General features: G+C 45.9%; 2 protein-coding genes across 2 annotated transcripts; one reads left to right on the top strand and one right to left on the bottom strand.

The window, feature by feature from the left end:
• Nucleotides 1-11,149: 11,149 nt before the first annotated feature.
• Nucleotides 11,150-63,673, bottom strand: ZZEF1 (zinc finger ZZ-type and EF-hand domain containing 1). The gene is made up of 55 exons (XM_027882085.1): nucleotides 63,335-63,673; nucleotides 59,387-59,531; nucleotides 57,652-57,846; nucleotides 56,736-56,907; nucleotides 55,344-55,543; nucleotides 54,075-54,285; nucleotides 52,482-52,598; nucleotides 52,104-52,282; nucleotides 51,458-51,556; nucleotides 50,231-50,322; nucleotides 49,161-49,309; nucleotides 48,510-48,621; nucleotides 47,152-47,367; nucleotides 46,264-46,364; nucleotides 45,741-45,910; nucleotides 44,890-45,023; nucleotides 44,508-44,578; nucleotides 43,930-44,044; nucleotides 43,178-43,337; nucleotides 42,133-42,254; nucleotides 41,932-42,042; nucleotides 41,162-41,328; nucleotides 40,548-40,629; nucleotides 39,729-39,930; nucleotides 38,640-38,788; nucleotides 37,992-38,232; nucleotides 36,395-36,474; nucleotides 35,477-35,570; nucleotides 34,403-34,913; nucleotides 33,626-33,790; nucleotides 33,221-33,340; nucleotides 32,254-32,415; nucleotides 31,505-31,634; nucleotides 31,146-31,284; nucleotides 30,794-30,959; nucleotides 30,051-30,313; nucleotides 28,892-29,064; nucleotides 28,210-28,357; nucleotides 27,513-27,652; nucleotides 26,831-27,108; nucleotides 25,686-25,860; nucleotides 25,027-25,159; nucleotides 23,842-24,038; nucleotides 23,164-23,283; nucleotides 22,146-22,334; nucleotides 21,699-21,799; nucleotides 21,050-21,185; nucleotides 19,596-19,955; nucleotides 17,802-17,945; nucleotides 16,781-16,949; nucleotides 14,920-15,018; nucleotides 13,972-14,137; nucleotides 13,204-13,354; nucleotides 12,634-12,705; nucleotides 11,150-12,212 (listed from the first exon to the last, which is right to left on the bottom strand). Exons 1-55 carry the CDS (start codon nucleotides 63,671-63,673, stop codon nucleotides 12,138-12,140), a joined length of 8,907 nt encoding a protein of 2,968 aa, XP_027737886.1. The 3' UTR covers nucleotides 11,150-12,137.
• Nucleotides 63,674-64,762: 1,089 nt separating this feature from the next.
• Nucleotides 64,763-68,665, top strand: LOC114056711 (neuferricin). Its single transcript, XM_027882133.1, has 4 exons — nucleotides 64,763-65,054; nucleotides 66,182-66,322; nucleotides 66,878-67,064; nucleotides 68,284-68,665. Exons 1-4 carry the CDS (start codon nucleotides 64,763-64,765, stop codon nucleotides 68,495-68,497), a joined length of 834 nt encoding a protein of 277 aa, XP_027737934.1. The 3' UTR covers nucleotides 68,498-68,665.
• The last annotated feature ends 1,758 nt before the right edge of the window (nucleotides 68,666-70,423 follow it).

Genomic DNA, 70,423 nt, shown 5'->3' with positions numbered 1-70,423 from the left:
CACCTGCTGCACTGCGGGCACAGTGTCACCAGAAGGGACATTTTCCAGCAGAAAGCTCGTGGATGGAGAGGTGTCTGTCCCCCAGTCCACCCCCTGCACCCCACACAAACCCCCCAGCTCTGGGAGAGGGGTGAGCCGAGAGCCAGCTCTGCTGTCAGGACCAACCCGTGGTTCGGAGAGGGGAATTCTGAGGCCAAGGAGCCTCCTCGGGAGCTGGGCAGCCTTGGGAAGCACGGGGCACCCCCAGCCGTGACTCCCAGCTGTCCTCCTGGCTCCGAGGGCTCTTCCCGAGCATTCCATGCCGCTGGGAAGGGGCTGGCAGGGCTCCCCCCTCTCCAGACCCCCACAGCAAAGCTCCCAGTGGGAATGGCTCTGCAGGATGAAGGGGATGGAGCCTCTCTGCACCCGTGGGTGCTGGGATGCATCACAACAGGCTCTGCTCACAGCGGGGGAGATGGCAGGGCTGGAGGAGTTCGGGTATGAGGGAGCCAAGGGAGATCTGGGGGAGGAAAGGGATGGCAAGATCTGCTGTGCTGGATTTGAAGTGCTTTTGTCCACCTTGCTGCACGCCCAGAAGGGCTGTGGGGACAGGAGTGTTTCAGTGGGTCCCAAATCCAATTCCACAGGAAAACCCCAAGCTAAGACTGGATTTTGCCGTGATGGGATGTCACATGGCTGATTAAAAGCCACATCTGAGCCTGCAGTGTTCCTGGGACCTCTCCCATCCCTGCCCTATCACCCGTTGCTCCATGAGACACAAGACATGGCACACACACTCCCACTGTGGGCAGGGATGTGACCCCACAGCCCTCACCTGGCCCCATTAGCTGGGATTGTACTCCCAGCACCAATTACCTGAACCTGCAGGGGTTCCCACACCTGGAGGGATGTTCCAGCCTCTGGCCGAGGGAGAAAACACAGCTGTGCTCACCCAGCCAGAGATGCTTTCGCAAAAAAAGGAGAAAATTTTTTTTTTCCAAGTGCTGTTTGCTTGATCTCTGGGTGGTACCTGTAGCGCTTGTTCGTTAATGATTTCTAATTGATTTACTCAATCCCAGCGATGCCGCTGTGGGAGCAGCAGATGCTGTGGGTGGGTTTGGGCACAGCACTAGGAAGTGTCACAGATGGCTCCAGTCCCGAGAACCAGGCAGTGCAGGATGGATTAAAAGAAAAAAAAATCACTAAAAGATTTATTAACCCTTCAAGAATTCTTTTATTCTGTTCTCTGACACAGCTGGACAGAGGGGGATGAGAGCTTGCCCTGAAAGTTCCCAGTTGGAAAAGGCCCCAAAACGTCAACGTTCCCAGGGAAAATTAGGAAAAAAAAAAAAAAAAAGTTGTTCTTCTTCAGCCAAAACATCGTGTTTCTGCAAAGTCACTTTGTTTTCTTTGTGATTTGTCAAAGCTGGTAACAGAGTGCAAAATAAAACAAATTATTTCCAAACAAGAGTAACTTTACAACCAAAAAATGTAAATATTTGCCCCGCCGGAGTGAAAAGGGCTGCTCCAACACTGTCAAGATCTTCCCTCGTCCCCTGCTTCCCCACCCAGCGTGTTTTGCTTTAGTTTTTACGAGGAATCAACAGTTGGAGAAAGCTTTTGGATTTTCCGATGGAAAAGAGCTGGAGGGACGCTCTTCCTACAAGTTCCGCCGATTAGCGCCTGGCTCCCCAGCCCGCGGCCACGGGGAATTTTCCATTGCTGGAAACCTTAAATATCCAAACTGGCTGTTTTCCTCTGAGGCAAACGGGACCGTGGGGCAGGAGCAGCCGCCTGCCCTGGTTTGGAGGCACGTCCAGCTGAGCGTGACCGATTTCCTCCCGAAAACCTCGTTTTCCTCCCCACGGCAGCTTGGGTTTGTCTTCCCCGTGTGGTGACGAGTGCTGGGAGAGCTGGGACATCCCCAAAACACTCCAGCTGTTCTCCTCCTGCCCTTCCTGCTTGCGCTCTCCAAGCCCTGCTCTGTCCCTCTCAGAGCAGCTGCACAGATGTGCCCGGGCTCCAGATGTGCAGAGAGTCCCCACGGGGCTGGGATGGGGGACACGGCTCCTGGCAGAGCAGATCCCAAATATCTGCCATTTTAGACAGAGCAGACACACTGCCAGGGGCAGCTCCTGCTCAGGGGGGTGAGGGTCAGATGAGGTGCAAGACCTCAGTGGTGTTGTGACCCAACCTTCTTTAATTAAGCATTAAAGGTCATTTGTTTGCTTTTTAAAATGACACCACCCCCACCCCCCATACACACCAAACACATCCCGTTAATCAAAAATATGTTTTCCAACACATTAAATGTTTAGAAGCGACGCCAAAGCTGCGGGACAACAAACAGCACAAACGTTTGGGTGAAACAAAAAGGTCTGGGTTGATTGTTTCGCTGCCAGCTTGCCCAAAAGTAGGGCCAAATCCTGGCCACCTGCTCCCTGCCTCGGCCTACCCGTGTCACCAGGACCATCCCATCTCCATGTCCAGCTGGGGCTCTGCATCCCGAGGCATTTCCCTGCTCCTTCTCAGCGTCGCTTCATGTCCCAGCGGGAAGAGCTGGAACTCTGGCAGGGTGGGATTAAACCTGGCAGCCCCGGGGGTGGATTTCTCTTCCTGGCTCCAGAGGTTCTCTGGAGATCTCCAGGTGATCCTGGTGAGTCATCCAGCAGTGGAGAGTTTGACTCAGCCACGCACACGAGGTTGGATGGAGGGAGCAGGGAAGCAAAAACCAGCAGGTTGGCCGTGCCCAAAGAGTGGATCCCACGGCCCCAGTGCCAGGGACAACATCTGGAAGGGGAAGAATGAAACATGGGGAAAGAAGAGCAAGATCCCTGTGGTCAAGCCGCCCTGATAAAGGTCATGATAAGCCTTTTTTGCCCTCGATTTTTTGTTGAAACCCAGGCTGGGGCAGGAGAAATGCATTGCAAAGGAAGGGTAATTCCCCTGGGATTGTTTCCACTGCTGGATGTTTCTGTCTGGGCACACAGCAGCCACACTTCATGGATATGGAATATTTTCCTCTTTTAAGGCTCACTGAAAGGCACTGCAAACTCCTAGGAAGGGAACCCCTGGTGCCAGGGAAAGCACAGCATCCTGGGGGGAAAAGCCTCCACACTGTGCTGACCCCAGAGCTGGGGCAGCTCCAGCTGCCCAAGTGGACACACGAGGTCGATATCCCCAAAGCACTAATTTTGGGGAGTTTTTTGCACGAGGGGGGAGGTATTCAATGAGAAACCCCTGTGGTGTATCTGCCGAATTCCTGCTGATGGGCGGTGGGGACATCACCGCTCCTGACCCTGCCCAAGGAATCTGGCTGTGAACACCACCCCCCCCCCAGCTCTGCCCCACCACGGACAGGGGTTTGGAGGGTAAAAACCAGCAAACAAAGCTTTGCTGAGGGGCTGAGCGGGCTGGTTTGGGGCCACTGCCTGCAGAAAACTCCTCGGTCTCAGGGGAGCCCGGAGTTTCCGTACCCGGGAAGGGCGAGGAGGGCGCGGGACCAGGGCAGGGCTTTTCTCAGTGTTTTTGTTTAGGTGGCAGAGAAATCTGAGGGCAACAGAAAGGAGCTGGAAAAACAAACAGGTGTGTCCGGCTGCAAAGGGGCCGTAGCTATAGCAATGGGACAGGCCCTGTTGACAAAAGGCTGCACAAAGGACCTTCTTGAGAGATTGGAAGTGGTTTATGAGCTGGCAGGGTTTCCCGGGAAGGCGCCGGGGCTGGATCGCGGCCGTGGGAGGTGACTGCTGAAAAATCGGGACAGGGGGACCTGCACTGAGCACAAATCTGTCCCCTCCAGTGTTCCCCGGGGCTGGAGCTGGGCTGGGGGTTCATGGACATGGTTGATTGTGCTCAGGGCTGCTCAGTCACTCCCAGCAGCACGGCAGGCTCTGCAGCAGGAACCCCAAAGGGATGGGTTATTTTGGGGATCACCCAGCCCTGCTTGCCAGATGCTGCTCTTCCAGTGTCACCTGTCGCAGCTGCAGCCTGGGGCTTGTGCTCCCTGGCTTGCAGAGCCCTGCAAATGCTGGTGCCCTGCCCGGTGCTTCAGCTGGACACACCCTCAGGGCTCACTCGCTCCCATCCCAGGCACCTGCAATGGGAGAGGCAAAAAGCTGCTCCAAGAGCCCTGCTGGCAGCACCCAAAGCAAACCCATGAGCAGCAGCAGCAGGTCAGAACAACACCCATCACACGGTGACTGGGGGTGCAGCATCCCCAGACAGCCCCAGACCCCTGTCTTGCCTTGTTTCTTCTACATCCCTGCAGAAAGGGGGGCTCTGGCACAGCCAGATCCTCCTGGGAGACCTGGCACAGCCAGAAGAGGCACATCTGAGCCAGGAGTTTGGCTGTGCCACCAGAGGAGAAGCCCAGAGGGCCAAACTGCAGCACAGGGAGGGCAGGCTCGGGATGCCAGTGTGGGATGGGTGGTGGGACACCAACACCAGCCTTTGTCCAGACAGATTCACGCTGAGCTCAAGTTTTGCTCCAGGTGAGGGCTCCTGAATCCTCCAGTGAACCTCTCAGCAGCTGGGGCTGAGCTGTAATCTCGTCCTGTTTAACTCATCCAAAGGACTATTTGTAACTAAAGCCACAGGTCAGTGTGACCTCGTGTACAGCCACGTCAAGGAGGAAAAGGAAAAAAAGACAGAGGCTGCCTTGGGAAGACAATGGGTCACCAGCACTGACAGCCCATGGTGGCATCGTGGCTGTGTCCATCGGGGCAGTAAAGGGCTGGTGGGTCACTCGTGTGCAGGAGCCACTCCTCGAGGAAAGGGGTAGGGTGCTGCTTTCCGGGAGAGAGCAGGACTTGCCCCGGGGAACTCGAGCTCCTCTGGCTCAGGAGCCCAGGAATCAAAGGCAGAGCTGTCCCCGCCGTGTCACACGCGGGGTTTGCAGCTCCGAGGAGCTGCAGAGCTGCTCTCTGCCGTGGCAGCTGGAACATCTGCAGCTGAGCCGGACCCCCGGCAGCCGGGCAGGACCCCACTCCCCGCTCCCCCCTCCGTGGGCAGCTCGGGCAGAGCCGGCAGCCGCTCCGGGGGCGAGAGCCCCGCCGGGGATGGGTGCCAAGAACAGGCGCTTCCCGCTGCCCGCGGCGGGACACGCTGTTCCCAGCTGGGAATCTCGGCTGCCTGGCGAGGGGAGCGCTGGAGGCAACGAGCTGGGAAGGAAACGCGATTTTATTGCTCCAAGAGCGCCAGCCGCTCGCCCTGCGGCAGGAGAGGCCACCGACGGCTCCCACTCTGCAGATGCCCCGCAGTAGAGTTTGGGGGGAAAAAGCAGGGAAAATCCTCCAGGAACGGGAGGCATCTTTCTGGTGCCCTTCTAACACTGGTTGTGGATGGGAGGAGGCCTCGTGGAGCAGAGCAGCATCTCCAATCCCTACAGCAAGCACAAGGACAGGCAGTGGGACCTCCTGAACATCACTCCATGCTCCTCATCCATGGATACCCTCCCTCGACTCGAGGGGTTTTAATTAACGAGAAGCTATAACCCCTCAGCAGCAGCCCTGCTGGCGCTCAGCATTATCAGTACAACATTCAGGAGGGATTTGCTTTACTCTCAGCGAGCCTTTGAGTTTCTGGTAAATAAAACAACTCTTTTCAGCTGCCCAGGTCCTGCCTGCGCAGGTTTGAGTTCCTGGAGCGGAGGCAAAGGCAGGAGGAGCCAGGGCGGGGAGAGGGAGCTTGGGAAGGTGCCGAGCACAGAGCACACCCTCCCAAGGTGCCGGCAGCTCTGCAGAGGCTGAGGCATCTTCTGCGGGAAAGGAGGTGCCAAAGATCGAACCCATCACGGGGGGTTTGGAAACAGGAGAACGAGTGGAGGGGAAAAAGAAAAAAAAAGAAAAAAAGGAAAAAAAAAAGATGTCGTTTAAAATCCAGCAGCACATCCAAAATTGACCCCATGGGGGATGAAACGCTCTTTTCTCTTTAAATATTAACACAGTGTGAAGAACAAAAACATTAAAAAAAAAAGAAAAATAGCATTGGTGAGGAGGAAAGAGCCCAACCTGCTACTCAGAGGAACATAAACCCTGAAGTGTGTGGGGGGGGGGTGAAACCATTGACATTTTTGATTAATGAGCTTTCTGTGGGTGGTTGATGTAGAGGAGAAGGGTAAGAAACGCAGACATGACTTGTTCTCAAGCAAGATGATGAGAATAAAGGTCTCCTGACTCAACACTTCTCCTGACTCAAGAATTCATCTTTTTGTTTTGTGCCTGTGCAGATCCTGCTGGATGCGAGGGAAAGCTGCACAATTTACGTATTTCCCATCAACAGCACGGTCTGTTTAGGCTCCAAGGCAACAAAACCAATTTAAAGCCTACCTTTCCATGCTGAACAAGCTGTGCTTACGATTACACCTTAATTCCATATTTAATTTGGTCTAAGATGGGCACAGGGATGAACTGGAGCCCCAGGAGATGTTTGGCCACATACTGGAGTGCTGTTGTAGGGCTCACACCATAGCATGGGACCCATTGGAGGGAGAAAAATCTGCAGAGGGTGGTTTTACTGATTAGAAAACATGAACTCATAAGGGGAAGCATTTCCTGGGATTCCTCAGGTGTTTTGTTGGTTGTTAGAAATTTTATGTGCTTGAGGAGGTTAAAACCTGAGGTGAGTGCTGAGGTACCAACCCACCTCCACAGAGGTGTCAGAGATCAGAGAACCCCACCATGATTTGGGGGAGAAAGGACCTTAAAGCTCATCTCATTCCACCCCCTGCCATGGACAGGGACACCCAGGTTGCTCCAAACCCTGTCCAGCCTGGCCTTGGACGCTTCCAGGGCTGGGGCAGCCACAGCTCCTCTGGGTGACCTGTGCCAGGGGAATGACTGGTTATAAAGAACTAAAAAACATTCAGTGTGTCAGATATTGGACATGAAGTAGTACGAAGGTGGGATGTTCAGCACTGACCTCACCAACAGCTCCTGGACGAGCCCAAACACCGTCTGAGAGCAGCCAAGGGTTGTTTTCAGATGTTTGTGAAGGGAGGAGAGGGATTCCCTGCTGGGCACGGCCCACACTGACCTGTGGAGTGGAGCATCCCCCCAGCACTAATTCCTGAGGACATGCAGGTAATGGAAATGGCTTGGAGCCACCACCTGTGATGATCCAGCTGCGAGGAGATGCCAACAAAGTGTTTTGGAAACGAGCCCGTGAGAGAAAATACCGCTGACAAATATTTGCAGGCACTTCCAGTCACATTTCTGCAGTTTTCATAAAGCTGATTTTTTTCTCACCCCACCCTATGCAACCCAAGTTTAAATATTTGTTATTTGCACTGCAAATGTTAAGGAAAAAAAATACCACAAGTGCAGTAAAGATTTGTGCAGAAAGATGATGGAAAGTCAGACAGTAAAGTGGGGGATGGAAGGAAGAAACCAGTTTAAAAAAACCTCATCACAGCTGTCAGAAAAGCTTTAGTGGGAGAAACTTCCCATCCAACTGCCCAACACTTGGGTGGGCTCTGTCTCCAAGACAGTCCAGTTATCCCTTCTCCACTTCTTTTCCCCATGCTCCTAAATCCAAACATTCCCAGCCCTTGCAAATAAAAGGAATGAATCTCTAAATGCTACAAAACTGCCTGAGATTTCCACCTATTTATCAGGAGAGGCTGTTGATGTTTCCAGTTAGAGGAAATAAGGTTTTGGGGTTTTTTTTTAAGTGTTTATTTCTGCATACCCACGTATGAGCTCCTCAACATTGTAACCTGGAGCTTTTTATTATTTGTTCTTTCTTAGGTAAAAACCAGGAAAGGTTTTGCTGCAGAACAGACCTGATTAAATTAGACCTGACCATCATGGAAAGAATGAGCTTTAATCTTACTTCCTTCATCTCTTACTTAATTCCTTCCTTATTCACAGTGGATTTCTTGTGTTCACTTGAATAGGAATTGACTTCTTTGCTTTAAATTCAGGGGTGAGATGGGCCAGATTTTGGTTTCCCCCTCCAGATCCCAGCACAGTTCCTGTTTTTCCAGGCCATTTTACCAACACTCATTCCTTGTTCCAGTCATTACCCAGCCTGACCTCCTACAAAACTGTCCCACTGTTGAAAACCATCCTCTTTATATATATTAATGTGTTTTTCAATGTTCTGGAGCTCTTCCTAAAGGCCAGGTCATGGTTTTAGAGGCTGCCATGGTTGGGGTTGTTTTGGCCCCAGGTCTCCTGCCTAGAGACTCCCAACACCACTCATCCCTGGGTGATGGGTCACTGGAAAGGGCAAGGATTGAATCAGATTGTTGGGTTTTTATCTGCCCCACTGTGCCCAGGTTTAATTGACCCTGCCAGGGCAACCCACAGATTTGGGGATGGTTATTCCAGATTTGAAAGGGGATAAAAGGGCAGGTCTTGTCCTTGTGTTTGCAGAGGTGCAAGGCCTGTGGAAACTCAGGGATTGGGCCAGTTCTGCTTTAAACACAGCTCAGCCTTGCCCTAAAAGCAGATTTTAAGGAGTCACCCACCTCTAAAATAGCCTGCAGCCTAATCTTTTGAAAGAAAAACAGTCTTAACAGAGCCATAATGCTGCAGTTGTGCCCTCTGCCACACTGCAGTGCCTGCCCCCACACTGAATTTCACAGCAATTCCACTGCACTTGTCTGGGTTCATCAGCTCAAACCTCCAAGCTCGCTGTCTCAGGGAAGGCTCCTCGCTCTGCCCCAGCTTCCCAATCACGGCATTTGTTTGTGTTTAATAAAATTACCTGATTAGAGCATTCTCCAAGGAAACAACCTGCAGCTTTAGGAAAAACAGAGAGATGTCTGAGTTCCTCACCGAGGCTTCTCTAAGCAGCCCTTTCCTCCAGCCAAACCTGTGAACAACCTGTTCACTGAACCCCTGGAGCAGGCACAGCCCTGCACTGATAAACATCACTAATAACAACCAGGACCCGCTAAGAGAACTCTCAGCTTTCCAGGAGACACCCAGGCCCCCAGGTGTGCATTCAGGTCTGAAGGTAAATACACACAAGCACTGAAACCAAGGGAGTTCCCCGGGAAAAACTGAATTTTTAGGGTGAGGCCACTGGAATGTACAAACAGCAGGGCTGGAATTTAGGAGATGACTCCACAGGTCTGGCTCCTGCACAGCTCAGTATCAGGTATTCACCCACCACATTCACCCACCACAGGCACGGAAAATGAGGATTCTGAGGGAAAAACCCTGAATCTCCCTGTAAATTCCAGCATTAAACATTCAGCAAGCAGAAGAGAAAAGCAAACAAAAAAAAACCCAGACACAGGGTTGAACTCTTTTGTTTTTATAGAATTTTTACAATATATTTCTCTTCATTTGCATATTTTACCCACATCTGTAGCTTTCTTTTTACATGTTGAACTGAATAGGAATAAATCTAAAGGTCTGATATATTTTAAACAACTGATAAAAATTGCAAAGTAGTAAACCTGTAAGAAAAGAAATTATAAAACTCTCGGTTGTAAGTGTTTAATGAAAGCAAGTCAAATGCATCATTAGGAACAATATGGTTTGTTTTAAACACATCATAGGTGATTCAGGCAGGACAACCTTTTTTAGTTTGTTTTTTTTTTTTATATTAGGCACATTTTTTTTTTTCAGCATACCTGTTTCCCAGACAGTTTTATACAATTCAATAGCATTATCCACATCCACTTGGAACTCCTGCATAATTTTCAAAATGTGATTGATCATGAATATTCATTATTGGTATTCTACTCCTCTTTCTTTAGAACTACCAGAAGAGGAAAAAAAAAAAAAAAAAAGAAAAAAATCATCAGTGTTTCTCATCTGTTAAAAAATCCGTAATTAATGATTTGAGTTGTAAGGCAGCAACAGATTCAGTGTCAACTCAGGTCACAGTCCTTCAGTTCCATCTAGTGGGTAGAAATGATATTTTAGTGGACACTGTTCCCAGACAGTCCCTCCGGGGCAAGACAACTGACTCACAGGCCAGTTACTGCTGGTAAAGTTGAGTGGTTTGCCTGGTAAGGAACTCTGGCCACTCCTGTGTCATCCTTGCAGCCTCATGTCTTCAACCAGAAAGCCAAAAAGAGTCCACCAGAAATCCAGGTGACTGTGAGAGAGCCGTGAGGGGTCCTGGGCGGGGTTTATTTACAGTCACCATCCCTGATGTGAAGAACCAAAAAAGCCTCCTCTGGCCGAGCAGGCAGAGCTGAGCAGCCCCAGCACTCCAGCCCACACTGCAGCTCCAGGATTGCTCAGCCAGGGGTTCCCAGGGAGCAGTGAGTACAAATCCTGCTGCCCCACAGAATTCCCAAGGCTCACCTGCCCCACAGCTCCCTGCCACGGGTTAGGAAGGTCTCCTTTTGGTGGAGCAGCTGCCCTTTCCCAGAAGGTCTCTGTGCCTGCCAAGGTGTGGAGCAGCTGCTTCCCCAGAGATCCTGATCTGTGCGTTAAAGATTCACCACAACTCGGGGAATTCCCTTCCCACCGTCAGCTCTTCAAGGAGATCAACTCCAGGACGCTCCAGGAGGGGGTTCAGGGAGGGACCTCTCTGCTTCCCTTCAGTGCCTGAGAAATAGATTTTTCCTGCATCCTGCCATTCTCATTTGCTAAGAGGGCCACTCCATTCCTGAAGGCTCCAGCGTGGTGGTTTCCAGTTTGAAGACTTTCAAGCAGAAAAATCAGGTTCTGATTCCAGCTCGTGCCCTGAAGAAGCACTCACTGGGCACTCACCTCAAAACAAAACTCTACAGTACTAGAGGCCACCCAAAACCAAAAAAAACAACAACAAAAACCAAACCAGGGGATGTATTACTGCACATTTCCCTCTCAGAGGGAGACTGGAGCACCCTTAAAATTCCAGCCCCAGCTGATAAGCCCCTCAGTTGAGAGGACACCCTCAGAGCTGGGCTCCTGTGCGTGTTGCACACTGGTACCTGGGCACCACTCACCTCCTGGCCAGGCAGGGTCAATAAACACATCCCCCACTGCCTCTGCACAACTTGCACTCAGTTACTACTGGAGCTTTTGGCTGCCTTTTTTCCCCCTAGTCTAACGTTGGGGTGAAAAAGGGGAAGAAGAAATTAATTAGTGTTAATAGTTCTCTGAATTCATATTTGACAAGACCATTTCCACATAGTGTGCAATGGTACACGAAATACATCCCCGAATCCTCCTGTGCTCTTTTTAACTCTTTGGAAAGGGAATAACCAATGTATTTGTGCAGGAAGAAAGCCAATTTATTTCAGCAGAGAAGGTCTGCAATTCATTCCACATTCACTCTGAGGAATGTGGTTATTGCTCTGGAAGATAAGCCTGGATGGCTCATTGACCCCACCCTGAGTGCTGGCAGTCTGGTTCCCAACATTGCCAAGGACCTCCTAAACCACTGGTACTGAAATAATGCAAATTAAAAAAGCCTGGTGAGTAATTTCTTATCAAGAAGCAATGGTGGAAGTTCCTCAGCTCTTCACGTCACCTTTGTGACCGAGGGCCAGCCTGTGCTCTCTGCACTACAATAACAGGCTATTTGGGAGAAGACACTGGGGACAAATCAAGGTAAGAAAAGGTGATCCAGGTGAATGAATCCAAGACCAGCACAACCATTAAGCCCTTGCACGAGGATGCTCTGAAACTTAAATCCTTTATAACCCCTTCGCAAATCACCCACAATTTGTTTTACCACCTGTAGTTTAGTAAGAATTAAAAGTTCTTTTCCTTGGGTAGGAGCCTCCAAAGCAAAAGCAGACATGACAGGATTGGAGCATGGCCCATTTCTGCCCAGCCCAGCAGGCTCTGGGGTGCCTGTTTCCCTTCCCGGCCCCGCAGGAGATGCTGAGGGATCACTGCCATCCATCAAGTTTCCCTGGGGAGCAGAAGACACCAAGGCAGGGGGCCCTTCCATTCTCATCCTTGATCTCCCCTCGCTCCTTCAGCTCCTGGGAATAAGCCCCACTATTGTTGTGTGGATCTAACATGCTACAATACGTGCATACATAACTGTCGGCGACGCGTGAGTGACTTCAGGGTGTGCTTTGTCATCATCCAAGTGCATGTTACAGGTTCTACATCGAGGTGGAAGGAAGGAAGGAAGGCTGCAGAGTGCTCATACACTGAAGCTGAAGGAACTTGTCCTGAACGGAGTTAAAGATGTTTGTTCCAATGTCCTATGGACAAACTACTCTATCCCATGCACTCCGGCCTGAGCCAGTATTAAACATTCCAGAAACTGGTTGATTTGTTTGGATAGTTAATGGCAAGGCTGATAGCAGCAATGTTTTTCAGGGCCTAGAAGAGAGAAGGAAAAACAAAGTCATTCGGAAGATTCTCCTCGATCCGAAACAGCAAAGAAATCCCTGTATGAAATTAAACAGACAAGGAAGCCCAGAATGGTTTGGGTTGGAAGGGACCTTAAAGATCATCTCACTCTACCCCCTGCCAAGGACAGGGACACCTTACACTAGACCTGGTTGCTCCAAGCCCCGTCCAACCTGGCCTTGGACACTTCCAGGGATGGGGCAGCCACAGCTTCTCTGGGCAACCTGTGCCAGGGCCTGCCCACCCTCACAGGAAGGAATTCCTTCCCAATATCCAACAACAGCATTTGTGAGTAGTTAATTCCCAAACAACCCCATTGGGCAATCAGAAATCATTCACTCTGTCACACAGATACCACAAACCCCCCCACTGTGGGGCTGTACAGCCCTACCTGTGCTGTGCAGCGATGAAGATGATCTTCAGTATTTAAGGCAAGCAAGTACTCCTGCAGAGATCCAAGCTCCTGCAGCCAGAAAACAATCAGTGAACACCAATGTTTCTACCAGCTATCATCCTACTCATTAATATTAAAATGCTGCTCATTAGAGCAGTCCCCAAGAGCCAAAGGAATCAGAACAACACACAAGGCTCTGGACTAGAGCACAGCTGGTGACCACAGAAATCAGCTCATTACAGACTGTTCATATGTAATGGTCAAAATCAACTCAAGGAAAACCACATGCAAATACCTCTAAATTAATTATTAAGCCAGCATTCCTCTCAGTGGCTTTAGGGCCATAATTGCACAAGGAAGAGTCATGACTATTACTTAATGTCCCATGATGGGTGAGACAACAGAATGACACTCAGTCAGAATTTGCTGCCAGACTCCACATGAGAAAGTTGTTTAATCTTTCTGAAGCTCTGATGGAGTTGACCAAGACAAAGGCAAACTACACACAGTGTAACAGTGAATGACAGCAGTGAGGAAAGGAGGGACACAGATGCAGGAACTGCTTACAGTAACTCTGTTTTCTGTCACAAAGAAGAGCTCTGCCAGTGCACGATGGAGAGGAAGGAGAATTCCAGGCTTGGCCATGTCGTGACACAAGTTGTTTTCCATATGGGTGAAAAGCTGCCAAAGTGGCTTCAACAAGGTGAGGTCACAGTCCCTGAAAAAAGGAGGAGTTTAAATGAAATTGTGATGAAATAGCGAGTAAACTGTGCCTGTTTCTGGGAACGGGGAGGTGGAGGGGGAAAGCAAAACCAAACCAGTATCAAGAGAACAAACCCACACCATTTGTGACAGGTGGATAAGAAACACAGCAAGTATTTTAAAATCCAAATGCACTCAGGTGTTCCAGCACAAAGCAGTGAGATGGAGAAACCTCATAGCCATGATTGTGTCTAAATGACTTTTCTAAAGCTGAGTGTGCTCCTGCAATGAGGACTATAAACCAAAATAACCATATACATCACTCTGCTAAATGCTCTGCTAATGGTCTAGAAATACCCATGCCATACATACTTGAGCTTTAGGACACCTGTCCCTACTAAAACTCAATTACAGGCTCAATGGCACAACTCAAAACAATAATTTAAAAGTTATTTACTCCTCAGACAATCAGATCATCACCATCATGACTATGCGCTATGACTGATACGAAGAGAACAAATTTCTAGAAAACTAATTGACATTTATCTTTGTCCTGTTTCAGGGTGGGTTTTTTTTAACTTTCTGACAACTTGGAGCTTTTTTCCAAGTGCCCAGCCCAGGGCAGTCCCTCACCCCTGGGTGCTGCACTGCACTATCTTCAGGAGCAGGTGGATGGCCTTCAAGCGCTGGTGACCCGTCTGCCGACACGCCACGCCCACCTGCCACTCCCAGATTTTGGCCAGTGGGAGGTGAGGAATTACCCTTTCCTCAGACAGCATCTGCTTTAGGATCTCAAACCCTGGGGGGGAAAAAAAAAAAAGTCAATTCAAGCAGCTGTTACTTCTGTAGGGAATCATTCAGTTTTCTCCATATACTGTATACATATACAGTGTATGTGTAATATAAATATATATACAGTGTATGTGTAATATAAGTATTGCTCTGGCGAGGGAGAAATATTGAATTAAAATACCCAACAAAAATCTGAGAGAATTCTGTCTTACACCCTGACATTACAGCTCTTTTCTGAGGCCCAACTCAGATAAAAATTACGAAGGATCATATCCAAAATTAAAAGTTTTTCCCAAATAGGGCAGACAAGAAGCAGGTCCTCGCTACTGTGGTATATGCAATAGAGTTGTGCTGATGGCAAATTATGCCCTAGCCTCTATTTAATTAAAGATATTTAAACTGTAAAATAAACTAACAAAACCTCTCATGCTCTATCTAGAAATTAGATCCAGAACCAGCCTATTTGAATGGATAGCTACTCTTAAAAACACAATCACAATAATTTCAGTTTTCCATTTTGCTGAATCCTGTGTGTAATTCCAGTCACATAATGAGGTTCTGAATGCAAATTACATTGTTAAAATTGCAATCTCCAGGTCTCTGTGAGGAGTTTGTATTTCTAACACCAAGTCACAGCCAGGAAGAGGCATCAGTTGAGCTTTAATCACGATATTTCCAAGACACTGAAAGCAAATTCCATGCCAAGAAAAAGCCATAACCACAAGCCTCTCAAAGCTCAGCAAAGTGATGAAAAAAGGCTTTTTTCAGTCCATTCTGAGCAGCACTCACCTGTCTGAAACCTTCCCAGGTGACCCACTGTCACTGTAAACTTATATCCCCACTCAGTGTTACTCATGTCAGAGGTGAATCGGTAGTAGAGGGTGTCCCCTGTGTGCAAGAGAAGGAAGAAAACCCACATTACTTCCTTCTGATTTCACTTTGCTACCTTAAAAACAGTTAAAATGAAGAGCCTGTAAGGAATTTATCCTAGATACTGTCATTTAGGAGAGATGATCTCTTTTTTGTTAACTGTGGAATGCACAGGAGATCGAAAAAGAGTTTCCCCTGTCTCGAGATAGAAAGGAGAATATTTTTATATTTTTGACAACTACACAGAGGAAGGTAAAGTCTACACTGTACACTTGTAACTTCACTTTTCCAAGTGAAGTTGATTTAAGTGTGTTATGCATCAGTTATGATTTATGAAAAGAGAACTTCTAAATAAGCAGCCAAGTTCTTTACAACAACCTTCAAATTCACTGGAAACGAGGTTTAGAAAATGTGAAAGTAAACTCACTGCTTTTACGTATCAGAAAATGAGATTGCACATCTTTTATCTAGGGAAGAAAAATGTTAAACTTAATCACTTGGAAGTAGAAGGACTCTCAGAACGTTTGACCATTTTATAATCAGGCAGTGGAACATTCAAGAGGTTCTTGTCATTGGAGCATCTACATCTTCAGAGAGAGAAATCCCGGCAGTTTGCTGCAAGGCTGCACAGAACATGTCCTTACCTACTGTGCTCTGTAATATTAGAGCTGTTAAAACTTAGGATTTCCTTCTGTTCCACAAAAAACTCCCATCACCCTGGGTCAAACAGGCTGGTTTTTACTGGGAAGCAGAATTTTCAAAGTTTCGTGAAGAAAAAAAATTTTGAAAACACCTTTCAGGATTTAAAAAAAAAAAAACCAAACAACAACAACAAACAAACTTAAAAAAAGCCCAGAAACCTTCAAATGCCTGGTGGCAGCTACAACCTGCTGAGTGAAACCCAGAGCCTTAATCCAGACACAGCCTTGGCTGGAGAGGAACTCGCACAAGGTGAAACTCAAGTTTCACAGCCAAGGCCGCTCCAAAACAATGGGCCTCAAAGTTCAGCTCCTTGGCAAAGCTCTGCAACTCTCTGGGAGGAAAAGGAGGCCAGAAGGCAGGCTCAGAAAAATCCAAAGTATTTCTACAGAGCAGACAGTTGCTTTTAATGTTATCCTGTAACCCAAAGAGCACCTCGCTAAGGAAGCTCCCAAATCTATTTACAGGTGCTGACAGTACTTGAAGTCAAGTTTCCTGCAACCCCCCCCGGTGTTCAGGGGCTTAAATCAATTAAAAATAAGTTAAAACAATTAAAAATAAGTGCAGTCCTTTGAGCTCCCTGGCATTTGCTACTTGCTGTGGTATCAAAAATGTGCTCAGAGAATACAGACTGCAGCTGCCTGTCAAAAGAGTGGGGTTTTTTTCAGTTGTGCTCTGTGGCACTGGCACTGCCTCTCTGCTCAGAGCAGCAGACAGAGATAAGCATATCTTTCTTTCTTTCTTTTCTTTTTTTTTTTTTTTTAATAGAAAAAAATGTGCTTCCTGTGGAAAGTAAGACGAGGCATAAACAATGTCAGCGAATATCGTGCAGAACAAGGACCGTGTGTTGGAACAGAACCAAGATCAGAAGTTGTTTCCAGTAGCTGAGAGCACTGAGGGGTGGAAAAAAAAGGTCACAGCCCGACAAGAGATAAGGAACAACTGCAGGAGCAGCATGTCAGAGCAAACACAGAGGGACAAGGACAGGATGGAGCTTTTCCTCCAGCTCTCAGCAACATCCCCATTTCCCTGCCATCCCCCTGCAGCCCCAGCACAGCCCTGAGCCGTGGCAAGGACTCACCTGGAAGCTCGAAATCGGTCCATTTCTCGGGAGAGCCGCTGAAGCTGTGCCGGTCCTGCTGGAAGTCGCTGCTGCTGGACATGAGCAGCTCGTCACAGCCCTCCTCGGTGTTGCACTGGGGGTCAAACTTGATTGAGAGGTAGATGGCACCGGGAATGTGAACTTTATCCTGGGAAATCAACACACAGGAGCTTTGTGTTACTGCACTGCCCAGAACACCCCATGCTTAAGCTTTCCCCACACAAAGAAGGGAGACATCCAAAATATGACAGCACCTCCACGGGTAAAAAAGCTGGTTGGTGGTTTTACCCAGAGCTGATTTACCAGATATAAAGCCTGGCCTATTGTTCACATTAGCTGTTAAACATGTACAATTAATTGCTAGCAGGGCTTTGCTCTTTCAAAAGCAGTAATTGCTGCTGATACTGATCTCATTGCCAGAACCGAAGGGATTGTATGCATCCTAAAAGTAAGAATCAGAGGAGTCAGAGCAGCAGGGAAATTAAAAATCCCAAGACTGCCCAAAGGTAATAATTACTTACCAAACTGTGTCAGAAAAAATGCTTTCAAACAGTATCAAGAAAATAAAATCAGAAACTGTTTGTGTCAGGGGAAGGTAATCTAAAATGAGAAACACAAGAAAAAAGACACCACTCCTACTTTCATCTAACAGCAGAAGGCCAGCTGAAACACATCTTTGGATGGAGGGATAGGAATAGCTGCTCACTAAGGCTTGAAACCACTTACAAATATGATCTGCTTCAAATACTTGCACAGTAAAGTTCACAATGACTGAACTGGGGATACACTGAAGTGCATTTTGAACAAATTTCTTTCCAGGACAAGGCCTCAGCCATCTGAAATCAGCCTTTTCCAAGCAAGACTGGACAGATTTGGTGGGTGTTTCAAGCACAGAAGCCCCACAGGTACACAGGAGGAACTTTGTGAGGCTTCTGCTCCACCCACGGTGGTGATTTCAGCTGATATTCAAGTCAGGCCCTGTGCCAGTCGCTGAACCCACCTCGAAGTTGGTGTTGTTGTTGTAGGGGTGTTGGGATTCCCTCATCTGCACGGCCATTCCAGGCTCCTCCATGAACTGACAGGCTGTCAGGGCCATGGTCCCCAACATGCTCTCCTTGCAGCCATGCAGCACCTTCTGCAGAATCTGGGGAGTTAAAAACCCACAGCATTAAATACAGTGTGCTGGCAAAACAACATTTACACACTTACATGCTGATGGCTGACACGAGTCACTCCCAGTCATGGGGTATTTCTGGAAGAGGGAATTGAGGTACAAGCAAGAAACAAGACAAATCCACAAATGCTTCCTCCAAGTGTCATCTCCATAAGCACAAAGGATTTTATTCTGTCCTCTGGTTCCAGATCTTTCATTCTTTATCTGACAGAAACGTGAAAGATATTGGCTACATCTCTTCCCACAACTGCCAGAATCGTGGCTAATCCATACAGTAATTAATAGGAAACCAAAGCTGCAATCAAATAGGATAAACAACTTTGTTAACAAACTAAAGAGGCACCTCTACCTTCTACACTTGCAGGTTTTGATTTGAATAGAATATGTCGTGTGTTTTAGCCTCCAAATGTACAACTCCAGGTATAAGAAGGCATTATCAGTATTATTTAAGTGGTTGCAGTGTTTGAAAGCACCAGATGCAAGAGCTGCATCTTTGTAAATACAATCTCCTAACTCCTCCTGTAAAATGGAATTGTGGCTCAGACCAACAGACTCACCTCCAAATCAGCCAAAAATTGATTTCCTGGGGAAAAGGAGTTTAAAAATCAAGGGCAGTTCCATGAGTGCATTCTTTGCCTCCACACACTTGCAGAGCAGCCTAAGACAAAGGCTTTGCTTTTGGATTGAATGTGCCTTCGCAGATTTTACACTATCAGTTCATCCTGCCCTTTTCTGAACCCATAAAAAACACCCTGGGGCAACAATTTCCATGACATCTTGTGTCAAGAACCAGTTCTTTTGGTTTGTTTTGGACCTGCCACTTATTACCTTAATCTGACACTCCTTTGTTTTCTTACTGGGAGGGCCAGTGAATAATAACTTGCTGTTAACTTTTGCATGCTATTTACTGCTTTAAATCTACAGAGAGTAGACTTTTCCATTACTCCTTCTCTGTGCCTCCACAGGGGAAACATCCAGGATGAAGAAAACCAGCTGGTTCCCCATACAGAAGTTATTCCTGTCACTCTTCCCCAGGCCTCTCCTGCATCTTATTTTCATTTTTTAATGAGATGAGGGAGTCAGGTCACACACTTAATCCAGATGAGATCGGTTCAGTGGCATATCAATGCCTTCTGGTTTATTTTTAATTGCTTCTTTCAAGCTTCCCAGTGCTCCATTTGCTTTGACTGCTCTGAACCCTTGAGCTGCCACTCTCATTGCAACATTCCATTGTAATTCCAGGAACCTTCCACCACAGTAACAGGTATGACAATTTACACATTGACACCTACCAAAGGCAGCTCTCAAAAAGCACTGCCTATTTTACCAGTTTCTCCAGATGACCATCCAGATTGCCTGTTTTCAAACTAAATTGCCTGTTTTACCAATTTCTCATTCACAACTGGAAGAGTTGTCTCCAAGGAGCTCCTTTTTCCATTTTCAGTTAACGAAATCAGTCCTCACCGCACCGACAGATTCCAACTGCTTTTTTCAGATCTAATTTCAGTTTGGGAGTTTCAACTGAGTCAAAAAAAATAACCTGCAAGTATTTCTGTTAGTCAGAGCCTCATGGCTTGTGGGCACAGGTTTTGCTCACATTGTCTGAGCGAATCCACTTACTTTTTCCCACAGCTGCTTCTCCTCCAGCTGCATCAGCATGTCCAGGATGTACGTCATGTGGGCCGGGCCACTCAGGTCTAGGATTTCCTCGTTGATTGCCACGTCATCAGGCCACTCAGCCAGCAAGGATGCCAGCACATGCCTGGCATAAAGAACTGCAATAGCCTCGTTGACACGATACAGGTAGTCCCTCACAGCCTTTTTGCTCCTGGAGTCCAGTTCCTTGTGCAGGAGGATGGAACTCTTGGTGCGGCGCTGCTTGGCGTAGCTGAGCTGCAGGTCACTCTCCGTGCTGGTGATCAGCTTCTGGGCTACTGGGTTGGTTTCTTCTGTGGCTTTATCACAGAGGACAGGCTTGGACTGTAAAAAAAACCCAAAAAACAAAAAAGCAAGGCTGAAAAGAGAGGCTGTCGATGATTTGCTTCGTTACGTTGGGGTGTCGCAGCAGGCCGGCAGACTGCAAGCTGGATTTGCAAATGAATTTGGTAAAGAGCACAAAAGTGGGTCTCTCGTGCAGCTAAAAGGAGAGATTTCCTCAAAAACACTGTTTTTGTCAACAGATCTCACTGTCACAGGATATGCTGAGTTGGAAGGGACCCACAAGGACCATCGAGCCCAACTCTTAGCCCTGCAGAATGTGAGTGTGAACAGCAGTGGAAACAGCAGATAGAATTCTAACCACAAGTGCTGACCTACAGAGGAAAAGCAACCAAGTTGTGCCACAGGATGAGGCAGGTTGAGAGGGACCTTTGGAGATGATTTTGTCCAAATCTGATTTAAAGCTGAGAAAACCTCAAAATCAGGGTTTTGTCCAGTTAAATTTGGAGAACTTCCAGGGGTGGATATTTCACAGCCTCTGTATAAGCTGTTAAAAGGCCTGTCCTTTTTATTTTTTTCTCCTTATAATTACATGAAACTACTTCAGGAAGCTCCTTCCACTTTGCTGTGCAACTGATAACCAGCTGCACTGGTGACACCAGCCAGGAATGAGCACCCAAAATAAAGCAGAGAGCTGTGGGACCCTGCTTTGAATGCAAAACCTAGAGCTTGCAAGTGCAGTGTCAACTTCACAAGATAAATTCACTGCTGCTTTGTTCTGCTGAGCTCACTGGAAGATAGCGATCTGCTGGAACAGTAGCATGGCATAAGCTTACAGCAATTAGATACAATCTCTCTTGTGCAAGGGGAGGAAATTACAGCCTGCAATCACAATTTGTTCTCCTCAGCTGAGAATCAAGTTCTTTTACTTCCTTAAGGAAGGAATTGCGAGGAAGAAATATTTGCTTCTTGTTGTACCTGCTCATTTACTTTGACACAGAGCGTTAATGACAGATTATTTCAGATGTTAAAAAAGCCCAATTATCTCAGGTTTGAAGTTACTAAACAGACCAGAAATCACTCAGTGCCTAAATTAACCGTTCCACAATCACTCCTGTTTGTGGAGATGACCCTACCAAACACGGTAAGATGATCATATCTGTATCCACTGCCTTGGAACTCTGCTCCTCCAGCCTCAGGCGCTTGCTGGGCTGCCACTTCTGGGCCAGGGTTCGGATCCTCTCATCCGTAGTTATCACATCTCCATCGAACCTGGCGGGGGGAAACACAGCAAAACCCTCACCAGTGTGTTTGGAAATAAATGCAAAGTAAATCAGTGCAATGAAATGGAAATGAACCCTCCCCAGCTTCTGTTTTGGAAAGGTTAAATTATTTTACCACGTGAACTGGCTCCCCTGTTCCAAGGAGCCAAAGGGCTGAAGTGTTCCAAAGTGGCTCATTTGTGTGAGAACACAGTGTGTCCATGATGTGCTCTGAGTACTGGAAGCCACATGGAAGCTCTTGATTCCTCCTCAATTTGCAGGATTTGGAGCCATAGTAGATCTCCAGAGGGGAGTTTCCACCCAGAAGAGAACCCGTGAGGTGTTTCAGAAGGTGGTTTCTTGTTTCCATAAATACTCCTCAGCAGGAGTTCACTGCCTTGTTTTTTCAGCCATGAAAACCAAATTGTATCCTTGGAACAATTTCTGTTTGGCCCCAGTAAGATTTAAGGTTTTCACCCACATCTAGCAACTGTTTTTGTGCTGGACCCAGACTGGCACATACCTTTTTTGAACCTCCAGGAAAAAGGAATCTGTTCTTTTCATCTGCAGCTCGTACATGGCTCGAAGAATATGGAGGGGTGCATTAAGGGCATCATGTGTCATCTGAAAAAGGAGCAGGAAAAGAAAAAAATAAAGGTATTACATGGGAAAAAGAAATCTGAGGTTCTTTCAGGATGTCATAGTATTATTTCTCATTTATAGGTAGACAATTAATGAACTTCTTATTTGGATTGATAAAAATGAAAAGTAATTTAGCAAAACAGTTTATAATGACTTTGTGGCATTCAGTACTGTAATTCTATTTTATTTTCTCTAGAGAATGATACACTGAAATCACAGACTCATAGTCTGTCAATTTAGAAGAAAACCAGCCATATAAACTACCAAATGTTTTATGCAACTAGAAAATGCACAGTAACTTCAAAGGAGGGAAACTAAGCTGAAATACCAAGAAGCATATTTTGGTGGCTTCATCCAAACCCTCCAGAGGGTCAAGTTTGTTCTGCTCTGCATCCACAGGACCAACAACAGGCTGCTCCACATCTTGGTCCTGTTCCCTTTCCTCCCGTTCAGAATCCTCCTGCTCAGCCAGGTTGCTGATGTCTTGCTTGGAGGAATACAGCATTATTGACAGAATCTGTGCAGAGGGAAGGTAGCACATGGTGTGACAGCTGCAGATGTTATTAGTGTATCTGCAAGCAGCATTTAAGAACTGTATCAGATCTGGGCAGTGTTTAACACATGCTATTCTAAAATGAAGCAGCACCCAAAAAAATAAAAACTCCCCCAAACACAAAACCAAAGCATTTCCCACTTGACAAATGAGTTACACCTTCCAGGCTGCTACAAAGACAACTTCAGTGATTAGCTGAAAGTGTGAAAAAAATAGAGAAAATGATTATTTAAGCCTTTCAGTACATCAAAGGTTTGAGGATCCTCACAGAGCAAAAATGACCATCATCAAAAACACCAGAGATGCCACTCCACACTCTTCTCCTTTGAAAACATCCCTGTGGCTTCAGCAGAGCTGCAGTCCCACACATCAATTAACACAACCCTTGCCTAAGATAAAACCCAGCTAACAGCCCAACCACACTTCTCTCTCAGCAATCACCAACCCTTGTGACAGCACATCCCCACACCCCAGCATGTCCCCATCTGCACTGCAGCGCTGCCTCCTGCTCCTCACTGAGCGAGGCAAGGCAGGCTCTGCTTGCAGATTATCACTTTGTAAATGCAAGAGTGGAAGGATTAATTTTTAAACAGAAGAACTTCCAAGAATAGCCCAAATAAAACACCCAAAAGAAACTGAGTGGATGTTTAATGCCTCATCTTGGATGTTTCTTACAATATAATGAAATTATTAAAATCAGCCCCTGCTTTAAGGAAGTTGGACTATTATCTACACAACTATGATGGACAGAGGAAGTGCCATAAATTCTGAGCTGCTGTGCCCCTTTTCTTACCTCCAAGTCTCTCAGAAGCCAGGTCTTACTGAAGCCAGTCCCTTTGCTGCATTTCTTCACCAGGAGCTTGAGCAAACCAGACTGGAGAAAGGCAGCTTGGACCTCCTTAAAGCCATGAATCTACACACACAGACACACACAGATAAATAAGAGAAAGGGGGACGATGCATCACAATGCTTGTGAGGTCTTGTCACACAGACAAATTTCCTGCCCAGATGGAGGAAATTGGGAATTTTTTTCTTTCATTTCCCTAAAATACAAATCTCCACTTCAAAGCCCTTAAGGGGATCATCCAGGACATCCACACAGTAACTGAATGTCTGGTTTGCTCTGACAGTCCAAAAAAAGTACAGATTTCCTCTTCAAATCCTTCAGGAGTGAGAGAAGGGGAATGTGACCCTCACTCCATGAAGTGTTCTCTCTATGAATTTCTTCTCCAGCTTTCACAAATGGTTGGCCCCCAGAGAGGAGAACAATCCACCTCCCAGCTCACTCACAAATGCTATTTAAAGCCCAGCAACACTTCCAACCCCCTGCAGGCTGGGAAGGGAAGGAGCCAGCTGTGAGGGAAATGCCCTTGTAGGAGTTCCCCAACGCGCTCAGTCAATCCCCGAGCTCCCGCAGTGCAGGGTAGAACATGGATTGTTATTTATCTGTGACAGTCTGATGTCAGATACCTTCAGAGTTCTGTAAAGCCCCTTCAGAGCCAGGGACAAGACCCAGGTTGTCTCCACTGCCTCAGCATAGCTGCTGTCCAGGCTGGTTTGCAGGAGGTGGGTGGATATGAGGACAAAGTGCTGCAGGTACTGTCTCAGCTGGCTCTGGGAGTCACTGCCCTCTTGTTCACATTTCTGAATCAGCTGATAGTCCTTCACTACAACAGAGAGAAAACACAACGTTCTAGGTTCATCTGCAGATGTTGGGGAGTCATATCTTACCAGTAGATGTGAATAGGCTGAGACATGAACACAATCCCTACATTAATTATGGTCTAATAAAGGTCTTGTACTGAAATTACCTCAGATTCCCTCAATACCCAAGAAAATATTTCATATTTTTCAATGCAAGTTAAAAATCCCAAGGTAAGTCCTGGTAACAGTTGATTGTCTGCACATATTTGCACATTAGCAGTGCAGCATTAAAGCAGCACATATTGCATTTTACAATTAAAATGGGGAAAGTTCTGACCTGCCATTGATATGATGGAATAAATCTTGCCAGTCTTACTGTTTAAAATGTCAACAGTTAAAAAAAAAAAGAAAATAAAAGCTTTCTATGTTCAAATCTTCTTTCAGTATCAAAAAGCAGTTCAGTCTGTTGATTTTTCCAAATGTCTTTTACACAACTTCAACAGTCAAATCTTAGGACAAGCTTTGCTTTATTAACTTCACAATACCAGGTCACATATTCCAAAGCTGAAAGCCTTTGCTCCTAGGAATCCAAGTGATTTGTTATATGTTAAACATTTAACTTGGTCTCAGATTTTAGGGGTATCCAAACTGTTTTTAAATTAGCCAATTGTTTTAAAACACCAAGCACAGGTTTGAAAAGGGTAAGCCCCAAGCAGTAAGCAGATCTCAAAACAGGAAGAGTTGCTGAGATGTCTCCATTTAATAGCATGGTCTCAACAGTTTTCTAAACCTTTTTCTGAATGAAAATAAATGCCAGAGTTTCAAAAAGAAAACATACTGAAGAAGCTCCACAATCTGTTTGTGACCTGCAAGCAGAATCAGCTGAACAGGAAATCAGACACCTTACTGATAATGGAACTCAAACCCTGCAGCCCCACACAAAGTGCTTTGGGGTTTCCATAACAAACTGCAGGGCAGTGCTGGGTGATCAAACACGAAGTGGCACCCCACCTGTTTTCCTCTTGCGGGTTTTGATGTCCACGACCACCGCCCTGTTCTTCTCCGTGAAGTGCTTCAGGATGATGACGTTGTGGGGCTCGTTGGCATTGTCCATGTACACAGAGCGAGTGCCCATGCACAGCACCTGAAACGACAGCAGGACCTCACTCAGCATTTGCAGTACTCATCTGCAAACACCCAGCCATGCACTACACTGGTTACATTTGTTTACACCTGCTGCTGTATTTTTATAGCTCTGCTGTTTGCTGATCTTTAGAAAGCACAAATTCACTCCTATAAAATAAATGCCTGCAACAACCAACTTAATGCTACACAGGCAATATATCAGAGTTATGACATCAAGGGTGAGACTGGATTGTTTTGCTTGTGCAAAAGTTATCAGACATATTAAGCTTTTCTTGCAGTAGTTGGAAGTAGCACTGAAAGAAATGCCAGGCAAAATCAGCCTCATTATTCTTGATTAGACCAACATTTTTGTACAAATTTGATTAGATCAAATTGGGCACAAGTGGAAAGCTGTGAACACTGGCACAGAGTGTTGTGAGAGTTTATAATGGACGTCCCCAATCGATGTAATCCATCACATTTAGAAATAAACACCTGAAAGCTTCAACCAGTTTCATCTGCTTTAGTACCAATAGGCCACTCACCTCAGGAAAGCCAACCAGCACTAGTAAAGTGAAGATATTGGTGTGTTTTAGCTGGAAGGGCAGCTGTTTGATGCAGTGGTCAGTGAAGGCAGCGATCACACCGTGCCACTGGCTGGAGGAGTTGAGGGATCGCAGGATGTCTGCCATGGAACTCGCCCAGTCCAGGCCCACACGGCTGCAAAGCAACAGCAGGATGCATTAGGAGGGCTCACTACACTCACCTGGAAAGATTTTTCCCCAACAAGTGGATCACTCATAATCTGGCAGAGCTGTAGCTTTCATATCGTTCATATCGTTACAGAACAGTTTTCCCAAATATCTGAAGCTTTCACGTCAAGTTGACACATTAATTCTGGTTGCTTTTTCATCACTAGAGCATAAATACTCCTCTGTTTAATGAAAGGATTTACAGTCCCAAACCTAAGTGTGCCTGAACATCGTCACTGTTAATTGTGAGCTTTAGGTCAGAGCTCAGAAGTTTTTTGCAGGTGTGACAGCGAGTGGTTTATTTCCCAGGTCTGTGACCACCTGCTGGCTCTGGGATCACACAAACACTCCAGAGGGACAGTTTTGGAGAAAATCCTTTCCCCTCAGCTGATGCTCTGGATATTCTGCCTTTTAATTTCAAATGCTTTTGTATTTGTTTGTGAACTTCCCCTGTGAAACACAGCTACACTGAAAAATAACAGTCACAGTTAACAGGCACAATGTTAATCTTACAATGCTTGAGAGTTTTCTCAGGAGCTTCAAAACCTGACCCTCTCTGCTGTTCCCACTGCAATTTTACTACACAAAAACCTCCTTTCCCAAGTTACACAATGCAAGAGAATTAGTGTCATATAAAAAATTACAGGTCTGTATTTTGGTTTTCCTCAAAGTTTCCAAACCTTGCTTCTCCCTCTATGACATGCTATGTAGGCAGGCACAGGAAATAAAGCCACTTTTCAGCAGCCAGCCTTCTTCTGGAAGGAAATTAAGATTGCCACTGCAACAAAAGGGCTGCAGATGCTAAACCCCTTCCACCATCAGGTTACAGCTTTAATTGACTTCCAATTAAAAAGCCTCTATGCAGGAGACACCCGTGAAAGAAAATTACATGTAATCAGAGATCAATTAATTGGTTGAAAGTAAAAAAAAAAAAGCACCTGTCTAAACACACAGCTCCCAGACTGAACAGGAGATGAGTTGTCTTCCATCCTTCTGGCACTGTAGACCCATCTCCTGGTACAAATAAATTGTGTTTGGCTGAGAGGATTTTAGTCACTGCAGCATCCACTTCTGCAGGCTTAAGCCTGAGGATCAACTGGCCCAGAAGTCCCAAGGTTAAATGATAAGTCTCATTTAGGTGGCCAGCATTTGAGATCACAACATGGAACATCAGGGGGAGTATCTGTTCCAGGTTCATCAGAGACATCGTGGAGCCCTGGGGAAAGAGAAAAACCTCAGTAAGGCAGGGAGAGGAAACGAGATTTTTAGTGGAAGGCAGCAGATGCAAAAGCTCCTGCTCTAATGGTCTATCAGCAAAAGAGGAAGGAAGAAATTATGTTCCTACTTAGGTTGTTGGCCTGGAAAACTGAGCTCAATTGAAGATTTAAACCTGCAGGTGTTGAGCAGTTAAGACAAACTGTCCACAGATACAATTCCCTTCCCTCTCCCACCACCAGCCCTTGCAACCTTCGTAATGTGCAATGTCTTAAAACATTGTAATTCCCATTTTCTAACACACAAGCAACAAGAGCAGATTTCCACCTTTAATTCACTATGAATTTTACTCATGTCATTGGTGACACCTAAAAAGCTACCCAGATTGAAGTGAAAGGCACTAACTGATTTGAAAGGTGGTAACATAGCAGCCAGCAGGCCCAGGATCCTCTTCTGAGAGCATTCAGCAAAAACTTGTTCCTGGCTGGGTATTAAAACCTTCTCTGCTTGCTTTTGGGTTGAATCCTCTGACAGGGAGTCACCTGCTGTTTCAATAAAAACAAAAGAAGAAAATACCCCAAGTGACATTAAAAATAAAAGAAATATGTGATAGCCTAATTTTTATAATTGAAATCTGAACTTTTTTAAAAAAAAATCAAAATTTGAGAAAGAAATCTTTATAATAAAAGACAGCAGGCAAACAGATTTACACCATTCAGCAAAAACACATAAAAAAGACCAGTGCTACAGAACAGATCCACTGAACAATCATAATTCTTACAATACTAATCTTTAACAGGACAAGACACCGAATTTCTGGTTCCAAGCACATCAGAACACACAAATATTGTGTCAGGCCAACAGGAACTTCAATCTGTGCACATGAATATGGATCTGTGGAAGTCTACTCTGATTTCTAGAACCCTTTAAACCAGCTGTAGTTGTTCAAAGCCATTGCTTGGCAGCTTTCACACAGCAGAGCTTGCCTGAATTAAAGACATTTGCAAATATGCAAAACTGGATGAGGAATAAAAAGCCAGCTGTTTGCTTTGCATATGAGTGGGTATTTCTGTGACAGGGAGAGCGAGGGATCCTTTTTTACCTGTTGGAGAAACAGTGTCATCCCCAGACAAGTCTGACTCCTGTCTCACAACAGCTTTCTTGGCAGAGACAGCTTTGCTTTCACTTCCTTTTTTTGCTGCTTTCTCTTCTGCAGGAGACTGGGTTTCCTTGGGAGCACCTCCTTTCCCCTAAAAATCAAACAAAGGTGCTAAAAGATTAAAACAGAATTTAATACCTGCAGAAACAAGCATGGAAAGAAGTCAGTCATCTGCACTTGACAAATATTTTTTTCTACAAATACCAAAACCTTTTATTGGTGAAGAACTTCCTGATGTATTCATGTCTTAAGCTTCCATACAAATTAATTAAGTTTATCTATTTTGCTCGTATCTCTGTGCATAAAGCTATTACACTGTAATAGTTTTATACACTGCATAAACTGTTTTATACACTGCATAAAACTGTAGGAAACTCACTTTCCTACCAACCAGGGCAAATGACAGCCCTTTCAGAAGGAATGATCTTTATCCCTTCCCTCCAAGGCTTTCTGTGATTCCAGTGATTCCAGCTGGATCTAATGAAAAAGTGACCTCATCACCAACTGTCCCCCTGCCCCCCTAAACTTTTACCCACAGATGAAATCCTCACTGTCCGTTATTTCAGTCACCCAGCCAGGATAGGGATGTTTAAGATCACACATCTGCTATCAGGAAATCACTCACATTGCAATGCACGAAGGAGCCTGTGCTGGCTTTCTCATCTCTTCCCTTCCCTGCTTTCTCCCCAGGATGACTTTTTGGAGCAGTGCCTGTGGCAGGGCTGCCTGAAGCAGTGGCATTCTCTGGGAAGGATTCATCTTCTGGTAACATGCAGAGGAGAGCTGAATTTTTCAGTCCTGAGAGCGAGAAAGTTGTAAAAGCTAGTGAGTGGCAAGACAGGCAAAAAGCAGAACTGAAACACTTTAAGAGAGAACTGCAAACTTCTTTTGAATATCAGCTCCATCAAAAAGATGTTTCCAATCGTGGTCATTTAATTATGTAGTTCTATTAAGCAGTAATTCCATTAAAAGTGATGAACAGGTGGTGACATCTTCCACCACAAAGATACCACAGGGACAGAGGTCTTAATTTAAGAAAGTGTTAGAGAAACCTGCCAACAGTGTAAATTAGGAAAGGTAAATTAAATTTGTCTGTAAATTTTAATCTTTTGACCACTTAAATATTGTATAATAAAGTTGCACATTACAGATTAAACAATGAGTATGAAAAAGTACTTGGAGGTGGTAATATATCAGCTGTGTTAGAGCTACTCACAAAAACTACCAACAAACTTACGTGAGTTTCAGTCTGGAATTTTTGATGCATTCAACATAGGTTGAATTTGTATCACCCTGTTTTCTGTAGTAGCTCTTAGTTCACAGAAATCCCCCTTTCCAGACCAACAAACATCACCCCCAGAAACTTCCCCTATCACAAGTAAGGTTAAAAAATTCTTCCCAAGAGATACAGAACAAAAAGCCTTTTCCTCTGAGTTATTTGCTGTCCTTGAGCTGTCAGTAACACATTACCAACACAACATGAAGCTGTACTGACTGATCCCTTTACAAGAGCTAAGATGGAAAAAAAAACAACCAGAGAGTTGCCAAGTTGTCTTCAATATTTATGTAAGCAGCAAATTAATTTTCTCAAGCTCTCCATTTTCCATGTCCCAGTGACCCTGAACGGCACTTGTTCTACGTTTGCTTTCTGCACAAACAGTTATTCTCAGAGCAGTACACAGCAGCTTCCCTTTTCCTCTGGAAACTTCGGGGTGAGTGATGCCAGACTCTGGTGACACTTGCAGACAGGCAGCGCTGCTGGGGTGGGGAAGGAGCTGACTCACCCTTGCCGTGCTGTGCTTTCATCAGGCAGTCCCCGATGAGCTGGATGCACTGCTGCTGCAGGAGCCGGGCGTGGCTCAGCACCTGCCAATCCACCTGCTCCCCTCCTGCCTCCTCCCCGTTGGCCAGATCTGCACTGTAGAGGGTCAGAGCCGCAAACAGTAGCCAGGAGTAGTTGTGCACGTAGGGCTGGATGAGGCGCTGCCGGTCGCTGATGCGGATGGTCACCATGGGGTACACGGTGATGCTGTGGGTGGGCAGGTGGCTGCAAGAGCAGGGACAGCTTGAGAAAGGCAGTGCTGACATGACCAGTGTAGTCAGTAACACACAGCATCTTTACAGGAGACCTTTAAGACACGGCACATTCCAGAGGTTCCCACTGTGGGTCTGTTTTTAGGGGATCTTTGGTGCCAAGCACTGAAAACTGTTGTTATCTACACACAGCAGTGTTCAATTCTCCTCTCCTGGCATACAGGGCTGGTAAATTTCCTTCTGCAGCTTCCACAGCCATGGCCAGAACAGAATTCCTACCAAGTTACCTCAAAGGTTGAGGCAGGTTTGCAAACTACAGAGATTTTTGCTGAACTGATCCTGTATTTGCCACGTTTCCCCAAAGGACACCAAGGAGGTGTTCTGATGTCAGGCACAGCCTTGTAGGAAGCCCCATGAGAGGGACTGATGGTACTTTGATACCAATTATCTTTTTCTGCCAAGTGTGTGGGGGAGAAAATGACATATTTAATACCTGTCAGAGTATTTCTTTGCGTGGTAGCACCCGTAGCAAAGGTCAAAGTCATCACACACGTTGCAGTTCATCCTCCGACCTATGATAACTCCTTGGCAGTGATCACAGGCATATTCCATGTTTACCATTTCATGGTCATCCTCATGGCCCTCAGGTTTAACTCCACCTGCAAGGAAAGGTTACCCTGTAAAACCTTTTTGAGAAAGGATCTTTCCCAATTCCGATTAGGAAAAGAAGAATTTGGCGTTTCTGAAGCACCCACGAAAAAGGTGTTTGACTTTATTTCACTTTTAATTCACAGGATACCATTTTGCCATCGAGTCCTTCTGAGGGGTTCTCTGAGGACTCTTACCAAGGAAGCAGGTCTTGCACAGGTCCATGTCATTGCACTGCAGGCAGCGGTAGCGGTGCCAGGGCGCGATTTCATCACAGCCATCACAGGATATGTCCACGTTCAGCAGGTCACAGTAACGAGCCACAAACATGTGCATCTGCAGCAAGACACGGACACAACCTGCTTGAGTATTGTTTTCTGACCTGGGGAAAGCTTGGTTTAGAAAGCAGGAACATTTCCCCTGGTAAAAACGGATGGGGATCTTTTAATCGCTTTTTGAAAGTCTACAGAGAGCCAGAGATCCAAGTCATGGAAATTCAGTTTGAAGGTCTCCTATTTACCCCTTCTGCAGATAAATAAACAAAACATGAGGTCACCTTTCTCTGCTTGTCTGGGTCAGCTTGAGCTATCTTTTCATACCAGGTCTCAAACATTACATCCTGACATTCATCCATCCATTCACAGTTTTGCTTGTAGTCTGCAATTTCATCTTCTTCACTCCACTGACTAAAAGAAAAGCAAGCTTAAAATTAAGTTTGAATGCAATCAGGCTTCCCTTTAATAAAACTTTACCTTTTTTTTTTTTTTTTTAAAGAACCAAGTGCTATAACATGCTAATAAAAACAGAACTGTGAGAACTCCCATTCACCTGGTTAATTAATGACTACATAGACAGCAGCTTCTTGCCTGTGACATGTTCTTAAATAAATACATACATATGGAGATCAGAAAAATCTACACTTATAAAACTTCTGAAATGCTGGCAGATCAAATGAGATATTTAAAAGTTTTTAGGCCTTCACATTTACCCATGTGTAGCAAGTACAGCTAATATAGAACTGCAACATGAAGGTGTTAAAAACATTTATCAAGGGGAGAACCAGCATTATCTACCTCCTGCTACACTGCTAAACAACTGCAGTGTTCCAGCAGCAATCAGGTTAAAGATAAAATTGTAATACAGTTTTTGCACTGGCAAGGATGCAAAAGAATTCCAATACTTGAGTTAAGCCTTTGGACACTGGCCAGAATTATGCCATGTTTGTTAATAGTCCTTTTACTGCTTGTTCCAGCACAAAGTTCAGGAGTTCTGGGTAAAGTGGTATCAGTATTTAGTGCCACTCACCAAATGACACTGTCATGGATACTGATGTTCTCCTGGGAGGTTGTCATGAGGAGATGGGGCAGCTGGATCTCCACAAAGAAGGACAGATCACTTGGCTCCCAGCTCATATCCAGCAGGTGAAGCAGAGCTGTCTGCACACAGGAGAGGGCAGGAAGCAGCGACCTGAATCCAAACAACAGACAGCAAATCATGGCCTCAAGTTGAAATGGTGTTTGGGGAGTAGGACAGATAATTATACAATGATTTTCAGGCTTTCCTCTGTATTAAAGTGAATAACTCAGGTTTATCAATGTATTAAACTTCACAATTTAGCAGGCAGAGATTATGGAATGTGAAATAAAGGTGATGTCCTTTATGGGCTCAGTTAAGATGGAGCTTTTGCTATTGCCTCAGCATTAGCCAGAGGGTTTGTCTCTTCTCTGCAGGACATTTTGGAGCAATTTGTTCTCTTTGAAACCTTTCCCATTTTGAGTCAAAACTGAACAAAGGACTCGAGAGTTACTGGCAGAGAGACTGACATTATAGTCACAAAATTCTCATTTCTCTGGGACACAGCATGCTAAAAATCCCCAAAATTCTAACCAGAATGTTACCAAACATGAGTTATAACATTAAAGCCTGGTTGCAGAACTGCCATATTTATCTTGCTCAAGTATTCCACAATAAATTTGATATTTCCAGTATTTTACTACTAAGCTTCAGAAACACATTGTGAAATTATAACTACAAAATGCATTAATTCAAGTTTTTAACACTAATAAATGTATTGTGCTTTCCTGCATAGTGATAATAAAAAGCCAACTTGGCATTTTTGAGCACAAGATCCCTATTTAGTTCCGTAAATAATTCAAAGTACAGTCTGATTAAGTCAAACTTCATTAAGGCATTAAACAACAAATAACAAGGGAAGTGGTGTGGAGGAACAGTGAATAAAAATCCCAGAAATAAGGCAGGCAATGTACTGTACCTGTCATTAATAGCACTAAATCCCTTCACAGAATTAACCAGGAACAGAACAAGCTGATAGTAGGACTCCCGAATCTCTTTGTGCAGCTCAGCCCCACAGCCTTCCAAGTTTCCAAAGTAGCTGGAAATAAAAGAGTCAGTTTAGTAGCCTTGAATTCATTGTTATATTTTAGGTAGGATGCTTGGTAGAAGTTTTACAAGTAGGTTCTTTTTTTAACCCCTCCCCAGAAGTGGGAAGGATGTTAAGTTTTATTTAAAAGACATGCACAGCAGCTGAAAACTAAACCTTAAGTTGTATTTTTTATTATCCATACGGATTGAAAAGCAGCAACTTTCTGCTGTTTTCAATTTACACGACTGGGGGAACACAAGGGCACGGCTGAGATTTATCCAAATAACGACTCACTTTGTGAAGTCTTTCTGGCAGGCCAGAAGCTCCAGGAGGAAGAGCACACAGGGAGGGTGAAAGCAGTGGGGCTGCCCAAGCGACTTGAGGCACTGGCGGATTGTCTTGAGCACTTCCATGATACTCTGCCCTTGGGATTTCCTCAAAGCAAGAACCTTTAAAACACTAAGAGCAAAAAAAAATAAAATAAAATAAAATAAAAAAAATCAATGAAAACCTCAAAACAAATCACAATTCAATTTAATTGACTAAAGTGATCACACAAAAGCTTTGTATCTAACTTTTCAGTTGTGTTACAGCTGGGGGACTGACAGAGCTCCAAACAGGATCCAGCACTTTCTGGATCACCATTCCAAGTTTTAGAGCCCAAAACAGACAAGCTGAGAATGGCAAATCTCTCTCCTGATTAACACTGTCAGAATGCCAGGTAACTTGAGGTGCAACCACTCTCTGGGTGGTATCAAGGATTGGTAACAGTCACACACCAAATCTCTGCTGTTTGCAGATAAAAAGCAAAGACAAATCTCAGGAAACAAGACAATAAATTGCCAAGTAATTGTTTTTTTTACATTCTGTTCTACATGACAGAAACAAATGGAATGAAACAAGACTCTCTGAGCCACTACATTGTCATGAATAGCTGAAGTTTGATACATAAGTCTAACAAGTATTCATCCATAAAAAGTTTCGATGCTAAAAGGTGTTTTATTCCTCCTGAAGGGGGTGTGAAGATGAGCTTCTGGATTTTATAACTGGCAACATTTTCGATTTGCTCACCTCTCATGTGAAAGGGACTGATCCTTTATGAAGTCCAATATGTTCTTCAGAATGGGGTATTTCTCCTTCACGGTGGGTGCAGGTCTGGGCTCCTCCATGGATCGGAAGGACAGGAGCCTCAACCTCCCCCTGCTCAGCTGAGACTTCCTGGTAGGGGTGGAGGGAGGTGAGGACACCTCTTCCTGCTGGGACACTGCATTTTCAGCAGCTTTACTGGAAAACACAGGTGCTGCTTCTGTTGGGAGCGGGTCTAGAACTTGTTTCATCTTCAGCTCAGACTGCGATTTTTGGTCCCCCTCTTTTGGAACAGGGGGAGTTCCTGCACTGGGTGGATGTGCTGCCTGGAATTCCGTGTCCACAACTGCTCCTCTGCTTTGGCATTGTTCACTGACAGCCTGCTGGGGCTCATCCATGTCCTGTGTTTCCAGAGTGTCTGAAGCAGAATCTTTCGTCTTTGCTCTCACAGGCAAAAAGTTCAGCAACAAAAGGCTCTTCTGCATGCAGAGTTTTGCTGCAGTATGAATAGAGTAAGAGTTAAAAGTCATGACAAAAGAACAGCAAACTTGCTGCCTTCTGCTAAGGAAGGGATTTATCTTATTTCTTCTGAGCCAAGACAGCCAGAAAATGCTGGTTTTCTTGTTATATTGATCATGACACACTATAAGTTGGGTCAGTTTATATTTCCCAATCTGAATAATCCCACTGAACCATGTGATGTACACAATAGTTAATGAGCACACATTTTATTCTAATAACAATCAGCTGCTATCCCAACATCAGTTAACTGTGGTAAGAAGTATCAACAATAGATGAACAGTAAGTTCAGAACCAGATGACCCAAGTGAGAGGTCACTCCCTGCAGAATTTTCTCACATTCTATTTTCTACCAGGAACAGCAGAGCACAATCTCTGACAGTTCATGCAATGTGCACTGGGTCCTCTCTTCAGGCATTAAAAAGTAACCCCCAGTTGCCAACTCACCTCTTACAGCAAAAATAATGTCTTAAGATTTACAAGGCAATGCTTTACTCAGCTCCCTGGAATTGCTTACACATTTGGAAAGGCAACACTTACCAAGAGTTTCTGGGTTCACCTCACTTGCTTCTGTGTTCTGCTTCTCCTCAGTGTCATCTCCCCTCCCCATCAGGGATTTCTGCTTCATTTCCAACTGCAGACAGGATGTTTAAAATAGTTAAGATCTGGTGTCTCTACAGCAAGGCAGGATGAGGACTGGATTGCTCTAAAGGAATTTAAGCTCAGGAACAGGTGGCAGTGGAAATCCACCATTCCCCACTGCAGTGCAAAGCACCCAGAGCCTCCAAGAGCTGCACCTGAAGTGCCAGAGCTGCTCCAGGTTTGCAGGCTGAGAGCATTCCCTGTCTTGTGACTGGATGTGCATCAGCATCCCAAGGAAAAAAAAGGCTTCTCCTTTACCCCCACCCTCAGGAAAAGACAAATATCTAGTCATGAGATAAGGCTCTCCAAAAACATGTCAGCTCACTGGGGAGCTCTGTCAGATGCAATGGGTGATGGCAATTACTCATCTTAACATGCATCTGCACTCACTGCAGCTCCAGGATAACAAGCTGCCAGGAATTCTTAGGCAGGAAAGGGTCACAAGATACTACAATGATGTTTAAGACAGATTTCTTTTTATTCTCTACCTCTAAAGAACTCCCAACTGCAATGTAATAATCTTCCTAATTAACAACGCACATTCTTACTGAAAAATAACACAAATTTAACTGATGGAGCCAAATTCAGTCCTAAATACTCATGATGGCACATCTGGAGCAGAGGGAAGGTGGGGGGGAGTTCAAAACTACATTTAAACATTTAAGTTCAAAGCTCAGAAGTAAATATAAGTTCTTCCTAAGTGAAAACAATTGACTCAGGATCACTGAAGGAAAAGACTGTTCCACTCTACTCAACACTGCATTGTAAAACATTAAGGTAAATGACATTAACAGATATCCCCCTGAGTGATCTTACCATCCATATTCTAATGGAATCAGCCAGGGAATAAACTTGTGCAAACTCATCACACAAAGGCACCTTGCCTCCACTGTTGACTGGAAATGAGAGAAAGAAGAGTCCTGTTTATTTACAGCTCTGTTTTTATACAACTACTTCATTAAAATTATGCTACAGCTCTCCCCTCATCTCTTACTCAAAGCTTGGAATTATGCCTGTAAGAAAAACAGGGAATAAAACCTGCCAAGTTTCATATGTCTTAAACACATAAACTGCACCTTGACAGAGTTATTTACGAAGTAAATTAAGAGTTAAATCTTTCTCATCTCTTCCCAAAACTGATGCCTGAAGTGACGGAAAATAAAAACCTCTTCCTATACACACAAATATCACTGATGCAAACAGAAACCAGAATAATCATGAAATGTTTAGTATTAACTTAAAGCTCTATGGATGTATTTGTTGTCTGTTGCTTTATGCCATGAATTTCTGCAATGGACCTTCAAGATCAATTTACAGACATTAAAGACCTGCCAAAACAGTTTCTGTGCAAACTGGCCCGAGAAGGACTATGGAGAAAAGGACAATCCTACTCTGCTTTCCCTCTGCAACTCCCCCTTTTTTATTCCTTATTTTTTCTCTTCTTTTCAGGGTCACTTGTCCCTCCTTCATGTGGCACAGGGGCCTGAAGTAGATGGATTGACCTACCAGTGGGATGGATTTCTCAAGCACTTGCAACAATTTCCTGTGCTAGCCCAGTTCTCAATCTCACCCAGAAAATGAGCCCAATTGTCAGACAGACAGGATGACTAAAGGCAGTAACCACATCAGTCATCCACTCAGTCTCTGTGTCAGGCATTTTCACTCGTAACTTTTAGAGCTCAAAAAATAAGTTCCATCAATCATTCTGGGACCCAATGACAATGTAAGATGTTTAGTGTCAAAATTGGGACAGAGAGTGAAAGCCTAAAAGGAAACCCTTCAAAACCAACATCTCATTATCCAGTATTTCCAATAATTCAAATACTTCCAATAAACTTAAGGGAAGGATGCTCTAAGTTAAAAAGTTGCTCATTTTACCTCCTGGAAAGTTGTAATACAACAGGTATTATACAAGTTAAAAGCAAAGCATTGGCTTTAACTTAAAAAGGAAATTTAAATATGCATTTTGAGGGGGCCAAGGTTTGTTTCCACAGTGGGAGGTAATTCACACCTCCTCCAACCCCAACAGTTAATAACATATTTAAGTTGTTCTGGAATTTTAGAAAAGATACAATGGGAGTGGAAAATAATAATTGGGAGCCTCACTGATCTGAATTAAAGCCCCAGAGGACATCACTACTCTCTTTAGGCATAGCTCTAGAGGATTAATAGCTTCTGATGGTTATTAATATTTTGCCAGTGCTCCAAAGACAAAAGTATATATTAATAAAAAATAAACATTCTAGAGAGAAGGTTTATCCAGTCTACCTAAATGACACCTTTATACAGAACATCTCCTTTAAAACTGGCCCCACTAAACTGATCTTTAAAGGTTATGAACTGAGCTGTAAGAGAGCCTTTGACAAACTTTTAAGTCTCCATTATTAAGATAATCTAATAATATTAGAGTTACCATATTTTTGAAGCTTCTCAAATAAATCTGGAGTGAGATACACCAAAGCAGCAAATGTTGAGTTCACAGCTTGATCAATAGTAGAACCAGCAACTATATCTGTCTTTGGGGTCTGTTTTTTACATGCCTGTGTGAGTCCTTTGAAAAGCTCAGATTTTTGCCCACTGAAGTCCTGGGCAGGATCTGATTTGGCAAAGTCGATAAGAAAGTTACGGCCGACGTCGTGGGGAGAGCTCCGAGCCTGCCAAACGGGGAGAGAAGGTGGATTTAATGATGTTAATTTTTCCAGTGCAGCTGAATAAAATGATCTGACCAAAGACATCCCTGCACAAGGTGGGGGGGTGAATCAGATGATCTTGGCAGGTCCCTCCAAACCGTTTTATACAATCAGAGAACAGAATCCCAGACTGGTTTGAGTGGGAAAGGACCTTAAAGCTCATCCCTGCCACGGGCAGGGTCACCTTCCACTCTAGACCAGGTTGCTGGATTTATTAATTCCCATTTGCATAGAATAAATTCTCGATACTTGAATTAAACAGCACAAGTGATGACAACTTTAGCACCTTAAGGGCACATGAACTCCCTAAATGCAAATGAACCCAGGTGATGCCCAAGGGTTCCAGTGGAACAAAAGCAAGGTGTAAATACCTCTTTTTTCTCTTGGTGCTTGGCACTGCTCTGCCTGGCTCCCAGGGCTGCCTCAGGACACATCTGATGCCTGAAGACAGGTTTCCACAGAGGGGAATTAAGAACTGATGTGACTTTCAGAGGAGGCAAGTCTGCTTCACTATCTAATTCTGCAAGGAAATCAAAACAGATGCTTCAGTGATGGAATATTTGTCATCATTTTTACAGCTCAATGAAAATAATACATGCTAAACAGCCAATGGGGGGGGGAAAACCCCAAAAAAGTTAATGCAAGTAGACTAAACAAGTAATTTAACAATGTTCTCTGTTTCTCCAACATGATATAGAAAAGTGATGTATCTTTTCTTTAATGGCAGAGTCAATATCTTATCTTATGGTGACAATGTTACAATATGGAAGGACTTCACAGGAAACATTTTTGCTGTTCTTATAACTATAGAAATTCCCCAATTTGCAAGAGAGTTTAAAAGCTTTTTCTCTTACTAAAGACATCATAATTTGCTATATGTAAGCATGCTTATATTAAAAAAGAAATGCAATATTCTATAAGAACACTTCAATTAGTTCCCTAAATTCACAGAGAAGTAGCTGCCTAATTCTCCAAATACCGACCACCTGATGGCAGCAAGACCTCTTTAACCTTGTTAAATTTACCCAAAGTGGTGAATGGATTCTGATTTAGGAAGCTAGATAGAAGTGTTATGGTTGTGAAATTAAGGAATAAGCAACTTATTTCTTTACTTTCTATTTTCCTTATCTTCACCTGCCCCAAAATCTGAAATGAACTCAACCAGCGGATTCAAATTTCAATCAACACCAAACGTGAAACTTTTTAAAAAATCACTTGTATTCTACGCTGTGTCATTTTTCTTTGGTTTGCTGGCTGCATATTCACACCCCCCTGGTGTGGGGTGGGTCACACCACTAGGGAATATATTAATCCATAAATTTAACTCAGCTCAGTGTGTTTACTCCCAGGTGTCCACGCCTGGGAGTAACACGGCGAGTTGAGAGAAACACAAGACAATTCACCCCAGAATGTCCTTGTATTTCTGATGCAGGTGGATCCCAAGTGGCTGGAGCGCTCACCTCGTTGGGATTTCAGGGCCATGCTTCGGGAAGCCAAGCGCCCCATCAGCCGGCACACAAGCAGCTGTAAATCCAAGCCCCAAGACACGGCGACGTCGGGCAGCCCGTAAGCAGTGACGGAAAACTTGTAGCCCCACTCATTATTACTGCTGTCAGAGTGAAAGAGAAACTGCAGCCGTGGGCCAGCCTTAAAGGTCACTTTCTACAGAGCAACAAAACAGTCATTTTGCCAAATGTCCATGACAGGAGAACGTTTCAGGGGAAGGAATTCCCTTCAGCACCTCGGGGGGGTTGCAGTGCTATGGGCTGTCCGTAACACATCTATAACTTGCCCCACCACCAGCATGAGAAACCCACAATACTAAGCAGGGAAAATTTCTATTTAACAGCTTAATGGGAGATTTTTATAGATGATTGAGTTTTAGAGGCATAAAACAAAAGAGAAGCATCCCATTTGAGTAGGGCTCACTTCCCCACAGGAAGGGCCACGCTTGTCTCGTGATGGAAAAGCTCGTGAGGTCAGAGTAAGTTTTACCCATGTAGTTACTGCCAGTTAAACATGATTATTGATTTGCATTTTTATTGACTGCTCTTTCGACAACAGCAGCAAAGAGGGATTCTTTACTCATTCCCTCCTTTGCTTTGCAGCATTTCAGGGTTTCTTCCTCACCTCCTGCCCTCCCCCCCCACCTCTAAGAGGGAATAAAAACACCCACTCACAAAATCCCACATCCTTTTAGACAGCAGATTTCCACAGGAATCATAAGGATTTCTTAAGATTGGATATACCACTTGGTTCAGAATTTTAAAGGTGCTCACCTTAGGCCACTTCTCAGTGCCAACCTTTGTATCGTAACGAGTTTTTGCCCCTCTGGCATCAGTAAACTCCAGGTAATCATACCTGTGAAAATTGCAATTCATTATTTCCTAATTTACTTTTTTATTTTTTTTGAGGGGGAAAATGTTGGCTTTGGGATGTTCACAAGTGCTGCCTCTCGGAGCACCCTGCCCCATCTTTCTGAACCTTTATTTTGTTCCATGTTTCGGTGCAGAATTCCCAGCAAACACTGTTTTTTCTGCAGGATTGTCCCAACCCTTCAGCAGTCGCTGCCAAATCTCACATCTGGCAAATGCCTTAAACAAGCAGCAGCCTGATCTGTTACCAAGACAAGCCAAGCGTTTTGCCTAAAGAGGGCAAAATAAACTCCACAAGCACAAACTGTGGTGGTTACAAAACAAATGGAGGCCAAAGGAAGCAAAATTCCTCCGAACAGCTCAGCACATCTGCCAGGAGAAGTGGTCAATGAAAACACACACTGTGTGTTACCCTGGACAAGGAAAATTGCACCGGCACGTCTGGAGTGCACACTGAAACGTGAATTGCCCCTCTGCAAACAGATACTGGAACCTGAGACAGCCCAAGATGAAATTACCTCCTTTCAGTTTCACATTTGTCATCAAATTCCACCTCAAAGTAAGTTGCCCCATGGCACAGGAAGACTGAGACCTCATGGCAATTATTCTCATAGTTATGAGGTGATTCCATAGTCCACGTCCTCAACACCACAGGCTGCTCCTGCTGCCAGCTCTCCATCTCCATCTGCACAACAGAAATGCACTCTCAGATGCGAATCCAAAGCAATTTTTAAAACATCATCGAACTAGATTTTTATGTCCGTGCTTGCAAGTTGCCAGATGTACATACAAATGGCACTGAAAAGGCTACAGCACTGATTTATACTGGAACTAGTTCCTTGATAATCACAGTAAGGAAGCACTTGTAAAGCAAATTCCATCTCCTGCAGGAGGAGACAGTCTCACCCAGCAGTGACTACAAATCTCCACCGACGACAAAAAGGAGCCTGGATGACTAATGCAGACTTAAACATCTACACTGCACACACACAGACTTTGTTTGCATCACCACAAGCCAAGAAGCTAAAAATATGAAGCACAAGCTATTTTTAATTTATTTTCCTCTTCACCCTCAGAATCCCTCCTTCCTATCTACCTTCCAGGCTGCTCATTCCACTTGCACTTTGTGATCGTTTTGCTCATCTTCCACATTGTACAGATGTATTTCTAGTTCTTCACTCAACATTTCATCACACATCCCAACACAACCACCCCAGTTTTTCCTCTGTCTTTCTTGCAGTTTTGCTTTTGTTCCACTGTGTTTAACAGTGCCTGTGTCTTCAGTTACCTTATGAGGTTCACTACAAAGGCTTTTCAGTGGTTCTATCAAAGTGCTGAATCCCTGGAGCAGAGTACAGTGTGGAATGTCTAAAGTGCAAAAATCCAGCAGGAAGATGACCTAGGAGAGAACCCAGATCTCATGAAAACGCCCCAAAAACACAGCCAAGCCCCCCAGAAATAGGACAACACCCCCCCCCCGTTCACCTACCAGCTGACGAGTTGCCATGGCAAAGACAGAGTTACTGATTTTTTCCACTATAGTTTTGCCACTGTATTGTGATAAAAGGGACTGCAGAATCGTCCTGACATTTGACAGGAACTGGCCCACATCTGAAGAGGAAAAAAATAAAAAACAAACCTTTAAAAGCCACCTCAAGGATTTGCTCCCATAACCCACTTTATCCAACGTGAAGTGCACCAGGATAAAGCAGCGAAGGATCTGCTGCCCCAAGGCAGGGACACCCAACAGCTCAGGGAAGTTTTCTGGGATATTTCTGTTGAGGAAACAAGTCTTGCTTGTCAACAGTAACACAGAAAAGATGAGTGATGAGTAATTAAATCAAGCACTCCAAGACTGTTTCAACAACCTCAGTGTATCCAGTAGCCTCCCTGGACAGTTATGGAGCAACAAGTGAGGGTAGGAATTTTTTAGCTTTAGCCTTACTCCATTTTTAAATGTAGGACAGGAACACAGCAAACTTATTTATATACAACTAACATTAAGTAACTGATATAAAATTATACCTCTGTTAAGTACTTGGTCCAATTAACTCCTCAATACTGAGCTGCTGCATTAAAAAAAAAACCAATCTCCCTCAAAAAACCCAACAAAACCCCTTAGATGTGTCCAACTTCTTAAGCAAGTTCCTTTCTTTTTGCTATCACAAATATCTATCAAAATATATGTTATAAACCCAGGACTTTATCAAAATAAGGGACATTTAAACTAAAATGTTCAAATAAAAGTCTGTAACTATTTGTAGTTTGGGGTTTTTTTTTTCAGTATGACCCCCAAAACTCCCTGAAAAGCTTTCTGGAGATTCTCCCAAGGTAAGATTATCAGTGCAGCTGAAACCCCAGGTTGCTCAATGTGCCTACAAATGACTTCCTGGAGAGATTAGAAGTGCTGTGACAGATATGAGTGTGCCTCAGGCAACCTCTGGTGATCCCTCATTACCCTGCAATTTGCAGAATCCCATTTTGAAGCTCTGTGTTGCACCACCCTCAGTGCTGCATTCCATCCCAGCACTTACAGCTCTGAAGTATTTCCACTGCAAGGTCCTTGGCTGAGCTGTCAGTGCCCTTGAGCTGCAGGTAGCACCAGGACAGGAGGCTGCCCTGAACAGACCAGAACAAGGAAGCCAAGACCGTGCCACTCTCTTGCTGGGCAACATCCAGCATCATCATTTCACACTGAAAAATAAAGAAGAGTGTTTAAGAATGCAATGCAGCCTCTTCTACTGCAGAATGACACACAGTGTGGAGTTGTGTGTCAACTGTGATGGACATTCTCGTCCCACTCACCCCAGAAAAAAAAAAGATGAAATGCAGATGACAGGCAGCAAATGTAACACGAAGCAACTGATGGGCTTTGTTTTGATGTATCCCAATTTTAAACAGGAACAGCCACATATGAGTCACTCGATGTTCTCAGCACATTTTCTCTCCATATGTAAATGACCCTCCTCCATTTCCACCTCCCTCAGCGACATGGCCAATTCTATCCTCTCAAAATGGGGTGATCACTTCTGTATCCGAGTGTCCCCCCCATGGAAGAACCCCACATCCTATCCATTACCTAGTCTGCTATCACAAAATGTTAATGTTGAAGGGAAAACACTTCAGCTGGCTGGAAAACCTGATCCCACCACTGCACAGGCAGGAATTGCTGCATCCAGAAGGAGAGGAGATCTGGTTCCTCAGCCCCCACCTCAGGCAGGCAGCTCGTGTTTGAATGCACACAAAACCCAGCACAAGGAAGCAGGAGAAGTGCCAAGACAGTTACCTCTCGTGCTGCCACCAGCAGAAGGGTGTCCATGACTGACAGCACTTCACTTATGTCAAAATTCCCAGAAACTCCTTTCTCTGGTAACAGTAAGAGCCCACCAGGATCTTGATCACTACAAGACAAAGACCTTCTTACTGACCAACAGCGAGGAGCACAGTTCCAAACCACACATTCAGCTGTTTCTCTGGGACAAATCTGTCAAGATCCTGCTGTGGAATTACTGGGAAAATCCAAAGTTTGTGTTCTGATGACTCCAGACCGATTCAATCAATAACAACCATCACCATGGGCAAACAATCACTTGAAAACCTGGAAGACAGCCCTGGAGAAGCCTGAGAGCAGTACAGTGTGACTGCAGTACAGTGCGATTGCAGCATTGGCCAGTGTTTTATACAGTTATTCAGTTAATAAACACACTGAGGAGTAGCAGTATCTCCCCTGTACAGCAAAACCACTTGATTATTTTGGAGATTTATTTTCCAGGGGAGTGTAATTTCTAAAAAGGATTAAATACGAGCTTCTTAACAGATGTGGGGGATCAGATAAATATTTCCAGTGTCAGGATTCCCCCTTACCTGAAGTGGGTACACAAGGATCTGAAGGCAAGATGTACAGACTGCTTGTGTTCTTGCTCTGTGATGTTTTTCTAGAAAAGGAAAAAGATTTGTTTTTATGATAGGTTCTGTTTCCCTCCTCTGTGAGAAAGAATTCTAATTTCTGCCTTCTACCATTCATTTTTGGTAAGAAAGGCAGGGTTAGCTCCTCTTTCTGTGGATCAGCTGCAGAGAGAGAGAAAGGGGGAAAAAGAGTAAACAGGCAAAGAAAAACAATAATGTTTTTACTCGAAGGGGACAAAAGTATGCATTATTTGACAACAACAACTCAGATTTGTCCTCTTTTCTGCACAAAGCAAGCAGGCTCTAAACATTCAATCAATCTCTCATGTAAATGGTTTACCATCATGGTGAAGAGCTGCTGTCTCCTGGTCTGTCTGTCTGGGAAGAACACTGCAGCTCCACTGAGCAGGGTGTTCTTAACTTCCTCCTTCAGCAGTTTCATTGGCATGGAGTTACTGTCCCCCATATCCACCACTGCTCAGACAAAAAGGAAACAAAATTACAAGTTATAATCAATACTGATATGTTAGAGGCATAACTGAGTTCAGCATGGTGAGACTGCACAGCTTCGAGCCCTTGCAATACCCATGGAAAAGGAGGGGAAAGTTTTTACCTTCAGCAAGGAAGATTTGTCTAAGAATATATTTATTCACTGGGTAAATTAATTCTAGGAACATTATGACTTGAAAACCATCAGAGCTAATAAAGTTTCCAAGATGTGACAGATTCTGTATGAACTGGTTTCTCTCTGGTTCACTTTGCATGAGTTTATTCAAAATGCACTTGGATAAAGAATGTGCCACCCTCTTTCCAGTGAAATCTGATGTGTAATTCCCATTTTCTTCCCTGGCTCCAGAATCTTCCTGTAAACCTTACAGACTCCCTGAGAGCTCATTTATATTTATGTGAAATTTCAGAAATAAAAGAACCCCTGTAACACTGAGGGGTCACATTCCCTGCTGGTTCAAGCAGGAGTTTTCTATTACAGCTGTTTCCAGGCCACAAACTGTCAGAAAAAAAATGTATAAAACCATTTCTTTGGGACAAGGAAAGTTTCCCTGGGACAGGCTCAACCAGCACACACTGACCTGAAGGAGAAACAAAGGAACAGGAGCCAGCTTGGCCTCTGGGAATAAATATCTCCCAAATTTGAACAGCCAAAACACCTAATATATATTGAATAAAAATTACCTTCACACAGGTGTCTATAAAGCTCTTCTGCAGCTTCTGTGTGCCCAGCTGTTTTGCTCTGAGGAGTTTCTTGAGGTTTAGCAGTTTTATTGTCTCCAGTAAGGACAGAGAAGCAGCTCTGGAGAAGCTGCAACAGCAGTGTTTGAGCAAAGATACATTCTTCCCTTGGGCTGTAAAAAAAACCCAAAAAACAACAGAAAACAAACTGAAAAAAAAAACCCCAAAACTAAAAAAGAAGCTCTTTTGCACCAAAGAAATTATGCTCTGAAAGTCACCATCTCAGATGGATAAAAAACACTGAGTGGAGAGCACACAGCCATAGCCACCAGCTAAATTAATCTACAGTTCAAGCTTCCACATAACATTAGAGCTAAAACTCCATATGGCAGCAGTAGGAAAACGTTATTTATGTAAATGATGCAGTTTAGGAAGAACAAACTGCTGTAACTAAACTAAGCCTCCTTTATTTATACACACACACACACAGATTAGTGCCTCAGCAGACAGTAAAGAAGTGACTTACTTTTGGTGAAGTTTATTGTAAAAATTCCAGAACAGCTGCAAATCAAGGCCTGTGAAGTCTAAAAACGACTTGTATTTTAATCCACTCTCCTTCTGCTGAACCTTAAAAAGGCAAAGAAAACACAGCATTGGAAAATTAACTCTATACAGGACACATTTATAAGAAGTAAATCCCTGAGCACTGGGCTTAAAGCAGGCAGGTTTTCTGTAAATTTGCAGCTACACTGAACTCCAGTTTAAGTTCTTTCATTGATATTTCAGTGTTTAAATGTGACAGTTCGTGCTGAAACCCTCTTCCCTGAGCTCCCATCCCTGTCCTCCACCACTAAAAGACCTTCCATCTTCCAACTCTCCATCTGATTTGATTGAAAGGAAGAAACAGCCCAAATGAGACCTGACTGCCCATGGTTCAAAGTGAAGCTGAAAAGGCCCAGACAAAAGCACTGAAAGAACAAACCACCCTTTTGACAGGGATCCTCAGGGGCTGGGTACACCACACTGACACCCAACAGACACACCAGTCACAGCTATCTACTGTGTATGTATCATTTCAGATAAAAACAGGGACGTTTTCATCTGTGGAATCTTTCCAGCGTCCTCTTTGGGCATTTTCCAGATGTTTGCCTCAGAAATAGCTAAACTAACAGACATGGAGCATCCTCCTGTTCCACCTACTGCTGAAAAACCCTTCTTCACTCCCATCCTGGACACTGTGTCACGTTCAGTGAACACCCACAGAATGCTATTTTTCAGAAGCCATTTTTTTTCTCTCCCACTGTTTAAAAGCACCCAGACCTCTCTTTACCCATTTCCAGTTTCTCTTTGCACAGCCTTATTACTTTCAGCAGGGCAAACACAGGCTTAAAACAACCCGAGAAGTAAAACATACCAGGTCCTGTGCCAGCTGCTGGATGAAATGAAGGGTCCTGAGGAGCAGAGTTGTGCCACAAACCGTGTCCTCATCAGTCCTCCTGCACTGCAGGCAGCTCATGCTCCTGCTGGGCTCGTCCCTCGTGGGCCGCAGGTACCCCAGGACGCTCAGGCCCTGCACCCCCAGACGTTCGGCCGTGTCTTGTCTCGTGCACAGGAACTTGATCATCAAGTACTACAAGGATATAAACCAGCACAAACCCGGGGTTAAAAGCTGGTACAAATATGGCTTTCAAAAGGCAGGTGTGAGGAGACTGCAAGTGAGGTTGGAACCAAGCCTTAGTTCCTGTCAGTCACTTCCAGTGTTTAAAATACTAAACCTGACGTTCAGGCTAAGCTTGATCTCTCCCTGCTTCCCAAAAAAGTCACAGTGATGGGTCTGTGACCTCCAGAAGCAGCTGCAAGCTTAGTTAATTCATTATCAGTTCACTCACCCTGCAGGTGCTGTTCCTTGCCTCTAGAGCATTTTTGCAAGGTAAAAAAATTTATTAGCTGCATTTAAAAGCAAGCAGAGGATCAATATGTAATATTTAAAACATTATTAGCTGTATTTAAAAACAGAGGATCAATATGTAACATTTAAAACGTGCTGTTACCACTCTGTGCCCAGTGAGGTGCAGAATGCAAAGCTGAAGGGAACAGCAAGCTCTGCCATCCCCATGGACTCAGCCACTCTGCAGCAGCAGGGATGGTGGTAGAAGAATCCCCAGCTGATTTGTAAACTGTGCCACCACTTCTGCTAATTCCCACAGTTCACACAGACTGGGGAACTGCCACGGGATCTGAAGCACTACAGATGAAAGCCCATCTTCTGCCATTCCTGAAACAAAGAGCTCCTTCCCCAAGGAAATCAGCCTGACTGATGGAACTCCTGTCTGCCCACTGAAACAAGGACTGAAGAACCTGGCTCTGAAAGAACAAATGCTACAACTCCACAGAGTTAATTTGTCTAGATAATAAAATAAAAGAAAACTCATATCACTATTTTTAGAAATATTTCATCATGATAAAACCAGTAATTGCACATTATCATGTCTCTTTGCATTAAATTTGATCCTGAAGCACCACTTAATTACATTATATATATATCTGTGTATGTGTGTGTGTGCATAGAAAGAAAAAAGAAGAAAATTCAGAGGCCAAAAATTACATCACATAACTAGAAGGCCATTGGATTTTTGCCCCTACCCAGCAGAGCTGTCCCTCACAAAAAGAATTAGGTTTATTTTTGGTTTCAGTTGGCTCTAGAGCAGAGCACAGAGAGGAGCCCCTGCTCACTGTGACTGGGTCAAGGGGTTTGTGTGTGGGGTTCCTTACTTGGGAAACTCTGCATTGCTGCATTTTGACATCAACTTCATCCCATTCCTCTTCCACTTCAAACCAGCCGATGGGATCATCATCTCCCAACTCATCACACGAAGAGCTGCTCCTGTGTTCAAAAGAATTTAACACACTCAGTGAAGGAAAAGTTTAAAGACACTGCAAAGCTGTTGATATTCTACCAAAATACTGAGAGCGTGTTATGGCTGTAAAGGTGAGAAGAGTCAACAAAAAGTTTCACATACCCTAAACTGTGACACGCAAGGTAAGAAAATTTCGGAAATTTTATCAGTCATGGCCCCTACCACCCCCTCCTAAGCAACACTTCTGAAAAGTAATTTAATACAAGTTAATTAACACACAATCTTACTAAACATTTCTGTTACCAGTGATCTGCAGCTCGAGTAGAAAGTTGGTTTTGTTACATCCCTTTAAAACAGGCCTTTAAATCAAGAGGCTGAGAACAGCAGCTACACCCACATTACACTGAGGCCCAGTAAAATCCAACAATTAAATAATGCACCATTTTTAAGTCACTTTCAACAATTCCCAAGAACTGAGAACTCTCAGTGGCACTGCAAAAAAAGGATCAAACATGACATTTATTTTCCATGCAATCCTTAGAAAAAGCTCCCCCCCTCCCCTTACCTGTTTTTCAAGAACTGTTTGAACTCCCTCAGCTTCCACTTGTCGTAGCTCTGGAACCTCTTGAAATGTTCCTCGGCGTGGAATTTGTGGGAAGCTCCGTTGTAGGCAAACACCAACCCACACTGGGCCCCAATGGCCCCTTTCCGGACCTGGAATGGCAAATCCAGAGCCGTGGGATCCAAAACTGACCCTAAAACTTACGGAAAGCAACTAAATTCTTGAGATTTAGTTAAGAGAAGGGTTATGGAAGCTGCTGTGACCCACTGAGGGGTGGGCATGGGGAATATTTGTTATATTCAGCCCCCTAACATTAACTAGAGTTCCACATATTAATGCCCACGCTAATTTTGTCTATTTTTTTAATTGAAAGAACCCAAAGTGAGATCATCTCTATCAGAATCACTACACTGTGAACAACTCGGGGCTCTCCAGCTCCAGTCAGAATTTCCTGGCCAGAAGTCCATCCATGTTTAGGTCTCTCTGACATTGTATCCTTGTTTCAGGAATGAAATCACTGCTTTGCCTTAAATATCTCAATTAATTCAGTTAATTCACTGAGTTTTGTTTTGGCAATGAGATTTAATCCCAACATCTTGCTTTTAAATCAGAGAAAAGGCACACCAAATGTTCAAACCACACTGGTGTCTCTAAATAGAATTTGAAATACCTTCATTTAATCTAAACTCACATTATGTATCCTGAAACCTGCTATTCACACAGTCAAAAAATATTTTGAATATAAAAGACCTCACATATAAATCCATACTCTTTAGAAAGAAACCATAAAATTAAGAGTCTGTGGTTTGAGATACATATTTCAAGATAAAGACAAAGATCAATAGAAAATAAATGTCTTTACTATGTGCTTGTGGCTCCCTGGAACAATTTAAGACCTTCCTTTTCTGGAGCTCCCTGTGCCTTACACCAAAGTAAAACCCTAAAATGACATTATTTTAGGATGATTTTAAAATGTCAGTTTATATTAAAAAAAAAATATTCCAATTCAATTCTACCACCAGGGCAAAAAAAAGCAACCCCTCTGCTTCCAAAGAACACAGGAACTACTGTACCTTTATTCTGATTTGGGTCACTTGAAATGAAGACTCAGTTCCAGTAGAAAGAATGATACTCGCTCTGGTTTTCCCAGTTTCAGTAAGAAAACCTAAAGCAGGAGTGGGAATAGAATGATTTTGGAATGACTGGCAGTGCAAGGAGTTTGGGAGGGAATGCTGGGATTGGGGACTGAAGGGAGAGGGGGAACAAAACCACAACTCTTTGCCAGTGAAATGCTCATTAGTAAATGTTTCCAAATGAAAGAGGTAAGTTTAAAGATTGTTGTTATGTCAGCACCTGCACGGACCTCTCCAGGCAGTGACTCTTTTGGAACTGCAATAATCTGCAGAAGTTTCAGGAGTGTTTCCCCATTAAAGAGGATCAGTAATTCCCAAATATTATTTTGGTTTGGGGCTTCTGTTCACTGATATAACTGTTCACTGTTAGAATTCATTCACATATATATAACTCAGTTCCCCACACTGTGACCCATAAAACAAGAGAAAACAACCCACAAAATAACTAAAAATAAACTCAAATAATGCATGTGAGCAAACAGGAGGGGTAAAACAGGCATTTAGAATGTGCTTGATTTTCTGCCACAATGGCTTTCATTTACCAATAGCGCTGCACAAGACAATAAACCATTTAAAAAAAAAAAAGATTAGGTGGCATTTCACTTAAAAAAGGAGCTCAAGAAACACAAATCTCTTTGTTTAGGTTGTATCCAGTCCATAAAAGCACTGCATTAACAAAGAGAGGCTTTAAGGGAGAATTAATAGTTATGTGGAGTCAGGGAGAACGTCAATGATTTCCACCACCTCTCTCCATCAATATTTGGGAAAGCAGCACTGGATTCATGGCTTCAATCCTCAAAATGGGCTCTGGTATAACACTCCCAGGGACAGCTCCTGGCTGACTTCCATGCAGGATATCAATAATTCTCCCCCAAATCCAATCTTTTTGATTGGCTGCTTTGCTTTGACAATAAACTGCCTCCTGAGAAACCCCCATTGTTGCAAACCAGAATTTAAATATTGGTTTGGGTTTTTTTTTGTTTGGTTTGTTGATTTGCTATTTTTTATTACAGATGTTTCATATCAAAAAAGTATGAAAAAGCCCCAGATATACATAATAAATACAGAACAGCAGCTCATTAACAGTCATTATGTCTGGTTGAGTCTTTTCCAACCTAAACAACTTTATGGTTCTAATATTTTGGATTTTAAAGTCCAGGCTCTTACCATCCCCAGTCCAAGGCTCTACAAGGAGGTTTTCAGGCCCTGATTTATCTTCTTTTCCCTTTACATCACAGGCTTGCAGAGTCAGTCTTAAAGGCTTTCCTATGGGAGAAAAATCAACAGGTTTATCAAGTTCATTTCAAAATGGTAAAATTCGTTTTCTGAAGTTCTTCACACAGAAAACAAATGGAAAAAAAAATCACAAGAAAAACTTGTTTTTAACTCAGATTATAAACTGGTAAAAGTGAAAATAAAAGAACTTTAAATAGATGCTGATGATGTTACATTCAAAATACATCTTAAATTTGTGTGAGACCATTTACTGAGGCTGAACACACACAACTGGAACCATACAAATACTTGATGTCATCTGCCTTTTAAGCAACACAAACACCATCACCACTCGATACAGGGGCCACTGTCTACACAGTTCATGTTTTCTCCCTTGAGAAGGTGCCACCTGGTTCAGTTCTTTGATCAGAAAGCTGATCCAATCCCCAACTCTCAGGGCAGTTCAGCTTCCCAGGTTGTCTCCTCAGTGATGGTTTTTAATTTCAAAGCCTTGTGTAAAATGTTAAACCCCAACCAGCCACAGAACAACTCGGAGCTGTGCATGTCCTGAAGCACGTGCTGTAAATTGCTGCATTACCATATTTATAGAGCAGGTTCTGCCTGACTGCTGCCATGGAGGAGATGAGGGAGGACGCCTTGTAGGGAGTGTCCAGATGCTCCGAGATGGCACACAGGGAACTCATCACTTTGGCCACACTGCCCCGGGCTAAGGCAAAGGCCAGGAGTGTCAGCTCCACCTCTGGAGTAGTGCAACAGCTGGGGAGGGAAAACAACACCAGTGGGAAACGAAAATTTGGGATGTTTTGGGTTTAAATAATGCTGCCCTGGAATCTCTTGGCTGCCCCAATGGAATTATTCAAGATATTTAAAAAAACAGTAGGTGAGTAAAAATGCAGGGTTTTGCTGTACAAAGTCTCCTGAAGGCTTTCTCACAGCCTCAGCAGCACAAACTCACCTGGTTATTCTGATCAGGAAACTATCTACTTCTTCCAGAACGTTTGGGGATAAGAAGCTGGAAAAATCTGTGGAGCCTGGAGTGAGGGAGAGAGGTGGCATGTGCTGCAGGGCTTTCCTGGGAAAAAAATGGAACACAACATCAGGAATCCAGGCAGACTCGGAGCAAACTGCCTCCCAGAAGGAATCAGACATGGGAGTCTTCATGTTTTATGTGGGCAGGTCTCTGCTGAGTGCATGAAATCTATTTACACTGGGAAGCTGTTCAAGAGGTAACAGCAGGATGGCAGTGCAGGAAGGGGAAGGTTCAGTGGTGCTGGGTAATCTCGAGCCCAGTCCCATAATCTCACATTTAATGGGACAAACACAGCAAGGAGTTCTGAATTCAACCTGTGACAGCATTAGAAACAGCTCAGTGTGCAAGCACTGCTTCATTTGAAATGGTTCTGGAATTGAGCAAGAGCCTGTGGGTAAAGGGAAAACGGCTTTGAAATCCCTTCAGAACAATCACAGAAAGACACTTGTTAGCTCAGACCAGAATTTCTGGGAATTCTGAGGTAACAACCCCTGAAAATAGGAATTCTCAAGCAATTTCACCAAAGTCATTCTACCCAATACTAAAGTTTGGGGGTTTTGCTTTCTAATTCTAAACACGGAATCTGAAATTCCTGGAAGCCTCTTTTCAGTCAGCATAATTTTTTTTATGCTTTATCAGTTCAGAGTCCATGTGATATTTCTAAAAAAATACCTAAACTGTACTAAAACTGAAGGCCCTCAGTTTTAGTAAAGCTTGCAACTACGGACCTTCCTCAGGTGTGGGTGTGTAGGGAGGTGTCTAAACTTTAAAGAGATCTCCCAGATGACACAAATTAAAAGATAAGCTTCATGGACTTTAACCTGCTGTGCTCATTAACCTCATGAGCCCTGCTCCTCAGTTTGGTGGCACCGAGCTCACTAAGCTCTATAAAAGCTGATGTGGGTGTGGAGACATTTCCTTAGGATTCCAATCCTTCAAGTCATCACCCAGCAGAAGAGTTTGGCAATCAAACCAGGAAACGTTACACGGAAAATGGTCAACCACCACAAGCAAAAATATCTGCACAGAGAGAGTGTACAGACTCAACTACATCCCCAGGGAAAGCCTGACAAGGCATCCCACAGGCAGAAATCTGCTGAAAATTAGGCTAAATTAACCTTGTGAGGTTAATTAACTTGATGAACCTCATAAGGAGGAGATGTTAATTGTATTGATTATCAATATTGGAGAGTGAAAATTAATTAATTTTAGGCTTCTCAATATCATGACAAGTCAAAGCCGAGGTAAAAAAAATGTTCAGTCATGGTTTAACAACTAGATCAGACACAACAGCCAGGACAATCACACTTGTTCCAGTGTGTGCAAATGCATAAAGGAGAAACATCAGAAATTTGAACAACGAGATGACAAAAAGATGTTTAATCAACTCAGTGGAGGGAGTGGAAACCAGTTACACAAGGCAGATTAGTTTACTAAAGCCAGAAGTATTTAAAAAAAAAAAAAAAAAATTTAAAAAAACCCAAATCAAATCCCCCAGCGTGGAAGTTTGGTACTCACTGAGTATTCTGTAAAATGGTGTGAACAAATGCAGGGTTTGTTTCCATGGAAGCTGTGACCAGAGAGGTCAGCAGGGACCAGTACCAGATGGCTGAGGCATCACACACAGACACTGCCACCTTCTTCACCCTCTGGTAGCCCACGGCCCTGAGCCCGTGGATCCTGGTGTCACACCCGTCACTAAGGCAACGCTTGATATTGATCTGGACATCTGTCAAAAACACAAAAACACACAGTTTTTTTGGTTTTTTTTTCCCCCCATTTCTTCTGCTGGATTAGATCCAGAAGAATGCAGATATTCTGAACAATAATTCCTGTAGAAACTCTTAGGGGGAAAAAAAAATGGAAGGAGAGGTAAAAGTGTCCTTCCTCATGTGGACAAGCACACAGGTGATTTGGAAAATTTACCCTTTTAACAGTCCATTACATATGGTCTGGCTAGAAATTAGGGGGGGGAAATGTAGTAAAAGCCCCTCAAAGTGGAAAATAAATTATTTCACCAGTACCTTTCTACCTACATAGGTAGGCAGTGACTGGTTGTGGAGTTTGATGGGGAAAAGGAGTAAAGCCTAAAAGCAGAGTTTTAAGTGACACAAAAATTTTCACCAAGTTCTTGACCATTTTGCACAGATGATGTTGTCCTGATTACTTTTGAGGAACAACACCCTTGCTGCCCATTTCTTGGGGCAGTCCAAGTTCATCTCAGTGACAAAGACCTATTTGAACTGAAGGGACAAAATTCCTGAAGCTGCAGAAACCATCTTAGGAAGGAGCAGCTTTCCTTGGATTGATTCCAAAATAGCACCCACAGAGCCACCAGACTCAAAAATAACACTGTTTAAAACCCCTGAACATAAAACCTGGTTTACATCTGACCAATTTCAGAGTTTTGGTACTAAAAAAAACCAGTTGCTCAGAAGCAGATTTTTTTGCTAGATACCATCAGCCAACATATGCTTTCACTGTGCAAGCAAAGATATTTTAAAATTGCCCTGTGTCTTCAAATGGAGAGGCTAAAACTGCATCTTTATTCAATCTTCTCCTCAGCCCTGAGCCCACACCACAGACAGACCATGAGAAAGGCTGGGAAGACTCTTCCAGCCTAGGAATTAAACTACAATTAAAGCGATTTCTCCGACCCAAAGATGACATCAGAAGTTCCACCTCTGATGGTTGACACCTCAACACACCATTCCACCATCTACCCAACCTTTCACCTTCCAAAAAAGCAGCAAAACAATATCCCAGTGGGATCTTATATTGACTCACACATCTGACTAATGTTAGCGTTTTCCAACAGTGTTACGTAGCCAGTGATATTGCTTGGAATGTGAACATCTCGGACCTCCTGGAGACTGCTGGCATTCCTTCCCACTGCCACTGTGACCTGCTGTGGCATGTAACTCTGGTCACTGGCTGCCACTGCGATGGACAGGTGTCTCAAAACCACATCTGGTTTCATCTTTAAGCTGCGGAGCAAAGAAGATAAAACAGTTCTTGTGAAAAGGGAAGGCAAGCCAAGCACTTTGATTTGTTATCATATATATTATATATATTATATTATATTATTCATTCATTTTCCACCTTCTACAAAGATAAATAAACCTTCTGAGCTTTACCTCGTGCTTCACAGGTCTTCCTACAACCCCACATCATGGTGGATAAGTTAAAAAATTTCGACTTAAAAACCCAATCACCTCTGAGAGTGAGACTGTAGATTTTTCTATTCCTACTTTCAACTGAGAATTCATCCTTCAGAAATAAAAATGCAGTGTCAATAATGACCAAAATGAGATTTTTTTTTTTTTTTTAAAAAACATTCTTAGGTCTGCCACTGAAAAAACACTGAACATTTCTGTTTCATTGAGCATTTCTGTTTCATGGAACTTTCCAGACACTGGCAAAGCACTTTTATTCAAGTCCCAACCACTGCATCTGCACCACAGCTTGGAAAGCTTTGCTCCACAACAATGGCAGATGCAGGCATTTTACAGGTGAACTTTTATTTGGTTGTTAGGCCTTTAAACTTTATGCAGAGATTAATGACTTCTGCATAAAGTTTGAACCCCTAACCACCACTATGCTGTTCTGTCACTCATTAATTCCCTAATTTTTTTTAATTGCACCCATAGTGGGTTTGTGTGGTAAGGTTTTGGCAGTGGAGGGTTGTGTGGAGACAGGTCCCTTGGAGAGAGGAGCCTGCTCTGGAGCAGCTTTGCTGACAGGACTTGTGAGCCCCTGAGAAGGACTCGTGGAAGGGATTCCATCCTGCAGCAGAAGAGTGTGATGAGTCCTCCCACCGGGGAGGAAGAAGTGGCACAGACATGTGATGAACTGACCACAGCCCACATTCCCCACACCCTGAGCCTCTGAGGGGGAGGAGAGAGAGGAAAAGGGAAGAGAAGTTAAGTCTGGGGGAAAAAGGAGGGGAAGATTTGGTTTTATTTCCCCTTACCCTGCTCTGAATTAATGAACTCAATTAACTGCCCCTAGTGAAGTGTTCTGCCCGTGATGGTGTTGGTGAATGAGCTCTCCCTGTCCTTGACCCACCACAGCTTTTTGTTTCATTTTCTCTCCAGCGGAAGGGAGTGATGGAACAGCCTTGGGGGGCACCTGGAATGCAGCCAGGACCAACCTGAGGACCAGCACACCCCCCCTCACCGTATCCAGTGGGAACGGGCACTCCCATCCGACTGCCAGAAGGAGGAGGTTTCCCCATTCGTCATCTTGTCGATGTCGGCGGAATTGGACGAGGTCTCGATGTGGGTGTAGCACTTTGGGACAGACTTGAGCTTGTCCGACTCCTCACTGCCATTCAGGTCACTGGGGTACTCTGCAAGGACAAGGAGCTGCTCAGAACGTGCTTCTCTGGCTTGTTTTGAGAACTTTTATACCTTTATAGTAATTACCTCAACCAAATTAAGTGCTTGGCACAGAACACAGCCTGTTTCTGACAGCAAAGTTTGATTTCAAATAAAAATTGCAATAATCTCAATCTACCACTCACAGTATGAAAACACCTCCACTGCCTGGAGTTCAATAGCCTTTGTCTCCTTTTATTACTGGCCTCATCAGTGCTTTATCATTTTTGTGCCAAAATACAAACAGATGAAAGGAAAAAGTAAAACATCGCAGAGAAAACCTCAATTCAGCTGCTCTAGGGAAGGGACAAAGCAGACTGTTTCCCCAGGTAACTTGATCTACTTCAATAAAGTGCAGAAATCTGAAAATATCAAGTCAAGCTGAGAAGCAAAAGAGCCATCGCTCCAGGGGGATCACCAGGCTAGTCCCATAGAGAACAGGAAAAGATTCACTACTTTCAGTCCAAAGCAATAAAATATCTATTAATACTGATCAGCAAACATTCACTTCCCATGGAAACCAAGTTTTCTGGCAACCAGTAGAGATATTTGACTGAACAGCCAATATGGCAGCTCAGTAATGGTCAGGAGCAAGATGAGAACATCCCAGTGTGGATGGTTCAATGGATGTGCCTCAAACTACGAAGAAAGGAACCCACAGAAGAGCGCAGACCAACTCCATGCCCGTTAGAGGTGGCACAGCAGGCATCACACACCTCTCTCTTTCATGAAGAGTCGATCCAGAGAGTCCTTGAGCACGGAGGAGCGCATGGTGCAGATGTTGTTGAAGTACTCCAGCACTGGGTACGGGATGGCAGTGCTGGAGATGCGGTTGCGGTGCAGGAACCTCAGGATCATCGAGGCGTGAAGGCCCAGCCGCTCTTTGGATTCCGAAAATATATCGATGAAACCTGGAAAGAGATGTTATTTCCTTGTGGTTTTGGGGCACCACAACATAAGAGGGATGTAAAGCTATTGGAGAGCGTCCAAAGGAGGCTGCGAAGATGGGGAAGGGTCAGGAGGGGCCATGTGAGGACAGCTGAGGGCACTCGGTTTGTTCAGCCTGGAGAAGAGGAGATTGATCCCAGACCTGCCCAGGGTCTGCAGCTTCCTCCTGAGGGGCAGCTCCAATCCCTGCTCCCTGTGACCAGACCTGAGGGAATGGCTGGAGCTGTGCCAGGGCAGGCTCAGGTTGGATCTCAGCAAAAGGTTCTTCCCCCAGAGGGTGGTTGGCACTGAACAGGCTCCCCAGGGTTTGGGCACAGCCCCAAGGCTGCCAGAACTGCAGGAGGGTTTGGACAACGCTCTGAGGGACAGGGTGGGATTGTTGAGGTGTCTGTGCAGGGCCAGGAGCTGGACTGGATGATCCTTGGGGGTCCCTTCCAGCTCAGCACATCCTGTGATTCTATGACCTGACTTGGCCAAGTCATCACTCTCCCCCTCCACATCCTATTACCTGGGAAATCCAAATTAAGCATGGGAAACAAAATTAGGGAACTACATTCCACCACAGGAAGTAGCTCAATTTTGTAACCTTCACAACAGGGAAAGGTGCAGGCAAATATTTCTGTGAGTTACCTGAAATGCCTGAAGGAGTTCAAAACAATAACCAAAAATCTTATGCTTGTTTTGCTGTCCCAAAGCCTCACCTTCAATCCCTGAGTGAAGCAGCTGCTGTCTGGCTGACAAGAGGATGCACTTGCATCACTCACTTGGAGCCACATTAAGTATCTGACTTTGGCATTGTGGATTATTCCCAAAGAGATCCCTAATGCTTTCCATCAACCGGGTAAGAAATTCCAGCTCCTTCCCATTGGTACTCTGAATCCCAGTGCATTTAGATGCACAGAATGGTATTCTAAGTCCTCTCCTCTGACTTATCTACAGCCAATTCTAGCCTTTCCTGTCTTATCTTTTAAGGCAAATCCCCTTTAGCCACTTACCATCCAAAGAAAGCCAGTAACTGATACTTATCCCAGAAATTAAATTCAGGAAACTGACACTTTCTGAACCACACAGGGTAAAACCTGAGTGATGTTTTAGCAGGATTTCAAATGCTGAGTAACAATGTAATAGTACTAAAGTGTGTGACTCATCCCCTGGAGCAGACTGGATTTATTCCCCCAGTGAGCAACTACAAGACTGCATTAGCTGGGCACTCAGCAAAACCCTGCAAGGAGCTCTGTTCTGTCTGTGAGATAAATCCCAGGGGGATAAGACACTCCCCAGTCACACAGAGAAGAAAAGAGTGGTTGTCTGTGAGAGGAAGGTTCTGCACGTAATTACGGGAAACTTTTAATTTACAGCAACATCACTCGTTTGATACTGAAGAAACAAGAACCTCCTGGAGTGGGGTTTTGATAAGATTAGGACAAGCAATTTCTTGAAGCAGCACCTCTTTTCCAGGGCAGGGCTTGGGGACCCATGTGTTTTGTCCCTCTGCTGCCATACCTGGCACTAGTGAACAAGCCTGCAGTTGCCTGATTACGTGGCTCAGCTCCCCCTGAAGATTTGCTCCACTGGAATTCTTGAGGGCCTCCAGCATGTTCTCCACATCTACAGTGCCATCTCCTTCAACATCAAACTGTGCAAAGGCCTGAGGAGGGACAAAACGAAGAAAATTTATTTCAGCCTATTTCCTGCAAGCAGGAATTCGAGGTATTGCATAGAAACGTTGTGCCCATAATATTGGATTCATGGTAACAGGAAATCTGCAGTGTTCAGCAAGTTTGGAGGTATTTGCCCTGCCTTCCTATAAAAGTCAGCTGGAGTCATGCTTAGGTGGAGACAGCCCATCCCCTGTCCCAGTGAATCAGCAGGATCCATCCCTGGAGAGCTGGGATGGGGGGAAGGTGCTCACTGGAGAACCCCAGAAAGTTCTCCAGTGAAGGGTGGGTCGGCTGCAGAAGCCACACCTTCCATTACTCATCCCTGCTGCATCCCTCTCCCTGCAGCCACTCCAACTCCTTCAGGGCTGAAATATTTGCTCTGTTTAAGAAAACGTCCTGAGAACCACAAGATTTTTTTTTTAAATGTGAGTTTCCTCCCATAAACTGTCCTCCTACACAAAATACCGAAATACAGTTTGTCAAAGTATTTGTGAAACAATGGAGAGTTAGAAAAGAAGGGGTTTTTTTCTTCCTGAATGGAACCACCGCCAGCTTTATTAACTTTGACCTTCATGTAACTTTTCATATAAAAAGTAGTGTTGAGCATGTACAAAAAGTAACTCGCACAGCACTTCACAACTTCAAACTAACTGAAGTAGGAGGTATTTTTATTCAGCTGAGCCTATAAACCAGACCCAAGCTCATAAATGTAAATCACTTTAACCAGCCACTTCAGAGAACTTCCAGCCAGATTTTTAATAGCAGTGTGTCACTGGATCATATTTTCACAATCAGATTTAATTCTGAAACAAATGCAGTATTTCAGGAGCACCCACTTTTTCCATCTAAATTGGGAATGCACTTAGAAAAGATATTTCTTTACAAGCCAGATTCGAGTCTCCCAGCCCTGAACTTGGTATTTCAAGTTCAGCCACGGGGCCAAGAAAATGTGGTGCCCTAAGAACAGACCACGCCACGGGGCTGCGTGAGCCAAGGGAGGCAGCTTGTGCTTCAGTCTCTGGGTTTATTACCTGATTATCAAACTTGATGCACCATTAAAAGTCTATCCTAGAGAGCTGATCAGCTGAAAATAACCTGCCAATTAACCACGACATAATTACACCACTCAAATGAGAGCAAAGTCCTCAGAACACAACCAGAATCGAAGTGAGGTGTTTCAGCTGCCAGGAGCTCTGATGGCACTGAGCTGAATTTCAGCTCAGCAGCTTCAGAAAGTCTTGTTAAAAACACAGCTGAAGTCAAAATAAGAATTATCACCTTTAAAAAAACTATTCTTGAGTAGGAAAGCTGGTGCTGAGCACCATGGCCAGCCCAGGAGGCTGACATGGGGCCTCAGGCAGATCCCAGAACAAAAACCTTTGCTGGAGGAGGACAAGCCAGAGGGAATCAATTCTAACAGACATAACTCAGTTGCCAAAACAATTCAGGGTACAGATTCACACCACCCTCACCATTACGACTTCTCCTCTTCATATTTGAAATCAAACTGTGCACTTACAAAGCTACAAGGTGAGCACGTTTCGTGATGTTACCAGTGAAGATAAAACACACACAGAACAACGAGGCTGGGTCTGCTGACAGCTACTCTAAACCTCTTTCTTATGCTTTCACGTCAGGAGGGATTACCACCTGTGCTTGTCTTTGCATTTCAATGCAGGATTTTGTTATTTTATTTTTAAACTCCTCCTGTGATCTCAGGAGATTGCACCAAACCCAGAACTCCACAATTATTTTGTGACTGTTCAGTATAACCAATCACTGTATTTGACACAAAACATCCACAATTCCCACTGCTGCCCTGTGCAGTGGGGGACAAGCCAAAAAAGGGGAGGAAGGGGAAAAAAAAAATCAATGTATCAACCTGTGCTCCGAGTTTTTGAGTTGTTTTCAGCCCTGGCACATGCTGTAAATGCAACAGCAGCTTTACCACAACCCAGCTGCATCTTGCTCCTAAATAAAGGCATTCAATCCTCAGTTCCTACCCAGCTCAACCCTAAATATGAAGAAGCAACTTTCCTGGGAAATGATGGGTGAGAGGGTTGCTTGGAAATACAGCACATGTTAAAATCAGCCCCTCATCTCCCAGCTCCTGAGCTGGGTGGCAGGACAGGACTCTGTGTTTGCCCCTCTGCTCCTGGCAGATGCTGCCAGCATGGCATGACAACTGCTCAAGCAGCACTGAATTAAAGGAAAAAAAGGGATTCACAGGTTCAGTTTACCTAGAAAACAGATTCTGCAGTTGAAGATTTGAAGAGAGGTTCCCTTTGCCCACAAAGCATCCCAGGTATGTGCTCACAGCCCCACGCTGAGAGCAGAGACACGGGAAGGGCAGAGTAAAACTCGCTCTCTGCCAGACAGGCCTCTGGGAACAGCAAAAAGTGGCACCTCCTGACCTGCCAGCCCCAAACCGACTCCTCAGGGGTGCAAAGCACAGCCAGGAAATGTCCCAACCCCCCTCAAAGCCAGCTCATGGGCTGGGGACAGGGACAGAGACGATGACACCAAGGTTTCCTACCCAACTGCCCACGCAGGACAGCGCAGAAGTGCCCACAGAAAACCCCGGGAGGAGCTTTCTCCCCACTCCCCAGGGCAGGAAATGAAACCCAAACAAACAGATTCTTCGTGCAGAGGATGAGCCTCAAACCACCTCTGCAGCCCTCGAGGCTCAGCTGTTTGTGCAGCACAAGGAACCCCAGTGGACCAATTGCACCCTGAAGCTGCTGCAGATGAAGAAGCGTTTGTGGCTGCCTCTTCTTGCACAGGAACTGGAAGTGGGGGCAGCGTTTTACCAAGCCACTCGAACCAGGGTGATCTAAACCCACCCCAAAATGAGCCTCCTCCCAGCTCCCAGTAGCTGTTCCTCTGTCAGCACTGACTGAGGAGTGTGTGTGTGATTTATCAGTTTACACAGTTACTCTGCTACCCAAAGGCAGCAGGAAGTGACTGGGGAGCCCCAGGAACTGCCTGCAGTGAGGAATTCAGACACAGCCACTTTCTCAGCTCAGGGTGGAATTCCCAGCAGGGTATTCTGCTGCACTTTGGATGGCTAAAGCTTAAATGTTCTGGACGTTAAAATCCCTGTACCCCCTTACCCACTAAAACCTCACCTGGCTGTGCACAGTTAGGGGTACACCACCTCCCTGCAAGTTTTCCAAAACTCTGACTTTCCAGTAAGCAATGGGATACCAACCTGACAATTCCACCGCCGGTTTTAAAAAGCTACAATAAAACCCATCCTGGCAAACTTTGACTCGCTGATAACACTGGGAAGTACACGAGAGGAATTGCTCAGGCAGGATTTCCATCCTGTGCTCCCACCAGCAGAAATACCGCAGTAAATACCCATTTTATCCACAAGTGACTGCTGAGCACGATCACTGATAACTGGCACAAATTAAAAAAAAAAAAGAAAGGAGGTATCGGGGAGCGGACAGGCTGCTATCAGCACCAGCAGCTGCTCTGCCAGCCTGGTGCAGAACCCTCCGGCCTGGCCTCGCCCCTGGCACCAGGAGGGGTGTCCGGAGTCGTGTCCGTGGTCACGGAGCCGGTACCGAGGGCAGACCCGCGCCGGGGGGTTCCCCCGGCCCCGCACCCCCCGGCGGGCAGGCGGATCCCCGCAGCTCAGCCCCACCCTGGGAGTGCCCAAGGCCAGGCTGGACGGCGCTCGGAGCAACCCGGGCTCGTGGAAGGTGTCCCTGCCCGTGGCGGGGGCGGAACGGGCTGGTCCGTAAGGGCTCCCCCCTCCCCCGGTGCTCCCCGGCGGTCTCACCTCCTCGCTCTCGCCGCGGTTGCCGGCCGCCAGCCGGGACACGTTCTCCAGCACCTCGCAGAACTGCTCCAGGCTCACGGCCTCGTCCCCGCGGCTCAGCCGCTCCTCCAGCCACCGCACCAGCGAGCTGTGGTGCCGCGACACGAGCGGCTCGGGCAGGGCCGCGTCCCGCAGCCGCGCCGTGGCCTCCCGCAGCCGGGCCTGCTCCAGCAGCACCTCGGCCGGCGGCAGCGCCGGGGCGGCCGCGCCGGGCTGGGGCGCGCCGCCCGCCGGCCCCTCCATGCCTTCCTCGGCGCCGTCCTCCTCCTCCTCGCTGCTGTGGCTCGCCGCCGTCCCCATGAGGCGCTCGGAGCCGCCGCCACCCGGCCCGGCCCGGCCCGGCCCGCCTTACTCAGCAACTTCCCGCCCGCCGCACCTGTCAGCGCGGGCCGCCGCAACGCCGCAAAGCGCGCCGGGACAGAACGCCGCGCCGTGCCACACTGCCGCAAAGCGCGGAGCGGGGAGTCGTAAAGCTCCGCCCCAGCCCCACCCCGGACCGTGACGTGAGAGGGGAGGAGGAGATGGAAAAGGAAAAGGAGGAGATGGAAAAGGAAAAGGAGATCGAGATGGAAAGGAAGGAGGAGAAAGGAAGGAGAAGGGGAGAAGGAGGAGATGGAAAAGGAGGAGAAGAATAAGAAGGAGAAAAGGAGAAGTAGATGGAGAAGGGGAGAAGGAGATAAGGAGATAAAGAAGGGGAGAAGGAGATAAAGAAGGGGAGAAGGAGATGGAGAAGGGGAGAAGGAGATGGAGAAGGAGGAGAAGGATAAGAAGGAGAAAAGGAGAAGTAGATGGAGATGGGGAGAAGGAGGAGAAGGATAAGAAGGAGAAAAGGAGAAGTAGATGGAGATGGAGAAGGGGAGAAGGAGATGGAGAAGGGGAGAAGGAGATGGAGAAGGGGAGAAGGAGATGGAGAAGGAAGAGAAGGATAAGAAGGAGAAAAGGAGAAGTAGATGGAGATGGAGAAGGGGAGAAGGAGATGAAGGAGGGGGAGATGTAGAAGTAAGAGAAGGAGCGGCTGCAGTGGACCCAAGGCAGGGACTGGAGAGGATTTGGGCCTGGAATGGTGTGGTCTGATGGGGAGAGACTGCGGGAGCTGTGCCTGGAGAACAGAACACCGAGAGGGCGTCTCATTAATTCCCCTAAGTGCCCCTCCCAAGGGGGGGTGTCACAGGATGCTCCCAAAACTCCGCTCAAAGACAAGGACGAGGAGCAGCGGCCGCAAACTAAATCACAACAAGCTCCACCTCCACATGAGGGTGGCCCGAGCGCTGCGGAACAGAGCGCTCGCGGAGTCTCCCCTCTTCCGGACACATCCCAACCCACCCCTGGACGAGGTTCCTCCCACCGCATCCCGTCACGCCGCGATTGCGGTGGAGGGCTCCGCCGGGGATGTGGCGGGCCTGGAACCCGCGGGGCTCGAACCCGCGGCCTCCCCGGAGGCAGGCGGCGCCCAGGCACAGCAGCGCCGCGGCCGCGGCGCTGCTGTGCCTGGGCGCCGCCTGCCTCCTGGGGGGCCGCGGGTTCGAGCCCCGCCACCGCCTGCTCGGCGCCGCCGAGCTGCGCCGCTACCGGGGCGCTCCGGGGGACCCCGGGCTGTACCTCGCTTTGCTCGGGAGGGTTTTTGACGTGCAGAGCGGCCGCCGACACTACGGGCCGGGCGGGGCTTACAGCGCGCTCGCAGGTAGGGCCGGGAATGGCGATTGGGGGGCCTGGCTGAGGGGAGGAGGTGGGGGGGTGGTGGTGTGAGGGATTTACCCCCTGGCTGAGGGAGGGATTGGAGAGGGGGTGGTGTGAGGGATTCACTCTCTGGTTGAGGGAGGTTCCCCCTTTGGTTGAGGGGGATTTCATCCCCACCTTGGCTGGGGGTACATCCCCTGGCTGAGGGAGGAGGTTGGAGGGGAGTGGTGTGAGGGATTCACCCCCTGGCTGAGGGAGGACGTGTGTGGGGGGTGGTCTGAGGGATTCACCCCCTGGTTGAGGGGGCTCCCCATTTGGTTGAGAGGGATTTCACCCCCACGTTGGCTGGGGGTTCATCTCCTGGCTGAGGAAGGAAGTTGGGGGTGGTGGTGTGAGGGATTTACCCCTTGGCTGAGGGAGGTTCCCCCTTTGGTTGAGGCTGGGGGTTCATCCCCTGGCTGAGGGAGGAGGTTGGAGGGGGTATCTGAGAGATTCACCCCCTGGCTGAGGGAGGAGATGGGGAAGTGGTTTGAGGGATTCACCCCCTGGTTGAGGGAGGCTCCTCCTTTGGTTGAGGGGGATTTCATCCCCCCCTTGGCTGGGGGTTCATCCCCTGGCTGAGGGAGGAGGTTGGAGGGGAGTGGTGTGAGGGATTCACCCCCTGGCTGAAGGAGGTTCCCCCTTTGGTTGACGGGGATTTCACCCCCCCCTCCCTTGGCTGGGGCTTCATCCCCTGGCAAAGGAACTGGGATCTCACCCCCGACTGGGGAGTTCACTCCCTGGCTGGGGAATTCAGGCCCCGGCAGAGGAATTCACTCCGGGGCTGGGGAACTGGGTCAGACCCCTGGCTGAGGGTTTTGCTCCATGGCTGAGGAATTCACCTCCTGCCTGAGGGACTGGCTCCCATGTCGGAGGTTTCATCCCCTTGGCAAAAGGAATTCATTCCATGGCTGGGGAATTGGGGTCTCACACCCTGGCATGGGAATTCACTCCCTTGGCTGGGGGGTTCATTCCATGACTGGAAATTCACTCCATGGGGGATTCATTCCATGACTGGGGACTCACCCCCTGGCACAGGAATTTGCTTCCAGTCTAGGGTCTCACTCCCTCTCTGGGGGTCTCACCCCACAGGCAGAGATGCCACCAGAGCGTTTGCCACGGGCGACTTCAGCGAGTCCGGGCTGGTGGACGACGTGTCAGCACTGTCCCCGCAGGAGCTGCTCTCCATCCAGGGCTGGCTGAGCTTCTACAGAGAACACTACGAGCCTGTGGGTGGGTGCTGGGGCTGGGGGGGCTCACAGGGGACACACAAGGGTTGGGGAAAAAGTTGAAAAGCTGGGGACAAAATACCAGGTTTCATCTCCGGAGCATCACCTTGGGGAGGGTCTCTCTGTGCTGCAGACTCCGAACCCTTCGAGTGCCCGGCTGGATCTGCTGCCCAGGCACACCCAGGTTCTGCTTCCATCTGAGGTGAAGCTGAACAATTTGCCCACCTGGGCTGTCAGCTCTGCCCTGCTTTTCCTGAGCCAAAGGCATGGAGCCGGCCTGCAATCAGCAGGACTTGGGAGACTGCAGGAACAGCAGTGCAGGGAATGTCTGTGCCTAAGCTTGTCCTGTGTGGATTTATTAATAGGGGTAAATTGCTGGGTGATCCAAGAGTTGCTTGAAGGGATGTAAGCTCAGTTCAGTTCTAAAATTGGGCTGTGGTGACATCCTCCTTTTTTTTTTTTTTTTCCTTCAAATAACAAATTACACGTAAAAAGCCACCAGGACTATGCATTTTCCTTGCCTGGAAACACTGAGATCTTACTTGATCTTCTCTCCCAGGGAAGCTGGTGGGCAGGTTCTACGATGAGAACGGGGCACCCACAGAAGCCCTGAGGGAGGCTGAGGCTGCCATTGAGGAAGCTCTGAAATTTCAAGCAGAGAGTGAGCAGAGGAAGCAGCAATTCCCACCCTGCAACTCTGAGTGGAGCTCTGCCAAGGGCACCCGCTTCTGGTGCTCCACAGAGAGGTAAACTGCCTTCCCACATCGTGGGTCCTTTGGAGCAGAGCATTTCTGCCCCCTTTTGGGTGCCCTGCACTGTGTCATTGCTCCCCTGGTGGGAGCCTGATCCCCCCCAGCTCCCCCCTCCTGTCAGGGAGTTGCAGAGAGTGAGAAGGTCCCCCCTGAGCCTCCTTTTCTCCTATTCTCTCACACTGGAATCAAAATCAGGCTTCAGAATTTGCCACATGTTCTCAGGAAAACAGGACAAAATCCCCAGTAGGACTGGCACTGGAGCAGGTTCTCTCCCCTCTCAGGAATACAAGCATGAAGTGTTTTTGACACAGTTTCACAGCCTGTCTGACAGGCTGCTGCCACAACAGTTTTCACTTAAACCACATAAAAATGAGGTTGAGCTTTGAACAGTCATTTCCTACCTACTTTCCTATTTAGTTGTGTTCTGCTCTCCGTTTGGGGACTATTTTGTTTGAAGATTAAATCATTTCACAGCCCACACTGCAGAGTGGTCAGGCTTCACATCAGTCCCCCCTACAGCTCTGGGGACCTTGGGGACCTGCCCCTCTGTGTGACTGAGCGAGGGGGCAGCCTCGGGACAGGTTCCCAGCTTTAAAAGCTGCTGTGGTTGGGGGAACAGCAGGATCGGGCCTAGGAAGAGTCACTTAAAGGTGTAAAGACACGATGAATTGGCTGGGGAACTACTTGAAACTTTTTCCTTCTGCCTTGGGTCTCCAAATCAGTGTGTTCAGTGCAGGCACAGAAGGCCTTGAGCAGCCTGGTTTGGTGGAAGGTGTCCCTGCTCATGGCAGGGGGTGGATTGGATGATCTTTAAGGTCCCTTCCAACCCAAACCACTCTTTGATGACGTGTGGTCACCTGTGAGCAATGAGGTTCCTCCAGAACAGGCATTTTGCTGTGTTACAATTCCAGTGATTCCTTTTCCAGCAGTGGCAATGTGGGACACAGAAGTTGGTCACTCCCACAAGGGTGACAGTGTGAAGCAGCAGTGATGAAACCAGGCTGAGGCCTCGGGTTTCTGAAGCACAGCCATTGAAAAGGTATCACAGAGCTGTGGGGTGGGAGCTGCTGGGAGCAAAGTCGACCTCAGTGGGGTGCATTGTTAGTTCTGATTCCCCCAGATTGCCTTGGGGTATTTTTTCTAATGATCTTCTGTGCACTGGAAGCGTTTCCATGGGTGTGAGCTGTAATTTATTTTCCTTTTGCCTTGCCAGTGGGGGAGTGAGCAGAGGCTGGGCCGGAGTCCCTCGCAGGCTGTACCGCCCTGGCTCCAGGGGCAGTGGCTGTGTGTGTGTGAGGAGCACAGGGCCCCCCTGGGGCCACCCTCCCTCCTCCCAGCACAGCGACAGGGGGGACCTGGATGACCCTCACCTGCAGGAGTACGAGGGCTGCCCTCCCCTGGCCGAGCAGTGTGTGCTCCCGGGCTGATTCCAGCTGCTGCATCCATGGGGAATCCTGCAGGGAACATGGCACGAGGGTGGGGGGGGGCAGCTCCAGCTCCACCCCTTCCACCTGCCTGTGCCAATAGCAATTCCATATTATTTGTGATGCTTTTTAACCTGTGGAGATGGAGGTGAGGGAGGGGGGAAACACTTTAGCCCAGTCAGTGGCTGCAAAATCAGCAGGGTATTTCTATGGTGTTTTTACAACTGCAAGATGCACAGCCTGAATTCTATTTAAAACCTGCTTTCTTGTGCAGCCAGGAAATAGGTTTTTGGTGTGCTCAGTGGTGGGACAACACCTTGGGTGTTGAGGGTCAGTGAGCACAGAGCTGCTGCAGCATCACTCACCTCAGCTCCTGCACCGTCCTCAGGCCCTGCTGCATTTCTGTGCTGATGCTCCTCCCCAGGCTCCTGATTCGCTCCAGAGGGTTTAAAGGTAGCAGGGAGAAGCCTGAATGTGTCCCACAATTAGGGCACACAGTATCTGGGAGCCTGTGCAGTTGGGTTACACACAACCTTTATCAGTGTCTTGGAGTACAGAAGGCAAAGGCCAGAGCTGGCTTTCCTCATTCAGTGTTTGCATGAGACAGTGGAAGCCACCTCTGAGAGTTGTTGTTTTATATTAACCTCCCCCTCCTGCTCTCTGATTCACCACTTTCAAACTGTTCAGATCAGGAATGAGTAGTTTTAAATAGCTTTTGTTACTGCCTGTGTGGCAACACAACCATCCAATAATCTGCCTCCTCTTTCCATTCTGGTCTGTGGCATCCTCCCATCTGCTCTGTGCCCATCAGGCTGAGCTGGATGTGTCCTCACAAGGCCCAATTCCCTTAAAATCCGTGGCAAAAATTCGGTATTATGAGTGATTCCTAGAAGAGCAGGGCAGGTCCTTACCATGTTTCTTCTGAGAAGGGCAAATGAACACCTGCACAGGGCCCAGGCACTCTGAACCCCGGGCTGCAGGGAAGCAGGTGCTGCTTTTTGTAGAATCTGCTGTTAAAATCAGTTCCTGGCGTAGCTGAGCCTTGAGAGTCCAGGGGAGCACAGTCTGTGCTGACCTGTGGTCAGTTCTTTGCCTTAGGGCAGCTGCCACCTCTTTAAAACAGGTGTTTGTAACTTCATTTTTAGCTACTCCCACCTCCAAAGAGAGACCCCAGAGCTAAATGATCAGTTAATTAGCAAGCTTACAGGAGGCCGGGCAGTAATTAATTCACAGTAACAGTAATCACTCTCTGGCTGCAGGACTTTTACAGCCCTTCTCACTGATAAAGTTCAGATGATGCCACAGAGCAACCTAAACGTGTAAATGCTTGTAAGAGAAAGCAAGTCAGGCCTAGTGAAGGTGGACAGCTCTAACTTCTAAGCAAGTCTGATCTTGCTGTAACACTCCAGCACTGCACAAACAGTGCTGAGGGGATGGATGGCTTTGATCGCAGGAGCTACACCAAAATCAACTCAACTGCTGCAGGAAGGCAGGGCAGGAGGATGTTGCTTTAAGGTAAAGTGGGTTGAAAACCAATTCACAGTTTATTTCTCAGTTTAGTGTTTGGAGTCACTGGGAGGGGGGAGTTTGTCTTGCACTGGGAATAAGTCATCTATTAAAGCAAACAGGGAGACACCCTCAGTGACCTGAGGTGCTCCAGGCCTGGGGGCAGCTGGATTGTTTCGCTGATTGCAGATCAGTCGGGTATAGGGCATTCACATCTTGTCAGCCAAAAGAAAGTGCAGCAGTTCCACGTGAATATGAACACCTGGAATGATTTCAGAACAAATAAAAGTTGTCATGTCCAAGTGGATGCTGTATCCCTGTTTTTCCTTGTGGTTTGGAGGGATGGCTGCCAGAGGGGGCAGCTCTCCCCAGGAGCAGATGTGTCCTTAGCAAGGTTTCACCTCAGGATGCATCATCTAGTTC

Source organism: Empidonax traillii, unplaced genomic scaffold (genome assembly GCF_003031625.1).
Source record: "Empidonax traillii isolate 1590-97213 ecotype Southwest subspecies unplaced genomic scaffold, ASM303162v1 scaffold101:size1699134, whole genome shotgun sequence".
Taxonomy (NCBI): Eukaryota; Metazoa; Chordata; class Aves; order Passeriformes; family Tyrannidae; genus Empidonax; species Empidonax traillii.
Note: the sequence above shows the minus strand (reverse complement) of the source record. Positions and strands in the feature narration are given on the sequence as shown.

Excerpts from the sequence above, each read along its gene's own strand:
- ZZEF1 (XM_027882085.1), bottom strand. The coding sequence starts at position 63,673 with ATGGGGACGGCGGCGAGCCACAGCAGCGAGGAGGAGGAGGACGGCGCC. Across the intron at positions 50,323-51,457 it reads AGAGCCTTGGACTGGGGATG|GTTTTCTTACTGAAACTGGG; the intron begins GTAAGAGCCTGG and ends CTCCTGCTTTAG. Across the intron at positions 38,789-39,728 it reads GGCCCTGAAATCCCAACGAG|AATTAGATAGTGAAGCAGAC; the intron begins GTGAGCGCTCCA and ends ATTTCCTTGCAG.
- LOC114056711 (XM_027882133.1), top strand. The coding sequence starts at position 64,763 with ATGTGGCGGGCCTGGAACCCGCGGGGCTCGAACCCGCGGCCTCCCCGG. Across the intron at positions 65,055-66,181 it reads GGCTTACAGCGCGCTCGCAG|GCAGAGATGCCACCAGAGCG; the intron begins GTAGGGCCGGGA and ends CTCACCCCACAG. Across the intron at positions 67,065-68,283 it reads TTCTGGTGCTCCACAGAGAG|TGGGGGAGTGAGCAGAGGCT; the intron begins GTAAACTGCCTT and ends TTGCCTTGCCAG.